Source organism: Labeo rohita, chromosome 12, assembly GCF_022985175.1.
Source record: "Labeo rohita strain BAU-BD-2019 chromosome 12, IGBB_LRoh.1.0, whole genome shotgun sequence".
Classification (NCBI taxonomy): Eukaryota; Metazoa; Chordata; class Actinopteri; order Cypriniformes; family Cyprinidae; genus Labeo; species Labeo rohita.
This window is the reverse complement of record NC_066880.1, coordinates 28,255,056-28,327,144: the sequence shown is the minus strand read 5'-3', so window position 1 is coordinate 28,327,144 and position 72,089 is coordinate 28,255,056. Positions and strand designations below refer to the sequence as shown.

The 72,089-nt window shown below is 33.8% G+C and overlaps 3 protein-coding genes across 4 annotated transcripts in view; 2 read left to right on the top strand and 1 right to left on the bottom strand.

Annotated features, from left to right (window-relative positions):
- The window catches only part of dhrs7cb (dehydrogenase/reductase (SDR family) member 7Cb), a 10,474-nt gene extending 4,926 nt beyond the window's left edge, over window positions 1-5,548 (top strand). For both annotated transcript variants that reach the window (XM_051123607.1, XM_051123608.1), the window contains exons 4-7: window positions 1,195-1,405; window positions 1,492-1,584; window positions 2,335-2,496; window positions 4,700-5,548. In XM_051123607.1, coding sequence (XP_050979564.1) covers window positions 1,195-1,405; window positions 1,492-1,584; window positions 2,335-2,496; window positions 4,700-4,911 — 678 coding nt within the window. In that variant the 3' untranslated portion in view covers window positions 4,912-5,548. The remainder of the gene's footprint in view (window positions 1-1,194; window positions 1,406-1,491; window positions 1,585-2,334; window positions 2,497-4,699) is intronic.
- A 32,746-nt stretch (window positions 5,549-38,294) lies between these two features.
- Window positions 38,295-51,683, top strand: hs3st3l (heparan sulfate (glucosamine) 3-O-sulfotransferase 3-like). The gene is made up of 2 exons (XM_051124552.1): window positions 38,295-39,066; window positions 50,355-51,683. The coding sequence occupies exons 1-2, from the start codon at window positions 38,648-38,650 to the stop codon at window positions 50,971-50,973; spliced, it is 1,038 nt and encodes a 345-aa protein (XP_050980509.1). The 5' UTR covers window positions 38,295-38,647; the 3' UTR covers window positions 50,974-51,683.
- Window positions 51,684-53,768: 2,085 nt separating this feature from the next.
- On the bottom strand, window positions 53,769-70,509 carry gsg1l2b (gsg1-like 2b). Its single transcript, XM_051123699.1, has 5 exons — window positions 70,040-70,509; window positions 67,638-67,685; window positions 66,143-66,295; window positions 55,552-55,663; window positions 53,769-55,381 (listed from the first exon to the last, which is right to left on the bottom strand). Exons 1-5 carry the CDS (start codon window positions 70,338-70,340, stop codon window positions 55,081-55,083), a joined length of 915 nt encoding a protein of 304 aa, XP_050979656.1. The 5' UTR covers window positions 70,341-70,509; the 3' UTR covers window positions 53,769-55,080.
- Window positions 70,510-72,089: the final 1,580 nt, after the last annotated feature.

The following is a 72,089-nucleotide window of genomic DNA, read 5'->3' as shown; positions in this document are numbered from 1 at the left end:
TGAGGGAGTTTTTCGACATACCCTAACTGTCATGAACAGGAACAAAAACAGTCCAAGCAGAGTAAGACAAGATGAGTGTTTGGCATTAAAAAAGTATAAAATTTTATTATTTTTATGAAAATAACTGATCGTTATGCTAGATAAGACCCTTCTTTCTTGGCTGGGATTGTTTACAACTGCATTTGGGATCGTTTGAAGCCGCATTTAAACTGCATTTTGGAAGTTCAAAATCGGGGCACTGTATCAGTCCATTATATAAAGAAAAATGCAGAAATATTTTCCTCAAAAAAAAACACAATTTCTTTACGACTGAAGAAAGAAAGACATGAACATCTTGGATGACAAGGGGGTTAGAAAATTATTTGTAAATCGTTGTTCTGGAAGTGGAAATGTACACATTTTCAGTGGTCAAAAACCAAATGTGGGTCAGTTTGCAAAAATATTATACTTCTTTTCTTTTAAAAAGGACTGTCTGAAGAACAAATAATGTTAAAACTAGAGATGTATCTCATTTCTTTCTCTCAAGAAAATAGCATTGAACATACCAGTCTGAGTGCCATAAATATTCTTTTTCCAAAGTTTGCATGCTTATAACTCAAGAAGTATTAAAGATATTACAGTATGATTTTAGATTTTAGTTCTTCATAAACTTTTTTTTAGAATCTTAATTTTCAAGGCCCTACATCCAGAGATATGAACATCTCAATGAGGCTGTGTAAAATAAGATAATGATGCTGCCATCTTTCTGAAGTCATTTTACCCTGTAACTTGACTCTGAATCCAAGGTGAAAATTGCCATTTCGACCTCCCTCTACAAAATAGTGGATTATTCAGTAAATATTCATTCATGACATTTAATATTTTGGCTTTCATCACTATACACGTGTATCTTTCTTCAGAATAAACATTAGCAAAATCAAACATTTGAGCCGGGTACTTCTGGTTGAGTCGACACGGAATGACTCTATTAAAAACCTATTAAATTATGATATTAATCATTAAAATCACTCAGTACTAATATGATCAAAGATCACCTCATTACACAGCAGAATATCATTTTCTTCACTAAAAATACCATTAAAACAAGTTTCACAAGAAGCAAAACAGCATAAGATATTCTTTTAAACACAAAGTCTTTTAATCTCAACTTTACTTTACATACTGGCTTCCTACTATCTTTACTTCCTGTTTCAGACTTTCACACCCAAGCTGGTGCTGCTGGACTTCAGCGATATGGAGAACATTTCGGAGGTGATCACAGAGATCGGAGAGTGTTACGGCTGTGTGGATGTGCTGATATGCAACAGCAGCATGAAGGTCAAAGCACCAGTGCAGAATCTCTCTCTGGAGATGGACAAAACCGTCATGGACGTCAACTACTTTGGGCCCATAACGCTGGCCAAAGGTAGACGGCTGTTGAAACAGAGCGAGGAACATGCAGATGGTTTATGGACAGAAAGAATGTTAAAAGGCTCCTTGTTTTTGTTGCAGGGGTTCTGCCGTCAATGATCACTAGACGGACGGGTCAGTTTGTGCTGGTCAACAGCATCCAGGGGAAACTGGCTCTACCATTCCGAACCTGCTGTAAGAACTGCACAGAAATGTAGCATTACGTCACTTGCTCACAAAAGGATTGTCTGCAGTGAATGGGTGCCGTCAGAATGAGAGCTGATAAAAACATCTGAATAATGCACAAGTCATCCACACCACCCCAGTCCATCAGGTAACATCTTATGAAACCAAAAGCTGCATGTTTGTAAGAAACAAATCCATCATTAAGATAATAATAACACCTCCTCCAGTGAAAAAGTGGCCTGGTCTGAATCAGAAAAGAACCATTTGCAAGTCAAAACAGTCCAAAGCAGCTCAAGAAAAATATATGTGGCTGGATTTTAATGTGACAGACAACAGGAGATTTCATTGCTTTTTCACTGGAGGAAGTGTTATTATGGATTATGGACATGTATTTTAGTTAAAAACATCTTAATAATGGATTCGTTTCTTACAAACACACAGCTTCTGGTTTCTCAAGACATTAATTGATGGACTGGAGTGGTGTGGATTACGTGTGGATTATTGTGATGTTTTAATCAGCTGTTTGGACTCATTCTGACAGTACCCATTCACATTTTGCTAATGAGCAAACATGCAAATAAGGTATAATTAATTAAATATGCACTATATATATATATGTATAGATGTTTCCTTCCACTAGTCTGAAAGAACATGCTATGGAAGCAAAATAGATCTAAATCTCAAAACTGACCAGTGCATGAAAAAAAGCACTGGTTTTGTCTCTAAAAGCAAAGCTGCTTCAGATCGATGTGTTTTCAGATGCTGCGTCCAAGCATGCAGTGCAGGCGTTCTTTGACTGTCTGAGAGCAGAGGTGGAGGAGTATGGGATCTCCGTCAGCACCATCAGCCACACCTTCATTAACGCAGTAGCGGAGAATGGCGCTCCCTCCAAAACGCCGCCCACCAACCCCCTCTGGGCCTGTGAGTAACCTGACCGGCACTGAGTCACAGCAACGTTTAATTATCCAAAGCATTAATGTAGCATTTTGTACACTAAAAACGCTGACATACACCCTGAGATGCATCTGGTTCCTGACGTGCGTGCTACGCACCTTCCTGAAAATGAACAGTAATTGCATAACACACCTTCTGTTTGCTAGTCTCTGTCAGTGTCACACCTTTGCTTTGGTCCAGGAACCTAGTGAGAAACCTGCCTGTGCAGACAGGAATTTTAGGCATCATAGCTGCACTACAGAGTGTTGCCAGATTGGGCAGATAGATGCTTGTTTTTGACAGAAGTATAACTCGTACGTATTTATTAAAGTATGCATGAAATATATAAATATATTAGAGCAAGAAAAAAATATTATTTAAAAGCATTTATATAAAATTGATATATGTATATATTTATAGAATATTACATATGTACTCTATCAGTCAAACATTTTTGAACAGTAAGATTTTTAATGTTTTAGGTTTTAGGTTTTAATATTTTTTATTGATTTTTCCAAGATATATCACATCTCCCAACCCTTACCCACAAACCCCCGAAGTAGCGTTCATGCTGTCCATTAATTTAGAAAGGAATTACAGGCTTAAAGAAAAAGAAAATAATAATAATAAAATACATACATACATACATACACAAATATATACACACACATCTACATTAGTTAAAAAAACCAACACATACACTCGGATAAGAGAAAAAATAAAAAAATAAATACACTACAATACAATAAAGTAAATAAATTAATTAATTAAAAAATAATAGGGCAGATTTTTAATGTTTTTAAAGAAGTCTCTTCTGCTCACCAAGCCTGCAATTATTTGATTCAAAGTACAGTAAAAACAGTAAAATTGTGAAATATTTTTACTATTTAAAATGACTGATTTCTATTTGAATATATTTTAAAATGTAATTTATTCCTGTGATTTCAAAGCTGAATTTTTATCATCATTACTCCAGTCACATGATCCTTCAGAAATCATTTTAATATTCTCATTTGCTGCTCAAAAACATTTATTATTTATTATTATTATTATTATTATTATTATTATGCTGAAAACATCTAAGAATTGTTCTGGTTTCTTTTATGAATAGAAAGTTCAGAAGAACAGCATTTATCTGAAATTAATTTTTTAGCAATTTTTTTTTTTTTTTGTGCTCATTATCATCAACTGATCAATTTAAAACATCCTTGCTAAAGTATTAATTTCTATAATTCCATAAATATATAATATATACAGTATATACTGACTCCAGGCTTTTGAATGGTATGGAGTATAATGTTACAAAAGTTTTAAATATTTCTAATAAATATTAATAACAATAATAATAAATGTTTCTTGAGCAGCAAATCAGCATATTAGAATGATTTCTGAGGGACACTAAAGACTGGAGTAATGATGCTGAAATTTTAGCTTTGGTCACAGGAATAAATTACATTTTAAAATATGTTAACATAAAAAGCAGTTATTTTAAATAGAAAAAAACAATATTTTACAATACTACTGCTTTTGCTGTATTTTGGATCAAATAAATGCAGGCTTGGTGAGCAGAAGAGCCTTCTTTGAAAAACATTAAAAATCTTACTGTTCAAAAACTTTTAACTGGTAGTTTATATAATATTTACAAATATATATAAATCCCATTGTTTAATTCTGAAATTAAAATGAAGAAAATGTCACTTAATCAAGGAGCTGAAGTCGCACAAAAATATGAGTTTATAAATAAATATATTTACACATAGGAAAAACATAAAATAAATGAAAAATGTCAAAAACTCGCTATGAGAAACACTGCAAGCGGAGTGATACAAACTGTGAAATCACTAGAATATCGGATGCAAGAGAGGATTTGATTATAATATATTTGATTCATTTCTCATAGATATTGATTAAAAAACAGTTCAATCTAATTAAAAATGTGCTGGTAGTAATTAACCCAGAAACACTTTTTATGACTTTTTATATTTACTAGAGTATCATATTGTTAGTTTAGCTGCTGCTAAAATAAAACTCACTTTTTTTTGTATGAAGCACAGACTGGTTGTCTATGTAGTTTGTTCCAAATCTGTCTCTTATACGGTTCCTTAGAAGGCAGCTGCCTGTGTAGGCAATAAATAGAGAGGGCTGCTCTTTAGGTTTTGGACCACATCCATTGACTCTAGTCTTGTTTCAGATATCTCTAGTAAGCTGAACACTCACGGCGTGAGTCCCAGCAGTCTGGCCCATGAGATCGTGAGGACAGTGAACCGGCAGAATCGAGAGGTTCTCCTCGCCCATCCCGTACCGTGGGTCGCCCTCTACATCCGCTCGCTGCTGCCCAGCTTCTTCTTTGCCGTGGTGGCCGCCGGCGTGAAGGACGGAGCCATGGCCGAGCAGCTGAAATAAACCAACGGCAAACAGAGAGGTTTCAGGTTCGCAAGATCTTCTCATGTAAAAATAAAAAGGCAAAACGCTACAAGTGTATTAACTAATAGATATCATACCTCCCTAGCTGATTAATCCCAGTATAAATGTTTTCTGAAATGTTTAATGTTCAAATAAGCAAATAAGACATTATCTAATTAAATAGGCACTCATTTGCACACATTTCCAGAGCAGAAATCTGACATTGGACGGGTCAAGTTGAAAATTCTTGTTTGATTTTGTTGACAAATTACAGGTTATTCCAGAGGGGATTTGGGATTTCTCTTTTTATCACTCCATAAATCATAAAATACTGTCAACAGACAGAAACAAAGACATTTTCACCATGTTCATAGGAATGAAATGTTGTATAAATCAGTGTGAATAATACATGAGCAAGCCCCTCAGTAAAAGCCTTCAGAACATAGATAGGAATAAAACTGTTAAGTTTGCTGTATGTAAGAGAAAAAACTCTTTAAAGACATAGATTAAAACTGAAATCTACAGATGCAAATAGATAAAGTGCAAAATAAACATTTAAATGTGTATTTCGGATGTTTTCTTTTGACTAGTCTGAAAGAAGACATATTTTTAAAGCCAATATACAATATCAAATCTTGTCGTGTTTTGTGTGTCTTTTATCCTCAATGCATTCGGTTTCACAAGAGTTTCAAGTATGTAGTGATTACATTTAAGGCAGTGGTGATGTGACTCACTATCAGCACCTAGTGACCACATGTGATGAAACAGCAGCACTATTGCACCTGAAGATGGCAGTAAGCACAAGCCAAAGACATACTGATGATTGACAAACACCAGAAAACAATAATAGAGACACACAGTACAAACATGTGCTTGATGAGGCATGCTGGTATTTACAGAGTCAGGCTTTCGTAAAGCATTTGAATAATACATGTAAAACGTGTTTGTTATAAAATTAAACTACATTATTCATGTTATTGTCACATCTGAAGGATATTGCAAACACAAAAACAGTGTTTAATAGTGATGTCATTGTATTATGACATTAAAGACAGTTAACTGGCATTGTAAAGCAACTTAAATATAGGCCTGTTACATCATTGTACTGCTGCAAATGAGCATGAGTATGACAAGAGAAATCATCTATATATAACATACATTTGCTGTTTCATGTGTTTCAGATTGATTTACTGTTTAACGTAACTGAAAAGCCTATAATAGTCCATTTAATGGCCCTATCGGGGCACGTTGTCACAAAATGTCAGCATGAGTTTTTTAATTCTGAGCCATTTTTAATTCTTGTGAAAACAAAATCCTTTATTTGTATCCAGCACTTAATATATGACCCAGCTAACTGAATGTGCTTATAACTTTAACTAACGTTTTGTAAAAGTTATATAAATGTTAAAACAATATAACTTAAAAGAACAGTCTCACAACTTTATTCATGTTTGATATATATTCTCATAATATTGAGAGAAAACATGAGATCAATATTCCATAAATGTCATTATGTTGTCAGCATCATGTTGTTTTTGATGAACATTTGTATAATGTTATAATTAATATTATATTATGTTATAGAATAGTGTTAATTTAAATACAAAAATTTTGGATGAACAAAGTTTGTAGAATGTTGTCAGAAATGTTTTAAGAACGTTTACATAACATTCTAATCAAGACAAGAAAACAGGACGTTTAAAAATGTATACGTTCTTAGAATATTACAAATAAATGTTCAAATAACATTTTATTATGGGTGAAAATAAGGTTAATAAAACATTGTAAAAAGATTTTTGTACCCTTTAAATAACATTTTAATCACAAGAAAACATCCTTTTTTTTTTTTGCTTATGGCAATTGTAAGTTTTGCTTTCAATTTTTTTCTTCTTCTTCTTCTTCTTCTTCTTCTTAATTATTATTATTTTTTAAAGGAAATGTTACTTTTAAATGTTCTCTAAATGTTAAGTAACAAAAAGTAACATTTAAACATCCAATTACATGAACTCCAACAAACATCCACATATGAATACATGAACGCTCACATGTAATTTGTTTCATTCATACTCAACGCCAGAGGGCGCCCTTACACAGAAAGTAAACAAGCGAGACCCATAAAAGTAATAGAACTTATAAGGTTCCAGGAAATCCCTGTAGGCATCCCTGTAAAATGCAGATAAAAATGTATTATTTAATTAAACACGAAGACAGTTAATACACAACTGCAACATCATATGGTTTATCTATGTTCTTCTAGCTCAGGTATTTTAATAAGGATATGTATTTATAAGGCAATACTAATCGACAGTATAGAATATTATAAAGTAATAAAGTAAGGAAGTTATTTAAAACACTTGTTTGGAGTAGAAATATATTGTTAATCTCATAAATTTTTGTATGCAATGGAGTAAGGGTGTGACGAGACACTTATGCCACAAGAACGAGACGAGACGAGACAACATTTTTAAACTTTTCTTAAGAAATTCTCAATGATGAAATGTATAGGGGAAAATAGTCTTTTATTTACCTTAAAAAGACAAAATGCAAAAAAATATAGGTGCATTTTGAACTTTATGAAATTAAACTTCCAATTTATTGAATTATATGCAGTAATAAACAACATTTGAACAAAAGCTTCATGATTCTGGATAAATTGCGATTCCCAGTTGTTTTTAATAAATTGGAGACCATGATTCTCTCATGATTCTGGAGAAAAAAGATTGGAAAACTAAACAAAATAACATAATTTATTAGTGGTTCTGACAAGTCTTTTAAAGACATAATAATAATAATAAAAAAACATTCAGTGAAGGAGGAGTCAGTGTCTCACTTCATTAAGACTTGTTTAAAGGAGAAGTCCACTTCCAGAACAACAATTTACAAATAATTTACTCACCCTCTTGTCATTCAAGATGTTCATGTCTTTCTGTCTTCAGGGGCTCTAAACGATCCCAGCCGAGGAATCGACATCATTGTACCTTTTTGTTTGTAAACAGTGTTTGACTTACTTGCACTTTCTTAGTCTTTGCAGGTTCGCTTTGTAAACACTGGGTCTGTAGTTCCGCCTACGTTCCGCGTGACCTTTCAACGTGATTCAATAGTACGTGAACGCGCATCCCAGAGCCTGTGCTACACAAGCTTTTGTGCTTAAAAAGTTTACAAATTTTTATTTCCAAAAAAAATGACAGATCATTTCGCTAGATAAGACCCTTCTTCCTCGGCTGGGATCGTTTAGAGCCCTCTTAAGCTGCATTTAAACTACATTTTGGAAGTTCAAAATTGTGGCACCAATGAAGTCCATTATATGGAGAAAAATCCTGAAATGCTTTCCTCAACCATAATTTCTTCACGACTGAAGACAGAAAGACATGAACATCTTGGATGACAAGGGGGTGAGTAAATTATTTGTGAATTGTTGTTCTGGAAGTGGACTTCTCCTTTAACTATTGAAATCTCCTGAATGAATGATTCAGTGACATACTTTTTTAAAAAGGGCAGTTGTCGCCACCTCCTGGCGGAAAAGGATAAGCGTTACAATACACACAAGTGTTAAAGGGGTCATTGGATGCTAAGTTCACTTTTACATGTTGTTTGAACATTAATGTGTTGGCAGTGTATGTACAAATCTACCCTGTAATGATAAAAATCCATGCAGTAGTTTTTAATTAATCTGTAAAAATAATATCCCCTTTTTCAAATCGAGCCATTCTCAGATGCCTGTCGGTGTGATGTCACACCCACAGAGGCCACTCCCACGATAGTTGATTGACATGAGCTCTTACCTTAGACCAGCTGTCACAGTCCAGTAACTTTCCATGTTTTGATGCCAGAGCAGGGATGTAAGTTAGACAAGAAAATCTCTGATTGAACGACTGAGGTGTTGTGTTGCTGGATGTAATAATGAACATAGTGGTGGTCATTTACTCCCGACATCTGAGCCGCTGAAGATGCAGTAGATTACGTTTGTTTGTGAAGGGAATGCACCTTCTGATCTACATATATCCGTCTATGTTCGTGCGAATCATTTATGATCCAGCTTCACTTACAGCAGAAGTGAGTATAAGCGTTTTTTAATGAATCTTTGCGATTGCCTTTCCGTATAACATGGTAGTTAGGAAGTTTAACGGCTAAACGCAGCTAAATGCGGCTAAAGTAAACAGGCTCGTCACTCCACAGAGAGAAGAGAGGGGCGGGGCGAGCAGAGCTCATTTGCATTTAAAGGAACAACCCCTCAGAACGAGATGATTTTTGCAGAGCTGATTTTGGCAAGGTAAAAAGGGTGTTGTTTTACAAAACCATTGAGAATTTTTAATCAAAGTATATTAGAGACTTTTCATTAAGACCCTAAAGAATCATATCAACTTTTGGAAAATGGGCATCCGATGACCTCTTTAAGATACTTTCATTTTGATCGCTATACTGTAGACAATAAGTGTTTATGCCCAAACGATAAACTTTTATCCCAGTACTTCTGTTATTCTGTTAAATGTCTGTAAGACAGAAATAATGATTATAATGTGGTTGAAAAGACTGTTTGTGGTGCTTTTTCTGCGTTCACATTTACCCTGACCCTCTGATTCATTAACATGGGCAGCGACAAAACCTGCTTCTCACGCTCCACTGACACTCGCGATGTGAAACAGTCCTAACAGACATAACTAAATCGTTGTCATTCAGGAATAAGATCGGCTGTTTGAATCGAGATCTTGATATTTTAAGGATTAATCGTGGGGCTCTAATGTAAACACTGCAAAATGGTTTGCAAGGTTATCGTCTTGAGACGACAATGGAGTGATTCATTGGTAAAAAAAAATTGGCTGATAGCATGGTTTATTTATTTATTCATTCATTTAAAAAAAATTCTGTATGTGACGATATATCATTATTGTGAATTTTTGTGGCCACGATAATCGTATAGTGAAAAATCTGCATCGTGACAGCCCTACCTCCAAGTAAAACGTTATTAAAGACCAGGTAACTTTGAACGAACATTCTAGTAACATTCTGGAAGAATGTTTGTTCTAACTTTAAGAGAAACGTCTTAGAACGTTTCCTCTTATACGGGGACATATATTTACTGAGTAAGAGGTGTGACAACTTGCCCCCTATAGGCTTTATCCAGTTCCTGCAGTGAGTGAGTGGTTACTAATAATAGTGTATGTGTGTGTGTGTGTGTGTGTGTGTACTGGTATTAACCAAATGTCTCCACAAGTATAGTAATACCAGTGAATTTTAACCTTGTAGGGACATTTTTTTGGCCCCCATGAGGAAGCAAGCTTATAACATACAGAAATAAAGGCGTCATCAGATGCCCATTTTCCACAAGTTGATATGATTCTTTAGGGTCTTAATGAAAAGTCTGTAATTTACTTTGTTTAAAAATTCTCAACGGTTGTGTAAAACAACACCCTTTTTACCTTGCCAAAATCAGCTCTGCAAAAATCATCTCATTCTGGTTGAGGCTGCTTTAAATGCAAATGAGCTCTGCTCGCCCCGCCCCTCTCTTCTCTCTGTGGAGTGACGAGCCTGTTTACTTTAGCCGCTAAACTTGCTAACTAGCACATTATTAGGAAAGGCGATCGCAAAGATTCATAAAAAAAATCCCATATACTCACTTCTGCTGTAAGTGAAGCTGGACTGAGGTAAGACGCTCATGTCAATCAACTATCGTGGGAGTGGCCTCTGTGGATGTGACGCCACAACGACAGGCATCTGAGAATGGCTCGGTTTGAAAAAGGGGATATTATTTTTACAGATTAATTAAAAACCACTGCATGGATTTTTATCATTATAGGGTAGATTTGTACATGCACTGCCAACACACATTAATGTTCAAACAACATGTAAAAGTGAACTTAGCATCTGATGTCCCCTTTAGGTGTTCTGACAATCTAAAAAAATGTGTGTAGTTTTGTGTGAGGGGTAGGTTTATGGTAAGGGGATAGAAAATACAGTCCATTATAAAAACCATTATGCCTATGGAATGAATCCATAATGATAGAAATACTAGTGTGTGTGTGTGTGTGTATGTGTGTTTCTATGAGTGGACACTGTTAAAGATGAGTAATATACAGCTGAGCTCATTAAATCCCGCAGCACACGCTGTAATCCTGCAGGAACGCTGAAGGCAAACGCTGAAAGCGAAGCGTATCTGTACGAGAGGTGAGGAGACGCCTGACGGCACACACGTCACTCACACAAACGCCTGATCCTAATGAATACAGTCTGTTATGTTGTTATGTTAATGCCAGCATGAGAAGGGTCCTTGACATGGAGTTAAAGTCCAGCTGGCCTCCGCGAGTCTTTATCCGACGGGTCACTCGCCCCACGGGGATCTGACCCTGCTTTCTTACTGACAGCTGAATGAATCATGCTAATTTACCAAAACCTTATATGTGACCATTAACATTCGTCTCAGAAAGTGGCTGAAAAGTGACAAAAATGCATTCAAACTAGATCTTGGGCTTTAGTCTGTAAAACGGTGGTTTTAAGTTTGTACTGCACAATAACAGAACATCTCTGCTGTGTTCACAGGAATACTTCGGATTCAGTGTACAATAAGAGTAATCCATGCACTTGAGGCTTAATGTTGACGACCAAAAGAATTCATGTGCATTTGCCCTCTTTAAAAAAATAAAAAAAAATAAAATAAAAATCTGGGTTGCAGGGACACACTATTAAAACGTTAAAATAAACATTAAAATCGTTTCACATTGTAACATTGTAAGAAAGTATATACAAGACACAAACAATAGAGATATTAACAATTTTCTGTGTAAATTATATAGAATTTTACAACTTTGTTGCCATGATAACACAATGCCATAAACCTAAAATTACATAAAATGAGGATTTAAACAACAATTTGAATAGATTAACAAAAGAGTAAATGTAAAAGTCCTTTTAAAATCATAAAAAGCTTTTAAACTGTCCACGAATTGGTACTTAATTTCCATTGTATTTGATGATTGTAACCTTAATTTGTTTTATTTTATGTTATTTTATTATTTTATTTTATTTAAAACATATAAATATATTGGTATCACTTTTCAGTAGTCTAATTTACAACATTTGATTTAAAAAATGTATTAGGAAATGTTGAAATTAGCATTATTAAATATCACTATTTTTAATGTAATTTTTGATCCATTATTTTTAAATCAAATTAAACTCTAATAAAATATGAGCCATTATAAGAAATCTTAATGCCTTTGCTTTGCATTCACTAATTTCAAATTGAGACATGGGATAAAAACAATTAAAAATAAAATAAAATAAAAGTAATAAAATAAGATAAATAAATAAAATAAAATGTAATTAAATAATTATAAAATTATTTTATATAGTTTAAATTATATATCTATTATATATTATACATACATACATATATATATATATATATATATATATATATATATATATATATATATATATAAACAACTTATATGAACTAAATATAAAGTGTAAATTAAGTAAATATTTATTTTTTACTATCAAATATATATAAGCATTATACTATATTATTATTAGGCACTTTATTTCTATTGTATTTTATGACTGTAACCTTGATTTTATTTTATTTTATTTTATTTTATTTTAAAAAATACAAATACATTGGTATCACTTTTCAGAAGTGAACTAATGATGAACAATACTTTTATGGCAGTTAATAATGTTAATTTCAACATTTACTAATACATTTTTTAAATCAAATGTTGTAAATGAGCAACATTTGATTTAAAAAATGTATTAGTAAATGTTGAAATTAACATTATTAACTGTCATAAAAGTATTGTTCATCATTAGTTCATGTTAACTAATTAAAACAAAACCCTATTGTTTAGTGAGTTTTATTCAGTATTTTATTCAAAATCATTTAATAAAAAAAAAAAAATTTTGAAAGCCATTATAAGAAATCGTAATGCCTTTTAAATAATTAAAAATAAAATAAAATTAAAAAAATGGATTTTATCATATAGTTGAAATTAATTTGTGCTGAACCCAAAATGTTGCTTTTTAAAATGTAAATTTCTGAACAGTATCTTTGGGAAACCCCACGATGGCTTTTAAAACATGTTTTATTCAAAAGCATTTCATTGAAAAACATTTTGAGAGCCGTAGCATTTTGCATTTCGTTGCAACCCAGACTATCAATATTTTTGAGCGATAGACGATATCAAGCGTTTGACGTACACAACTCAATATAAAGACAATGGTTTTCCATATAGCGTGTCGTTCTGTACTGGTGATTTGGTAAATGGCCTACTAAAAAAAACGCTGAGTAGATGGTTGTGGGGTTGAGATGACACGAGGAGGGGGATGCGTTCAATCGCCGCCCTCATATGAGGAAAGGAGCCTCGCTTATTAATATTTAAAGGCTACATTTATTGACAGCGTGTTGATTTACGGGTGATGTGGCAGCGCTCTAATGAATCCGGCCAATTCCGGCTCTTTAAATCAAGCGTAGCTTCTGATTGCACACCTGCCTCACTCATTGAATTAAAATACGCCCTGATTTTCTCACATATACGCTGTGGTTGGATGGATGCCCTTGTGTTTTTCATTAATGTGCATGCAGGACTGGGGTTTCTCGGCATCGTTCGTCTCGTATGACGGATGGAAACAAACACATCCCACTGGATGCTTTATCCCAGATTAGACTTTAATCTTGAGGATGGAGTTTGAATTAATCTTTTATTAAACTCTTACTTTAAAGGATACTTAGCTGGATTTACTGCGTTTCATTTTTCATTTCCGAGGAAAGTCGCTGTAGTTAGTTACTGAACGTCCTTAAGTGAGTCTTTGATTTTAATGAAAGGCTTTACATGAATCTGTCCTTCTGTATAGGAAGCATTGCTTAAGATTTTGATGTGTACATCATGGCTTTGGATTTCAACCATAGTGACTGAAGGATTCATGTGACAGCAGATGCTATAAATTAAGTCTTTGTTGCTCATGCAGTTGTCATTAGACTTGTATTAATGATGGTCCGCTAATTAGCAGCATTAATTACACTAATGGGCAGACATTATGACACACATGGCAGAAAGCTAAATCATTCATCCAAATGAAGGGAATCTGCTGCCTAGATTCAGTCTTTCATTTTAGCAACAAAATAAAATTGAAATAAACTTTACCATTTTTATTAATCTCACGGCCTTTGCATCGAAATCACAGATTGTTGAGACATGGGACAAAACACATTTATGAAATTAATTAGCTAGATTACTTTTAGATTCATTTTAATTAAATTAAATTTTAATTCAATTTAATTTTCAGATTCATTTTACATAGATCGATAGATAGATAGATAGATAGATGTTAAATTAATTATATAAATATAAATAAAAAATAAATTAACAAATATTAAATATATAAATAACAAATCATTTAAATTAAAGTTTGAAATTAATACATAAATTAACAAACAAACAAATTCAAAAATAATGAATAACTCATTTAAATAAACATAAATAAAAATATAAAAATATAGACAAAGAAAAATATATAATTTAAATTAAATAATTTAACAAATAAATATGAAATAAAATATAAACATAAATATAAAATAAATAGATGATAGATAAATAAATAAAGAATATAAATTAACAACTAAATATTATTAATAAAAATAAATCATTTAAAATAAATAAATGATAGATATATTGATAGGTAGATAAATATAAATAAATGTTAAATAAATTAATTAATTATAAAATATAAATAAAGAATATAATTAACATAAATATTACAAATAAAAAATAGATCACTTAAATTACATCACTCAGAAATAAATAAATATTAAATAATTCAACTATAAAAAATAAATTATGTAAAATAAATAAATAAATAATGAATGAATGAATATTTATTTTAGGTAATACTGCTCAAAGCAGTCAGTTCTTCTGTTATGTGATTTTGGTTACAATTCAATAGAGAGAGCTGACCATCAGTTTGAAAGCATCCTATATTATCAGTTCATTTTTAAAGGAAGTGAAAGCTACATATATCAATATTTATAAGTAATATCTGACATGACTGTACTCATTGATTTTGTCTTTGATCTGTGTCGACACATATTGAGTGATAGCAAGAAAAACAAACACACAATTTGTGACCAAATGAATGAAGCATGAGGTTGCAACAAACAAAGGCAATAAAAAACTCTGGAAACGCATCCAAAATCATTCCTTGGCCACAGCCTAGTTTTAGTTTCGCACTGCAGCCCGTTTGTCCAAGTACACTAAAAACGTCAACAGTTTTTATGTTAGTTATCGCCTTTCCTCTAACTGTGTTTTTAGAGTAGTTTTTCAGATGCGTGCTCATGAGGCACGTGCAAACAAGCCCGTATCTCCCTATGCTGGAGTTCAAATGTTTGAGACGTCGACCTCAGGATTTCCTTTGTAAATCCGATGATAGTATGTTAAAAGAGATTTGCTTTTGTGTTTCGCTCCATTAATCCAACACGCCACTGAATCCGATTGTGATTATGACAGGTCAAGAGAGGATGCTGTAGAAATGGAGGGATTGTTGTTACATGCTGTTTGTCAGCGGCTGCCAACAGAATGATACCAGATTAAAAACATGCACCGTGTACAAGCTTCACCATGATAAAGCCAGTGCTTGCAGTTTGTCACATTTTATTGTGCTTTTTTAAAGAGACGGTTCACCAAAAATGTGCAATCTGGCATCATTTACTCCCCCTAATAATAATAAAAAAAAAAATCACACAGAAATTGCTAGTAAATTTCACAAATATACAAAGAAATGGCAATTAACACATTGAATTAAACAAGAAATTCTGAATTAGAGAAACCGGAATATTATTAATCAATACTAATTTTTTTATGGAAGCCCATTTTCACCACTAAATAAATCTCACAATTCTGACTTTTTTTTTTCCTCAGAATTGCATGAAATAAACTCGTAATTCTGATTTTTTTTTCTCAGAATTGCATGATATAAACTTGTAATTCTGACTTTTTTTTCCCTAAATTGCATGACATAAACATGTAATTCTGACTTTTTCTCAGAACCACATGATATAAACTCATAATTCTGCCTTTTTTTCTCTTAATTGCATGACATAAACTCGTAATTCTGACTTTTTTTCTTAAAATTGCATGACATAAACTCGGAATTCTGACCTTTTTCTCAGAATTGCATGGTATAAACTCATAATTCTGAATTTCTTTCTCAGAATTGTATGATATAAACTTGCAATTCTGACTTTTTCTCCGAATTGCATGACATTAATTCAAAATTCTGACTTTTTTCTCAGAATTGCATGATATAAACTAATTATTCAGACTTTTTTCTCTGAATTGCATGCTATAAACTTGTAATTCTTATTTTTTTTCTCTGAATTGCATGGTATAAACTCATAATTCTTACATTTTTTCTCTGAATTGCATGGAATAAACTCATAATTCTGACTTTTTTCTTTGAAATGCATGGTATTAACTCATAATTCAGACTTTTTTCTCAGAATTGCATGATATAAACTCATAATTCTGACTTTTTTCCCCCAAATTGCATGACATAAACTTGTAATTCTGACTTTTTCTCAGAACTGCATGATATAAACTTGGAATTCAGACTTTTTTTCCTAAGAATTGTGTGAATTGCAGAATTGCAATTCTTTTTTCCCTTCAGAATTTGACTTTATAACTTGCAGTTGCGAGTTCATATTTCATCACACAATTCTGATGAAATTTTTTTTTCCACTTGCAAACTTGCAATTGTGGAAAAAAAAAGTCAGAATTTTGTGATAAAAAGTCACAATTGCTTATTTTATTGCTTGTTTTATGTTTTATTCAGTGGCGGAAACAGGCTTCTATAATTTAGTGTACTAATAGTACAGAAAAACACCACTGTTTTATTTACAACTAAAAAAAAAATACTTTTTCTGAAATATCTTCTAAATCATGCATGACATGAGAGTAAATGAAAGATGACAAAATTTTCTTTTTTTTTTTTAAAGCATATTCACTATGATGCCGTATCAGTTTACAGTTCCGCATGCAAAGTGGGATTTCCTGTAAACACAGCGCTTTCTAATGAAGAAATCCCAAATGACTCTGTCCATGTCGAGACTTCAGCCACAGTTGTGTTTGATTCTGTCACATTCATGTGACCGCCTGCCATTGTTTGTCAGATGATCCCGTTCATCGGCAGGATGTCACAGCGGATATTGATCTCATGTCTAATTGGAGACGTTAATAAAGTCACAGTCTTCTCCTATTGACTTCTTCACTCATTATCAATCAGGCTGCTGTTCTCAAATGTCATGTGATGTTTATCTTTGGGCTTAAACGCACCCATATTTTATCATCATATCACAAGGCATTTACTTAAATTCCTACAAACTTAAAAAAAGATGAGGCTTTAGAGAAATAGTAAGCCCTTTGGTCCTGACATAACAAATGGACATTGGCTCATTGTTTATAGACATGAATTGTGGGCTGTGAGCGATGGCTCTGCTTCTTGTGATTGGAATAAGATTAGAATGCAACAATATTGACTCTTTGTAATTAGAGGGGGTCATTAGGTCCGCAGCCATTTAGGGCCATAAAAACTGATTTGGCTCCTGGAATGCTGCGGCGCTGGCAGATCATTCCGCCCAAGCTGAAATTAAATTGGTGTGGTAATGTGTGAAGGGAGGAGCAGCTAATAAAACAGAGCGGCTACAGACATGTGCTGGAAGAGGAAGAGATGTAGAAGTTTTGTGGAATAATCTGGGAAAAACAACACTTATAATTCATGTAATCCCATGCGCACACTTCTTGCTTTTGCTGTGCTCTTGGCTTGCTTTTTTATTTTTGATTATTGCCACCAGGAGCGATGACAACCGGCGCCTTTCATCACGGCAGACTCACTATTGCTTGGCAGAAATCGAATTTCCATGATAGTTGGGTCACGGAATTCCTTATGTGATTTAAGGAATGATAGAGGTACTCATTTTAGCGCTTTATTTTGGAGCCCACCGGGACAGGCGGTACGTGTTGGAGGGTGTGATGGACTTCATAAAGAATGATTGTCTGAGTGACCTCAGCGTGACCCTCGCTCTCTCATGAGCAGTGCTGCTGCAGTCGCCCCTTCAAACCTGTACTCTTATTGACCAGTGCTGAAGACTGGAAAAAACACTTTATGATGCACGGTTCAAAGGGCAGTGGGCTGCTCATCTTATGTCTTCTTTAGTGAGAAAAAATGGGTTACAGCTTCTTGAAGTGATTATAAGACCCACACCTTCGTGTGAGGGTCACTAATTTGATTGATTTCCAGGCCCAAATAAAAAAATAATGGTGCAGTGTTCATCTAATACATAAAGAATTCATTCCAGAATATGAATCTTCCATTAGAAATTGTATTTCATTGTTTCCGTGCTTTGCTGAACCTTGGAAAACTAAATGTAAGACACATGTTCTCTCAAAACAGACCTGACCTGCATCTGCAACAACATCACTGAAAGTGTAATAGTTCTTTAATGAAACAGTTTGGTAAACAAAGTTACAATATTGCCAATTCCTTTGTCAATTTTGCTTAGTCCATAAAAAAAAGTTCTAAATGAATCTAACTGCAGAAAAAAAACATTAAAGAAATACTTAGTAGAGGAATTACATATCAGAGTGAATTAGAGTTATACAGCAAATTGGTTGAGTAAATAATTTAATGACTCACTCATACAGTCAGTCACATTTTTGAACGAATAGTTGGTTTAAGCGAATCGATTGGGTGAATGGTTCAGTGAGTCACTCATCAAGTCAGTTGCTTTTTTGCTTCTGAATGAATAATTGGCTTAAGCAAATCTCAGTCATTTTCTCACTTCTGAATCAATGACTGTTTTAAATGAATCAGTTGAGTGAATGGTTCAATGACTCATTCATAAAGTCAGTCACTTTACTCCTGAATTCATAATTAGTTTAAGCCGATCAGTTGAGGGAGGGTTTAATGACTCAATCATAAAGACAGTCACTTTTTTCCCCTCTGGAACGAATAATTGGTTTAAACTTATCGGTTGAGTAAATGGTTCAGTGAATCATCCATAAAATCAGTCACTTTTTCACTCCTGAACAAATTGGTTTAAGTGAATTGGTTGAGTAAATGATTCAATGACTGACTCATAACGTCAGTCACTTTTTTTTCCCGCTTCTGAATCAATGACTGTTTTATATGAATCGGTTGAGTGAATGGTTCAATGACTCATTCATAAAGTCAGTCACTTTTTTCGCTCCTGAGTAAATAATTGGTTTAAACTCATCATTTGAGTGAATGGTTTAATGACTTTATCATTAGGACAGTCACTTTTTTCCACTCCAGAATGAATAATTGGTTTATGCCCATCGGTTGAGTGAACTGTTCACTGAATCACTCATAAAGTCAGTCACTTTTTTCACTCCTGAACGAATAATTTGTTTACGCAGATTGGTTGAGTGAACGATTCAATGACTCACTCGTAATGTCAGATGTTTTTTTCACTTCTGAATCAATGATTGTTTTAAATGAATCGGTTGAGTGAAAGGTTCAATGACTCACTCCTAAAGTCAGTCACTTTTTTCACTCCTGAACGAATAATTTGTTTACGCAGATTGGTTGAGTAAACAATTCAATGACTCACTCGTAATGTCAGATGTTTTTTTCACTTCTGAATCAATGATTGTTTTAAATGAATCGGTTGAGTGAAAGGTTCAATGACTCACTCCTAAAGTCAGTCGCTTTTTCACTCCCAAACAAATAATTGGTTTAAGCGAATCATTTGAGTGAGTGTTTCAATAACTCACATATAAAGTAAGTTGCTTTTTTTCGCTCCTTTACGAATAATTGTTTTAACCAAATCAGTTGAGTGAATGGTTCAATGACTTGCACATAAAGTCAATCTTTTTTTCACTTCTGAACAAATAATTGTTTTAAACACACTGGTTGGTTGAATGACTCACTTTTAAAATAATTTGTTGGCACCTACTGGTAGTTATCTACCATGCAGAAAGAGTCACTCAAAAATATCCACCAGACAGACTGACTACTGTCCATACTGAAAACTGTGTATTAACGAGAAAAATCAGACAAGCGTTGTCATACAAACTCCCAGAAATTCCCAGTGCTAAATATTCACAATCACACTTAGCAAATCAAATGAACTGGAAATTATGTATAATCATAAATATTAAAAAGCACTTCTTATTAACCAAAATATGCCGTTTCTTTTTCCGCTTAAACTTGAAATTTGGTATTGCAGTACTTCTAATATTTTTATATATTCTAGATTGATAATTGTTTTTATTCGTATGATTTTTTAGATGCTTTGGATAAATGTATAAGGCAATCATAACCATATATGCCTTTCAATAATGTTAAATGTTCTCTCTTTCCCCTGAAGAGTCATGCCCCATATGGAGAGAGTCATTACACACAGAGTGAAAACACCAGCAAAACTGTGGGGAGAAATTTATGATTCCCCTGGTAAAGATAAAAAGTGCCATTAACCGATGGACCAAAGCAGTCACACACCAGGTAATGAAGTCATCACATGTTTTCAAGCCCAAAAACATTACATTGTAGAACTACAACTAGACATAAATCCTTAAAATGGTTCTCTTGGCTATCTGGATGATCAAACACGTGATTGGATTTGGGACTATTTCCTTATCACCTGCTATATTGTTCCAGCAGTGGGCTATAGGGCACATATATGACACTATAGGGCTTATCACACATATCACACTTATAGGAGCTAACCTTCATTTGATTTCTAGGACAAAATAAGAACAGTGGTGTTTTAGGACATGATCCTAAGCATGTTTAGACATCTTATTTCCCACATTTTTAGACAACAGTAAATTCATCAAAACTATATATATATATATATATATATATATATATATATATATATAAGGTTTTTTTTTTTTAAAAAAAAAAAAAACTAATATTCCTTTTTTTTTTATTTTAAGCTAATATTCTGGTAAGGTTCTCTCAATTTTAATACAGTGTTTATTCAAAGATATCTGGTCTTTAATGTACTCAAAATCTTAACACAAAAACATCATTTATACATCATTCATGAAGTGTTTTTCTGAAATGCTTTAGCTGAACACTTGTCTAATATTTTGTAAATGTTATATTCAAAATGTATAAAGTTCTTCCAGTAACATTAATAGAATGTTCGTTCAAACTTAATCTAACATTGTTTAAATGTTGCTACTTGTTTCACAATGTATCAAGAACATTCAAAAGTAATGTTTCCATAATGTTAGAAAAATGATAAAACAAAACAATCCTTTAACATTTACATAACCAAAAAAGAAAAAATTTTAAAACATTGAAAAACCTGAATGTTTTGAACATTCAGAAATAACATTTTTAACTTAATTATAACTTAATGCGATCGAACGTCGGCAAAACGTTCTGGGAGATAGCGTATATATCCATAAAATGTGCTAAATTTAAGACTTATATCTTAGAAATCATACCAAAAATATCTATTTCTGTTGTGGATTCGTATCATGTCGACTGGAAGGAAAAATGTAAATTCAGACTTCACACCAGCAACCTTTGGGCAACAGCTCTCATTCAGATTGGAGAACAAAACCTTCATTCAGATGTTAAAAATAAACTGTATAACACGGCGTATCAAACAGCGCTCACTCACAGTGCAAACATGGCAGTTGTTCCTGTGCTCTTTTCAGGATCACTGATCCGAGACCTGTTAGTGGTTGCCGCATAAAGAGGGAGATTTGGGCATCGGGTGAGAAAACAAAAACCCCCATAGAATCGTGGACCACGTCTTTCCCCATAGGCTTGAGTACACAAGCTGTCATCTCTCACTAACATTGGTGAAATATGTTCACACAGAAACCCAGGCTGAATAGGCACTCTCGCACTGAAAGCAAAGCTGTTAAAATTTTTGCATGTTGCATTTTCATTGGCTAAAAGAAAGCTTTAACTATGGCTGTATGGTTGTATTTTCTCACTTCAAATGGTTAATCCAGGGCCACTTTAAGCCCTGGTTTATCATGTTACATGTGCCATACTGTTCGCACTTTATTTTATCTGGGAAATCTGGGAAGATTTGCCCTGTACATATATATGGGAAGATTCAGACTGTACATTCGTAAACTATGAGTTAATATTATTATTTGTATATTTATGAGATCCATAATATATGGAAGCCTGTTTTATTAATTGAAATTTTTTATCTCAAAATTCATGCATAAAAAACTATAAACTAAGAAAGATATAAACACAGACTTGTGAGATAAAATTCTGCAATTACCTTTTTAATATTTTGGCAAAAAAAAAAAAAATTGATGCATTTTCTCGCAACTACAAGAAAAAAGTCAGAATTGTGAGATAAAATGTTGCAATTACCTTTTTAATATTTATGGCAAAACAAAAACAAAACAAAACCAAGCAAAGCAAAGCAAAGCAAAGCAAAACAAAACAACAGCAAAAACAATTATTATGTATATATTTATGAGATCCATAATGTATGAAAGCCTGTTTTATTAATTGCAACTTTTGTCTCAAAATTCATGCATTTTTCTCACAGTTCTGAGAATAAAGTCATAATTGAAAACTATAAACTAATAATTGCAAGTTATAAACACAGAATTGTGAGTTATAAACTCGCAATTGCAAGAAAAAGTCAGAACTGTGAGATAAAATCCTGCAATTATCTTTTTAATATTTATGGCGACAAAAACAAACAACAAACAAACAAAAAAAAGCAAGATGCAACCTCAGAATTTAGAGAAAAAAAGTTAGAATTAAAATATATAAATTCAGAATTACAAGAAAGAAAGTCAGAATTTTGAGTTTATATTTTGCAATTTTGACTTTTTTTCCTTCAAATTGCAAGAAAAAGATAAAAAGCCATGATTATTATTATTACATATATGAAATGAGCATATAAATTGTTTTGAAAACTACTTGTGAAAATATTGCCATATAAATGCTCAAAATAATTATATAAATAATTATGGATATTTATTTATTATATTTATTATTATGACTGTTTACTATTGTCTTTTTAGAGCTGCTTTATAGCACAATTAAATTTTGTTTTCTGGCATCATACAATAGTTTATTTTCCTCTCAGATGCTGAAAGTAAACGCATCATCTGAGCATTTCTGTGTCTGTATAGAACTCATGCATATTTAATGAGGTATGTCCTGAGGCAGTTTCTGATTGGTTCTGTTGCCAAAGTTAGCACCCCTTGTTCCGAGTTACCCAAAGGTTAGAAGTGCATTGTGAAAACACTTCTCAACCCAAGGTTTAGATGGCCTAATTCTGGGATTTACAGAGCTGATAACCCGAGGTTAACACATCGGTGATGCTTTTGTGATCTCGATTAAAAACAATTTCATGGGTTAAAATTTTTGTTTCCTGGCCGATCAAAACAACACACAGCGGGAGGATCAGATGAGCGCTCGGCGGTTTATCAATAGTGTTTGGGTAATGGGCGGTAATCTAATGTCCATTAGGGTCTTGGAGCATATGCCGGGCTGTGATCTCACATCTGCTCTCCACAGGGACACGCGCGCATGTGGAGACACACCGAGAACAATTACCTTCTTGGGTGTGTGTTGAAAAATGTTTTGCTTTCCAGTGTAAAGAGACTGAGGATTAAAGCTTTTCACATTCAAAAAACTCTGAACGACTCGCATTTGGGTGAAATCACACTTGGTGAGATTGGCAGCAAGTGTGCCAAAAATGTACATATAATCACAAAACACACTGTACAACGTCCTAAAATTACCGATTTGATTTAGTCAGTATTCCTAAATTTGCCTTTTGTCCTAAGACTTACACTGTTTACACATCAATGCAAATGAGATTTAAATAGAGTGTGTATAAAAAGTTACTGTAAATCCTACCCAGTTTAATGTGGACAGCTAATGTAAGTGAGCTGTTTTCATATGGCGTTTGAGTTGTTCTGACATACGGTGCAGTAGCGCTTCAGGCGACCTGCATTCAAGTTCTTGCTCGAGGCCCTTTCCTGATCATGTTCCCTTCCTTTCTGTTTTATCAAAAAGAACATAAAGGTAACTTAAAAAATGCTGTGAGTTTGAGGCAGGACTATCTGGTTGTCACCAATGACAGACTGGTGAAGTATTTGGAAAACCTGTTCGATAACAGACATTGCAGAAACTACACATTTCAACTTTACAGAAAAAGAATCACAGTGAATAAAATTGTAATAAATAAATAAATAAAATATATGTGTGTGTGTGTGTGTGTGTGTGTGTGTGTATTTGTAGTTAATTCATTTTTAGTTTTCATTTTTAATATAAAATTGTAATAAATAAATAAATAAATATGTGTGTGTGTGTGTGTGTGTGTGTGTGTATATTTGTAGTTAATTCATTTTTAGTTTTCATTTTTAATTAATTTTCAATGCCTCAATTTTTAATAAATTTAAAATTTAAATTTTGGATGAATTTTGAATGAAATACCTATAAACATAATATCAAAAACACAATATATGTGATTTTTCCAGAAACACTGAATGATATTAACAATCAGTGCTTCAATTTTTATTTTTTAATTTAAATTTTTAAATAATTTTGAATGAAATACCTATAAACATATTAAATGCAAATGTTATTTTTTCAGAAACACTGGATAAAATTGACAACCAATGTTTCATTTTTAATATATATATATATATATATATATATATATATTTTTTTTTTATTTTGAGTGAAATACCTATAAACATAATATCAAAAACACGGCATATGTGATTTTTCCAGAAACAATGAATGATATTGACAATCAGTGCTTCAAATGTTATTTTCAATTATTTGTGTATTTTAATTTTTCATTAATTTTGAATGAAATACCTACAAACATAATATCAAACACAAATGTGATTTTTCCAGAAACACTGAATGATATTGACAATCAGTGCTCAAAGTTTAAATTTTTAATTATAATTTTGTATTAATTTTGAATGAAATACTTAATGAAATACTTAATACTTAAACAGAATATCAACAATGAATGATAAAGACCACCAATGCTTTAATTTTTAAATTTTAATTATTATTTTTATTTTAATTTTGTATTAATTTTGAATGAAATACCTACAAACACAACATATGTGATTTTTCCAGAAACACTGGACAATATTGACAATTAGTAAATTTTAAATTAAAATTCTTAATTAAAAATCAAAATTTTTAATTAATGATTAATTGTAATTAATTTTGAATGAAACACCTACATTGTATCAAAAACACAACATGTGATTTTTCCAGAAACACTGAATGATACTGACAATCAATGCTTCAAATTTTACATTTTAGTACATTTTGAATTTTATTTTTTAATTAATTTTGAATTAAATACCTATAAACATAATATCAAAAGCATAGCATATGTGATTTTTCCAGAAACAATGAATAATATTGACAATCAGTGCTTAAAATATAAAAAAAATATTATTTTTAATTATAATTTTGTATTCATTTTGAATGAAATAGCTATAAACATAATATCAACAATGAATGATACAGACCACCAATGCTTCAAATTTTAAATTTTAATTATTTTTTATTTTAATTTTATATTAATTTTGAATGAAATACCTACAAACACAGCATGTGATTTTTCCAGAAGCACTGGACAATAGTGACAATCAGTGAATTTCAAATTAAAGTTTTTAATTAATGATTAATTGTAATTAATTTTGAATTAAATATCTGTAAACATAATATCAAAAAACAACATACGTGCTTTTTCCAGAAACATTAAATGATTGTGACAATCAATTATTCAAATTTGAATGTTTTTGAACACTGAAGTCTCATCTGTTCACTGAGGCTGCATTTATTTGAAAAACAAAGAAAAAAACATAAAATCTGTAATATTGTGAAATTTTATTACAATTTAAAATGTGACTATATGTTAAAGTGTAATTTATTCCTGTGATCAAAGATGTATTTTTAGCATCATTACTCCAGTCTTCAGAGATTCTTCATGATCTTGTATATAAATTTCTTGTATGCTGATTTGGTAATTATTCCAAAGTAAGTTATATGTTTATTTAAAAAAAAAAAAAAATCGGAGAATAAATAAACATAATTAGTCTAAATTATGTGGTTAATTTAAAATTAAGTTCTTGTTTCTGAACTGATTATGTTTTTCTGTTGTGCGGCCAATTCAGATTCACACTACCGAATGTATTCGTTTTGCTGTAAATTCTTCTTCTACACATGTTCACATGTTGTAATTTAGTTTGTAAATGTGTAACACAATGCATGTTTGTATTACATGATTTACTGCCAAAGCTGTGATTTTTACAGTCAGAGAGCTGGAGGTGAGTGGACTGGGTGTTGATCAGATCCTGTTAAGAACAATGAGCGGGACGTCCCGCGGGACGGGCCAAATGAAGAGGGTCATCAGTCCTCAGATAGTTGCTGCTGTCATGGGTCAGTGGAGGGGAGCAGCAATTAAACAGCAGCATTATGAGTGATGACCTACTTGTGCGAGAGGCGTGAGTTCTGCCAAACCTGAGAGCAGCCATCGATTCTTCTGCTGAGAGTTTCTGAGACACTGACAGATTGATTCCTGGAGAAACAATACAAAGCAGTTTGCCATAAAAATACAAAAGAAACAACATCTATAAAGAGGTTTCTCAACAAGTGTGTGTTAGCAGCAGGACATGCATGAAAAAATCTTCTATGATTATGGACTACTGTATGTAATAAGCACACTCATTTGAAGTAATGAAAGTAAATCAACTTTGACTTTATGGGTCATTAACAGACAAGCTGCCAAATTTAAATCTATACAGTCCTAAATGATAATGTTTCTTAACATTAATGATCTTTTACACAAAATCACTGCCATCGTTGACCTAGTGGTGTATAATGCCATAGACAATTTTTTTTTTAAAATGTTTTGATTCCAATGACACCCAAATGTGATGAACCAGAACGAAACCCCTTCCTTAAATATAAAGACATCTATTTATTTTCATGCATAAAGATCTGTTTAAACTATAAGAAAAATATTATTAATCATGATAATGTAAGGACAACACGCTATTTCCAAAACTAAATTACTGGCTTTTATACTGTTACAGTACAAAAGTCATATAAATAAAATAAAATAAAATAAAATAAAATAAAATTTATTGACAAGGCATTTATGTACACACTAAAATTAATAATTATATGAAATATGTAAAAATATGAAATTAAAAATTAAACTTTTTTAAATATTAAAAACAAACAATCCCAGCCCAGATGAGAAAAAAGAATGCAAAAGTAATGTAACTCATTTAAACTGCAAGAAAAATATTAAGCATAATAATGTAAGGACAACATGTTGTTTCCAGAAATAAAAAAAATGACTTTTATACTGTCACAATACTAAAGTCATAGTAATAAATAAAGTAAAATAAAAAATAAATAAACAAATAAATATTAGAAAATATTTACTGACAAGGTATTCTTTTTATTACACATTAAATTAATAATTAAATGAAATAAAATTAAATGTAAAAATATGAAATTAAACACTGAATTTTTAATATTAAAAACAAACAAAGAAGCCCAGCTCAGATGAGAAAAAAATAATGGAAGAGTAATGTAACGCATTTCAACTGTAGGAAAAATATTAAGCATGATAATGTCAGGACAAATTGTTTCCAGAATTAAACAGCTGGCTTTTATACCATCACAATTCTAAAAAAAAATAAAAATAAAATAATAATAAAAAATAAAATAAAATAAAATAAAAATGACTGACAAGGCATCTTTTTATGTACACACTAAAATGAATAATTAAATAAAAAAGTAAATAAAATGTAAAAATATGAAATTAAATCTGCAGTATTAAAGTTATTTGATAAATAAAAATATTATTAATCATGATAATGTAAGGACAACATGCTGTTTCCAAAACTAAATTACTGACTGTTATACTGTTACAATACAAAAGTCTAAAATGAAATAAAATAAAATAAAATAAAATAAAAATTTACTGACAAGCCATCCTATATATATATATATGTATATATATATATATATATATATATATATATATATATATATATATATATGAAATTTAATATTGAAAACAAACACACAATCCCAGCCCAGATAAGAAAAAAATAATGCAAAAGTAAAGTAACTCATTTAAACTAAATAATAAAAAGAAAAATATTAAGCATGATAATGTCAGGACAAATTGCTGTTTCCAGAATTAAACAGCTGGCTTTTATACTGTCTCAATTTAAAAAAAAATAATAAAATAAAATAAAATAAAAATGACTGAGAAGGCATCTTTTTATGTACACACTAAAATTAATAATTAAAATAAAATAAAGTAAATAAAATGTAAAAATATAAAATTAAATCTGAATGTATTATTAAACTTATTTCATAAATAAAATGCTCCTAATAGAGCATTCCATTAACAACACCAAGGTCATGCAACACCGCTGCCAAAACATAAATGTTGACTTGATTGTGACTATCCAAACTCATTTTTCATTTTCTTTTCAAAGCTAGTTGTTCTACTTGACTCCAAATGCCACGGCTGACATTAATTTTTAGGGTTTTCTAAACTATAACAAAAGCAATGTGACTGAATTTGGACAGGACAAACATTTCAAATCTTACAAAACAATGTTTTTAAAAGTGACACACTTAAATTCATAATCCAATGTAACACCCACAATGGCCACAAATGGGACGCCACAGGAAGTGCTCTGGAATTAAGTGACACCCCACGCAGCAGGAAAGGTGACGCCAACAACGACGCGGATTACTGGCCCACATCTCCATACTCATTAATCCGGAAGAGTTTTCAGAACAAATACAGGCAGATTTATGAGGATAACAGCTCTGTTGTCATGATGTTTTACCCCCACCCTAAAGTGATCTGTAATCCTCACTATTTACAACAGTCTTATTAAACAACCGTACCAGATGTGTTCTGGCTCACAGGGAATCAGGTCAGACATTCAGCAGGTAGTAATCTCTCTCTCTCTCTCTCTCTCTCTCTCTCTCTCTCTCTCTCTCTCTTTCTCATTCTCTCTCTGTGTTAAATGAGCTTGTATTTGAGTTGAAACCCATCTCAGACACTTGTCCTAAAAACATTGTCCCTCCAAAGCAAAACATCCTTTTACCTATTTAAGTCATTGCATAAATATTAATGTCACATACTAATTGCCACATATTGTATTCTATTGTATACAGTGTTGGGGGTAACGCATTACAACTAATGCAAGTTACGTAATCAGGTTACTTTTTCAAGTAACTAGTCAAGTAAGCATTACTTTTTAATTTATAGTTTGGGCAGTGTGCTGACATACAGTGCCGTTCAACATGGGGAAAAAGTAGGAAATCGAAGTAAATGGCATTACTTGTTTGAAAAAGTAGCACAAACCGTAATTTTTTTTATTTATTTATTTTTTGGGAACACGCTACAGGTATCCCAAGTTCAAATCCTGACTCGAGGACCTTTCCTGAACTTCTTAATATTAAAAACTAACAAACAAGCTCAGCTAAGATGAGAGAAAATAATGCAAAAGTAATAAAAAGTAACACAATTAGTTACTTTTTCGAGAGTATCTTAATATTGTAGTGCATCACTTTTAAAAGTAACTTTCCCCAACACTGATTGTATATCTAATGCTGACTTGTCACTGAAATACAATAATAGGAGAACTAATGTTTTATTTTGACAGTCTGTTAAATACGTCAATGATTGTCAGACTGGAGGATTCAGTTCTAGGGAATCCTCAAAAAAATTGAGAGAAAAAGCAAAACTGTTATTATTTACTAAAAATAATATTATTTACTGTTATTATTTACTAAAATGTTATTATTATGCATTTTTAGGGCAGTCAAAATTAATTGCAAAAATAACCTGGAATGATATTTATTGGGAGAATGATTTTAAAAAATAAAATTCAAATAAAGTACATCTAATAGTAGAAAAAACTCAGTATTTTGCAGACTAACTCGCATTTTAATAAATTGCTTTGACTTCAGTGCAGTACAAAAAATAAAAGACAAATATTTAATTTCATAGACATGTTGTCTTTATAATATACAGCTTTAAAAATTATTTTTCAAATTTGTAAATAAAGATTTTACAAGAACACTTGGAATGAAAATGAAATTTCATGTTTAATTCATTGTGTTGGTTGCAGTTTCTTGCAATTTATTGTGAAATTTACTAGCAATTTCTGCATTAAAATTGTTTCAAAATAAATAGTTTTTTCTCAGTGTATTTCCAAAGCAGGGGGGGGCCAAAATTTAATAAAAAGTCAAGTAAGTTATCCAAAAAAATAACTTCTGTGTACACAGTAAATTTTTGTTTGACTAATTTGATCATACACTTTAAAATAAGGTTGTTTTTTTTAAAGATGTAAATAAAACAATGATTACAAGAAAATATAGTTTTTTCTGTCAAAATTTCATGTTAATTCAATGTGTTACTTGCCATTTCTTTGTAATTATTTGTCAAAAAATTACAAAAATTATTAAAATTAGCATTAGATCCTGTTCAAATCCTGCATAATGCAATGCTCTTTTTAATAAAATTAAATGTCAGTGAACATGTATGGAGTGCATACAGTATTTATCCTCTGTGAGTCGTGACTTTGATAAAATGCAACTGAATGCCAGAAATGTTCCAGGTAGGTTTGCATGTCAATACAGTTAGTTATCCAGGCTTAAATCTTCTGACAGTACAAACTAAGCATCTTCAGCACTGAATTAAAGTGCCTGTCTCTCCTGCTAATCTGGCTTTCAGTTTAAGAGGGTTTTGTGCTTCACAGGATGAGTAAAGTGATTAACTCCAACTAGGAATACAGGTGCTGCACAGAGAAGCTTGTCCAACAGCAGCATTGGGACGATTAATGGGGCTTAAACCATTAGCACACAGTCTGTCCCGAGACCTGCATAGGACTTCAGATGAGCCCAAACACAGGGGCGGCCAAGAATAAACCATGCAGATTCAGAAATGCATCATGTATTAGCCCTTTCTCATTAGTGATTAATTAGACATGCTGAAAGACTAAAGGCTGTCTGAATGCATGCAAAACAGAAGCTTTGTGATAAAGGAACCAGCAAGAAGCAAAAGCAAGAACAGAGGCTGCAGTCTGCTCGAACACTGAAACACAAAAGCACTTGATCCAATAATCTGCCTCACACCTCTCAGTCCAGCTTACAGCAAACACATTCACAATCTGTCTGTGCTGACACTCAGCTCACAAAAATATGCTCTAGGAACGTTCTAAATTAAATTATGCAAACGTTTTTTTCTGAATGTTCAAATATATAATGTTTTAAATATATTTTTTATTGGTTATGTGAAGCTTTAAAGATCTTTCAACAGATGGTTCAACATTTTATTTTAACAAACTGCTTTGATTTTTATAGAACACAAATTTGATTTTTCAAAGCATATTCTGGCCTTATCTTATACTGTACAATAAAAATAAATGGATGCTGAAGTTTCCACTGGCAAGCTAAAAAATGGCCATAAATTATTCCATACAATGAAAAAAATAAATTGGTTTAGCAACAATTTTAATTTAGAAATGGCTAGCAAATATTACAAATCAAATAATTACCAAGAATTGGCAAGTAACACTTTTAATTTAATTTAATTTAAAATTAATTTTAATTACAACTTCTTTTTTTTTCTTCCAGTTTATAACGAAAAAGATTATATGTCTTTAAATGGGACATCGGATGCAAAATTCACTTTTTACATGGTGTTTGCATATGAAAGTGTCTCAATTATCAAGCCGTTTTGATTTTCTGAGCATTATGACATCATACTGCTCAGGCTCCGCCTACAACTGCTGACGGACTGTCCCACATTAGCATATCTCCACCCTCAGCTTGGTTTAACAACAATTTTAATTCAGAAATTGTTGGTAAATATTACAAATAATTACCAAGAATTGGTAAGTAACACTTTAAATTCATTCAAATCTGTTTTACTTGCAACTTCTATTTTTATTTATTTATTTATTTTTTCAGTTTATAATGAAAAAGATTATATGTCTTTAAACTGGACATCAGATGCAAAATTCACTTTTTACAATTTTGTTTGCATAGGAAAAAGTCTCAATTATCAAGCGTTTTGATTTTCTGAGCAGTATGACATCATACTGCTCAGGCCCCGCCTCCAACTGCTGACTGACTGTGCCATTAGCATATCTTCTCCCTCAGCTTGTTGTCCACCAATTTCTCCACTTTCGAGCAGCTGTAGTGACAACGTCTTGTAAGCAAGGCAGGTGTTTTATAGTTGGATATAAAAGAGAACAAGACATTTTCTCCCGACAACAGAGCCACTGAGGACACAGTGAAACTGGTTTGTTTTTGATGGTAAAGTGCCACCGAATACACAAAAAATGGAAAAGAGGGGCGGTGGTGAGCCTAGCTCATTAGCATTTAAAGGGACATGCACCGAAATGGGTTGCTGTGAACAGAGCTGTTTTTGACAAGGTAAATAGGATGTTGTTTTACACAATCATTCAGGAACATAACCATATTATGTTGCAGACATTTCATGAAGACCCTAACCTTTAAAGAATCATACCAACTTGTGAAAATGGGCATTCCATGTTCCCTTTAACATTCTTAAAACATTTTTGGAACATTCTTTTAACATTAATATTTAATATGCATTTTCATACTGTTCAGAGAAAACATTTCTATAATTTGTTCTCAAAACGTCCTTATGATGTTATTTTTAATAATGTTTTTATCTGTAATGTTTTTAATCTCAGGTCTATGATGATTAACATTTTTCTGTAATAGAATATTCTCACATTGTTTTCAGAATGAAAGATTGAAATGTTTCTACGTTCCTGAAAGTTCTTAAAGGGGTTAGTGCACCCACAAATTAACATTTTGTCATTGATTACTCACCCTCATGTCATCCCATACCTGTATAACCTTCTTTCATCTTCGGAACACAAATTAAGATATTTTAATGAAATCCGAGAGCTTTCTGACCCTACATAGACAGCAATGCAACTCAAATGTTTTATGTCCCAGAATGGTAGTAAGGACATCATTAAAATAGTCCATGTGACATCAGTGGTTCAACCTTAATGTTATGAAGCTACAAGAATACTTTTTGTGTGCAAAGAAAACAAAAATAACAACTTATTAAACAATTCTTCTCTTTCGTGTCAGTTTAGGAAATACAAATCAGAAGACAGAAGTCAACAAGTGCGGTGCTGAAAAGAGATGAGGGTACATAAGGTCTGTAACAACAGTGGACCTTCTCAGGTGCTCCACTAATAGACGCAATCCAGAAAAACTGTCAGTATGGATTTTTGCAGACAACCTATTGTTCCAGCAAATATTGTTGAAAATGGCCAAAACCAATCACCTTTTCAACCTTAACATATAAAAAAACTGGACATTTTAAACATTTAAAACATTCAGAAATAACTTTTTCATAACAATTTGAAAATTACAGAATGAAATGTTCCACATGGAATGTTCACATAACCAAGAAAAAACATTCTTTAAATATTAAAAATAGGTGTTTTTCAGACTGAGATGACATTTAAATGTAACATTCTCATAACGTTTTCAAAATGATAAAATGGAATGTTCTTGTTACATTAACATAACCAAGATAAAACATTCTTAAGCCATTAAAAAATGGACACTTTGAGTGTTTAGGAAACATTAAGAAATACTTTTTCATTGAAACTGAATTCATTTTATAATTTAGGAATTTAAAAGCGTTATTTTCCTGTTAATAATGTGAAGCCACTTTGAAATAATCTGTAAAGCGCTATAGAAATACCTGTAAATGTGACTAGATAATTTTCTCTAATACACCTTTTGTTTACCACCGAAGAAAATGAATCAACACCAGTCCGAAACAACTTGAAAGTCTGTAAATGACATAATTTTTATTTCTGGGTGAATTATTGCTTTAAGGTCAACAATGCAAAAGCATTGCAAAAGCACTACAGGGGATAACAAAGCTAGGCGAGGATGTTTTCAGTAATGTATGACATGAGAGCCTTCATGTCTGAAATATTAATGTTCGAGCACAAGCCGGTGCTCATCATTAAGCACATGCATCACCAGGCTGTCGGTTTGTTTTTAGCTGCTTTTCCATATTGCATGTTGCCCAGTTAGAGATGCCAATTCATTGGTTTATTCATGGAGCGCTTGTCTTTACTTTAGCTGCAGTGATTTTCCCTCAAATGACTTTGAGAAGAAAGTATGAACGTGGAAAAAGCCTGTTTATTTCGAGCAACAAATGAAGCCGTGATGTTTTTTAGATGCAAAGCCAGCCATTATATTTTCATTGCATCACACTAAGCTCATCGTGACATCATCAAAATGTAGATCGCCGTGCTTCGTTTTCCCATCCGTGTCACATACAACATTAATCCGTGATGAATAATAGACTGTCAATTGCCAGCCGAGCATCTGAATGTACAAAGGCGCTATTCTAATGGCATTTCAGTCTGCCCTCTGTGCAATTATGGCAGGCCGCTCCATCCTTCAAAAGATTGAAAGGTTTTGTCTTCAACTTTATCTTACTGCCTCTCGACGCAAACAACAGCATATATCTCTCGGAAAACAACCCGGGATACAGATTTCTGTTGGGCGTGCGTTGCCTACACACAGCAGAAAATGAAAGCCAGCCAGCGAGCAAAGCAATTATTTCTTATTTGAACATTTCAAGAACGGCGAGCCAGGTATGGCTCAGCACGCTTAATAAAGCTCTGCTGCTCGTTATACTTTCATGAAAACAGTGTTTTCTAGCCTGAAGGAAATAAATCAGTCTTGCTGCTCACTGGCCCTGACCCAGGGGTCACATTTTTATAGATGGCTACTTCATCATCGAGCAATCCGTTCTTGGACTGCACACTGAAGACGTGCAATTGCTTGGACTGACTAAAGCGACCTTGTTCTCTGATCCTTGAAAACAACTTAAATTGATAAAACAAACAGGTAAATCCAGCCAGATATACTACCATGCCACTTACCAGTGCATTCAGGCGTTAAGCCATGATTTAAAGAGTGCTACTCTCTTTTTTTTTTCAGAGCATTACTTTTTGTAAACATTTAATGCCTTTTTTTCTTTTTTTAAATTAAATTAAATATTGCATTTTAATTCATTTTAAATAGGCTGTTTAAAAAACACATATAAACATTGCACTTTTTTTTTTTTAATCATGCAAACATATTATTGTCTTAGATATCATGATTATACAGACAAAAGTGGTGGAAAGCCATCTAAAAGAAATGTGATTATTATATTTGTGTTGTATTGAATTATATTTATACTATCTCATACATCATCATTATGTATTATTATATTAGTATAGATGTGAAGGAAAACACAACAAATTTTGGAGAATGACTAAGTATGGCTCTTCTAATATGGCTCTTTTAAAGAGAGGGCAGGTTTAACCTTTTGACCCCGGTCACATCTGCACTTGGAAGATGGGAGAAATAAATCACAACATAAACCAGACAAATCACCACAAAATGGCCATGTAATGCATTTACCCTGATGCTGTCATGATGCAAAAGGATCATTAAGTGTAATGCAATAAATATCAGAACTGTAAAGCTATGGAACGCTTTCAGTGTTTATTTGATATAGCATTACTGAAGTCTGCTTTTGCATGTAATAAAATCACAGTTATTTCTGCCCTCTCCAGCACTTTGTCTGTCGTCTGTTCCCTGCGCATTAATGATAGTATCCTAAAAATAACATCCGTATGTAATAATGTTTCTGCAGATGCTTTCTAAGGGAGAGCGTAAACACTGTCCTCATGTGCCTGTGTGGAGTAATGTGATCACCAGCTTTACTGTGCTGATCTGATCACTAGACTACATGCCAAACCAATTATGAGATCAAGAACACCCGCCTGACATCTTGAAATGGTTACAAAGGACAGTTAGATCGCTAGGATCTGGTCGAGGGTCACAGAATGAGGCCTTTTCTTAGTTGCAGGTTTGAGGAGTCATGTTTGATAGCCTATATGCTTGTTGCAAAACTAAATTTAAGTTGTTATTTACAAAAAAAAAGTTGCGATTGAACTGGGCAGCTGCAGTTTTTTTTTTTTTAAGTTCCTCCTAAAAATTAAAAATCCCTTAAGACCTTCATTCATCTCTGGAACACAAATTAAGATATGACCCTCCACAGACAGCAACGCAACTACCACATTCAAGAAATGCCAGGAAAGTTAGTAAGGACATTGTTAAAACAGTCCTGTGACATCCGTGGTTCAACCTTAATTTTATGAAGCTACGAGAATAGTTTCTTCGCACAATGAAAACAAAAATAGCAACTTTCTGACATAGAAATTAATGTGCTGCGCTTTGACATATGTTATGGTACTCTGGTGAACGTGCGTCAAAAACTGACACAGAAAAGAAGAAATTGTTGAATAAAGTTGTTATTTTTGTTTTCTTTACACACAAAAAGTATCCTCGTAGCTTCAAAACGTTACAGTTGAACCACTGATGTCACATGGACTATTTTAAGGATGTCCTTGCTACTTTCATTATCTGAGCCTTGAACGTGGTGGTTGCATTTCTGTCTATGCAGGGACAGAAAGCTCTTTCATCTAAAATATCTTAATTTGTGTTCAGAAGATGAATAAAGGTCTTACAGATTTGGAACGACATAAGTGAGAGTAATTAATGACAGAGTTTTCATTTTTGGGTGAACTATCCCTTTATATTTTTCAACCAATTCAATGGTTTATGATCTATATAGTACAAAAAAAGTTTTGTTGTTACCTAAAATTTCTATAGTTAGCATTTCTGTTTTTGTTCCCATCATCTAAGCTGTTCTTGTGCTTTAGGTCAGAACTTGAAAATACTGAGAAAATTGGAATAGGATAGTGCATCTATAAGTACTAATTCATCATAATTGTAAAAATAATAAAACTGCCAAATAAAAATGTAACAATAAAGCACTGTCTTTGTGCAGTTATGTATGCAAAAGAAGACAAGAATGTTAAATATCACTTTTCTCTAAGGAATTGATCATATTTTATTGTGAAGTTCTGCACTATGCCATAGCCTTCATATTTCATTTGCATTTGTGCATTAAAACATGTTCACAGGACTTTTGGGGCAAGTTGTCACATTTTAATTAAAACAATCTGTTTGACATTTTATAAATGGAAACTGTTTATTTATTATATTGTTTATTGGGTAAACAGTTGGAGTATTCCATATTTTTGTTCGTTACTTTGTCTTGCTATTTAAAGCCTGTAATTGGGTTTCATTGTAAGGAATTACCCCATATAATGCACTGACAGACTGTTGTCCTAAACAATAACAGAAAACTAATCAATGTTCAATAGTTTGAAAATTGACTAGGGTAAATAGAGAACAAAAGATATATGTGACCCTGGAGCACAAAACCAGTCTTAAGTAGCACAGGTATATTTGTAGCAATAGCCAAAAATACATTGTATGGGTCAGAATAATTCATTTTTCTTTTATGCCAAATATCCATAATGATATTTTGTAAATTTCCTACTGTAAATATATCAAAACTTAATTTCTGATTAGTGATAAGAATTGCTAAGAAGATTATTTGGACAACTTTAAAGGCGATTTTCTCAAAATTCTGAGATCCACATTGAACCCTCAGATCCAGATTTTCAAATACACCCTTAAAAATAAAGGTCCTTTATTGGCATCACTGGTTCCATGAAGAACCTTGAACATCCACAGAACCTTTCAAATGTAGAAAATGTTCATTATAGTCGAAAAAGGTTCTTTAGATTTTTAAAATGTTCTTCAAATGGGTAATTTTGAGAACTGTTCACTGAAAGGTTCTTTGGGGAACCAAAAATGCAAAAACACCCTTTTGGAACCTTTATTTTTAAGAGTGTAGTTGTATCTAAGCCAAATATCGTCCTATTCTAACAAACCATACATCAATGGAAAGCTTATTTATTCAGTTATCATATGATGTATAAACCCTAATTACAAAAATTAACCTTTATGACTGGATTTGTGGTCCAGGGTCACATATAGTCCTGTACAGAAACTGAGTTTCAGAAAGAAAATGTTCACTGGAGTCAAAAGTGTGAGAAGTTCTGCCCAGTTTTAATATTTTTAAGTAGGCCTATGCACAGAACTGAATGTGATTTGGGAACTGCAAAAAATGTGGACTACATTTTATGTTTTTTTGAGTTCTTCTCTGTTTCCATTTTTCCCCTTTTCTGGGGTAAACAATCCTGTTATTATTGTGAGAAAAGCCAAAATTAATGTACGTGGCTGTGGCCAAATAATGGAAAAATAATGCAAGCCATATTTCACCCCGTGCTCATCTGATGTATCAGTAGAGCAGCATTAAACCCGCCTTCAGCCGTCACCCTCCAATCAAACTCAGCTGAAGCGCCGGGCGCACTTTCATGAATGAATGAGAGCGGCTTCAGGACAGCAATCCTCCCGGGACAGTCACATCCTCGCACTCCTGCACGGATATTACAACCTCTGTTTCTACTGTCCACGTAAAGTATGGAAGTACGAGTCCCCTCAATCTCCCAGTGACACAATGACACTCTACAAAGCGGATTTTGTTAAGGAATGCCGCTCCGTGAAGCGCTCGGAATGAGACGCGCGATGTCTTCGGCTCCGCTGCGGGACGCGCGGGCTGTCATTCGCCCATTTGGCTTCCAGCTGGTCAAAGTGAAGCGAATAAAGTCCTGAAGAGAATGGCCGTCTATAGAGCGTCCTCAAAGGGATGGCAACTTTTACCAACGCGCCCCTGGACCTCCGGAGACTCTTGCAAAAACTAGTCATCATGTTTTCCTTCAGCATCATATGCGTCTCGATACTATACTTTCTGCTGGGATGCTGCGAGTCGGACTTGGTGGACACTTCGCAGAACTCACCGCCGAGACTTTCACTGGAATGGTATAATAAGACCGTGCTGAGAGAGATATTATCGGCGCCTGACTATGTGGCAGATGATAGTGGAAACAGCTCAGGGAAGGACTGGACAGCGACCCGGCGCCTCCCGGACGCGCTCATCATCGGAGTGAAGAAGGGAGGCACGCGTGCGCTCCTGGAGTTCCTGAGGCTTCACCCAGACATCCGCGCACTCGGCTCCGAACCGCACTTCTTTGACAGGCACTACATGCGCGGACTCGGCTGGTACAGGTAATAATGACAAAGGAACGCGCTTGGCGTTGGTATAGGAGGTTGCACGTTGTTGTTTGTATTTGCCCGTTAATGATTGGAACTGCAATATAATGCATATAACTTTAAAGTACTTTAAGTAAAATAAAATAAGAGCATGCTATATCAATTGATGCACCCAAAACTGCTTGGGGGAGACCTTTGCACTTTTAATGACATCGTGTCATTGTCTTATACAACACATTGCATTGTGTTACACGGAGAAAGGACGCAAAGTTTAAAGACTGACTCTTTTTTATATTTATTTATGGGATTTATTATGCCTTTATTCAGACAGGACAGTATAAAGTAGACAGGACAGCGTTGGGTGGAGAAAGGGGAGCGGATCGGCAAATGACTACGAGACGGGATTCGAACTCAGGTCGCAAGGAACGCAGCTGCGCTGCATGTCGGCGCACTAACCAAGGGTACTGGTGCAGACAGTGGTTGAATCTTAAAGGGCCAGTGCACCCAAAATAAGGGTTGCCAGGTTTTCATAACAAAACCTGCCCAATTGCTAACTCAAAAGTGGCTAGTTGCATTTCGGTGGGGGTTCCCACTTTTCAGGGAGTAATATACATAATTTTTGGCAGGGTTCCCCTGGTGAAATTCACATTCCAGGCGATAAATATCACATTATTGGGGTCGTTTAAACCCACGGACATGAAAAACAACCCGTGGTAAAGTAGCCCAATTCTGCCAGAAAATCGGACTTGGCAACATTACCCAAAATTTAGTTTTTTTAGGAACTACTCTTAATGTCAGTACAGAACACAGAAGAAGATATTTTGAACAATCGTGGGTTTCAAACACCACTGACTTTCCTTTTAAGGACAAAATACACTTTTCTAAAATAGTTTCTTTTGTGTACAACAGAATGAAGTCATGGAGAAATGGGTGAGATGATTAAATAGTGAAATAATCTTCAATCAATCAATAAACATACAAAAAACCAAGTCAAAGCAACAACAAACGCAATAATGTCTGCAAGAACCAAATAAGCCAGTGCATAGTCAAAGAATAATGGAAATGCATTATCCATGCTTTGCATTGCAAACTGGTTCCTTGGACAAAGGGCATCATAACATTGAAATTGCTACAGTAAAACAAAGCAGCAACTGTTATGCAAAATCACAATACAAAGTCACAAATTTGTTTACAGTGTACTTACGCTTTCCTTAAAATTATGCAGCCTTTTTTTAGGATACCTTGTGTTGTAGTACATTCCTTTATATAAATATATAATACACTTACGCTACTGACTGTCCTAAAGTGCGAATTTCACCACTGTGTGACCTCAATGCAATGCTGTTTTTGATGAACATAAGCGTATTATTTGACAAGGCGTGGTATCAATATTACACTAGGCTCATATTACATTCATAAAGGTTTGAGTGAGAAAAATAATGCCATCTGGCTATTGCAATCCACTGAAGTGGGCTGGATATAAGTTGGCAGTGTTAATCATCTCTGGAGCTGTTGCCAGATGTTCCTTTATATTGAGAACACTTGTGTGTCAATTGCTGGATTTGAAATATGTCTTGGTATCTTGAAATATCTAAAAGTGTCTGGCAAATTTGGCGAGTAGGGAATTTAGTCTGCAGATGTTGGGGATGAGGTCTTGTATTCTTAAGCATCATGTCAACTAGTTATTTATTGGCTTGTCTAGAAAACAGAGTGGCAGGTTGATCAACAAGCCCATTGGAGATTCTGTCCGTACCTTCAATAAAGTCTCACTCTCCATTTTATGGTTTGTCACGCTGCCTTCGAACTGTTCAGAGAGTTGACAAAACTCAATTACTTACCTTTTAAGCAACTGATTGATTGTTTTGTCAATTCACAATCGGCTCGCTTAGTGTCCGCGACCACATTAAATGGTCTGGAAATGCTTCTGAAACACTTCTACGTTTGAGGTGTTTGCCTGTAAGCATATTGCTTTGATATTCCTTTGTGTTTGGCACATAAATCCCCGGTGTTCCGCTCAGAGGAACGAGCCGAGAGCGGGCAGATTGTCATCTTGCCGGGACCAGATGGACCTCACAGCATGACGGGCCACTTGACATTATTGTGAGATCTGTCAATTGATCTTTAACCCGAGTCACATTTTCCACCAAACATAATGATCTGCGCCAGGGACTTCATATGGTCAGAGGACCCACAGATAAGCAGCCAAACGCAGATCCTGGAATCTGTCCACGCTGACTTATTCGGGTCTAATGGAATGGACCGGTCATTAATCTTGTTATCAAGCGCAGATTAAATCTGTAGGTGTAGGTGGGGGTGGGACGCTGGTTTTGCAATCTCAATTCAGATCTTTTCCAAAGAGAATAAATGGCAGAAAAGCACGGATAAGGACTGGAACGTGGCTAAGGTGATAGATGGAGTTTTGTCCTTATAGTGTTTCTACGATTGATTGGCGCCAATGCTTGACCTTCACGCTAGAATTAAATCGGTTAGATTCAGTTACAATTAGCAAGAGGTTTTATTCTGCTGAGGCTCCGAGTTCAAGTTTCAAAAGCCAATACTGTCACTTTCCTTTAAAGAAATCTATTTGCTGTAAGTCACTTTCAATAGTGCACAAGAAGGATCCTCTGAAAGGTCTGGAACTGATATAAGTGCAAACGTGAGATTTGAGATCTAAACATTAGTCATCATGTGAGAGCTTTGAAACACACTTTTGCAGTTTCTGAAGTCTGAAAAGCATCAATATATTGATTCTGAAGTACTGGAGGGACAGTCGAGCCGAACCGAAAATCTCAAGACCGATTTCCTGGAACCATGCGGTAAAATAAGCAGCGTGTTTCTCTTCTGTCCTTCTGGAATGCGCTTTCACCGTGATAGTGCTGCGTCACGCGCTGTAATTTGGTTTGCTGGTGTTGCATCTGATGTCATCACATTATGGGAATTCATTTGCAATTCATAGAGTGGTCATTAAAACGGACATTTAAATTCATACCCTGGCTTGGAGTCAACACCAAACCTTGATTTTGCCGAGGAGTTTTTTTTTTTTTTTTTTTAACATGCATATGTTTATTCAAAAACGTAATTAGGTTGTGAGCATTCCTGGTTTTGTAATGCAGAAATGAGACATGCCTTTATAGCAGTTCATAGGCTTGTCCCGAGAGGAGCTTTTTTTAAGGCCATTAATTATTAATGCACTGTCAATATGAGTAGTGCATCTATTTCACAAGGACACAGACTCATCAAAATACTGCTGCTGAATAGAACAGAGGAATATAAAAGCCTTTAATAGTGAAAACAATGAGATTTTGCAACTTCCACATGCTTTTCACACAAACACAACGCAACTAAACAAAGGAAACCAACATGACTCATACTACAAGAGCCAGATCTGACTGTCAGTTATTGTATATAGTATTGCATAAAAAAGATGCTTGATGTGACCTGAAGTGAAATTTCTGTGTATGTTTATTTTGGCTAGGTGTCTATATTGGCATAAGTAAACACTAGTTTATGGAATCAACATAAGGCTAGATGGTCCATTGGTAATTCAGCTCTCATTAGGTGTCTCGAGGGAGTGGGAATGGGGATCTGGCGTCTGAGCCCCTTGATGATGGATGTTTCTGGGAAGTGGACAGGGCACAGTTACAACTGACTGGCTCTTTAATGGCCTCTATATGCAAAGAAATGGATGGTTGGGCCCAAGCGCGCACACACACACACACACACTTCCTAATCCCCATTGTCTTACCTCAAGCGCATATTCCCGTTTACCTTTACAGAATTTATTATATAAATATTGGCTTCATTAAACAGTTTTTTCTTTAATTAATTGAACAATTTTTTGCACTTAAACAATAATATTATTATTTTATTTATTTATTTATTTATTTTTTACAAATTGTTCAAAAGTGTCAGCAGTGAAAAATGTTTGCAAAAGTATTTGGACAAAAAAATGGACAGTTCATAACATGTTTATGAATTTCAATATTTTATGTCAGATGTTTTTTTGCATTTATTTGTTTTATTATCGATATTATACACTACAAAAAGGAATTACTGGAGGACCTTTTACAAGAAAATACTATTTTGTTATTTCTACTTCAAATTTAATTCATAATACATATTACCAGGCAAATTTTTTTTTCTGTTCCGCTCACCAAGCCTGCATTTATTTGATCCAAAGTACAACAAAAACAAAGTACAATTTTGAAATATTTTTAAATCCCTGATTTCTATTTTCTATTATATCTATTTTTCTGTTATATTATACTACCTATTATATTTTCAGCATCATTACTCCAGTCTTCAGTGTCACGTGATCCTTCAGAAAATATTCTAATATGCTGATTTGCTGCTCAAGAAACATTTGTGATTATTATTATTATCAATATTTGTACATTTTTTCAGAATTCTTTGATGAATTGAAAGATCAGCAATTATCTGAAATAAAAAGCTTTTGTAACATTATACATTCAAAATCTTGGAATCAGTATATTTTTTTTTTTTTTTCTTTCTTTCTTTCTTTCTTTCTTTCTTTCTTTCTTTTTTTTTAGCAAAGATGCTTTAAATTGATCAAAAGTTATGATAAAGTAATTTGAAGACATTGTTACAAAAGATTTCTATTTCAGATAAATGCTGTTCTTTTGAACTTTCTATTCATCAAAGCTGCTTGAAAAAAAAATCTGCTCAGCTGTTTTCAACATAATAATAATAAATCTTTTTTTGAGCAGCAAATCAGAATATTACAATGATTTCTGAAGAATCATGTGACTGGAGTAATGATTCGGCTTTGAAATCACTGGAATAAATTACATTTTAAAATATATTTAAATAGAAATAGTAAATAGTAAAAATAATTCAAAATTTGACTGTTTTTGCAGTACTTCAGGATCAAATAAATGCAGGCTCGGTGAGCAGAAGAGATTTCTTTAAAAGTCTTACTGTTATACACACACACACACACACACTACCATTTCTGAAATCTTCCGCTCAACAAGGCTGAATTTATTTTATTAAAAACACTAATATTGTGTAAATATTATTACAATTTTAAATAACAGTTTTATGTGAATATATTTAAAAATTTTATTTATTCCTGTGATCAAACTTGAATTTTCAGCATCATCACTCCAGCCTTCAGTGTCACATGATCCCTCATAAATCATTCAAATATGCTAATTAGCTTTTTTAATATATATATATATTTAACCAAAATGTTACCCGTGAAGACATTCAAGCCACATTAGTGTGGGACATTTCTATTCTTTAAATTGTAATAGTGCACCTGTCCATGAGCGTCCAGGTGTGCGAGAGCTGTTTATTTGAAAGTCAGCATTTCTAAAAATGAAAAACGAAGGCTTCATCATCCCATTAAACAGATTCATTGGAATGAAAAAAATTCTTATCACATCCATTGCTGTGGTTGATGCCTGGACAGAAGACAGGGTAATTGCCTCACATCTGTTTGTGCACAGCAAGCTGCTGATGAGGCCATAGAGTGGCCCATCTACAAACTCCACCTGCCACCCGCAGCAGCTGAGGCCCACATTACCATACCCCCATCATGATCAATACCCACGGCACCATTTGGTTTATTCAGGATACCTCAGAGAGGCTCGGCCAAATGCAGCCTCAATTAGGGGAGACCTATCCACTGCTGGGATTGGACAACACAGAGCAATGTGCCAAACAATGAAGCCGCTTCAAAGCTTACACACAATCCATATTGCTTAGATTGATCTTCGTGTTCTGTGAACATTTTACTAACAAAGACTTACCTGTTCTGAATCAGGCCTGGCTTTGCGTTGGACTCTAAAAAAACGTGGCTAGTATATTTTAAGTTTTATTTCTCCAGAATATTGTGCCAGCTAATCATTCAAGCGTTTGCCTGTATTACAAAAAGGCTGTTAAAGTTTGATACAAATTCTCACAAGCCTATATATATTTAATATAAACTGAATTACTGACCTCATCTCACAGACTAATCTGAATTAAATTGATGTTCCTTTGGATCACTATCTTTGTTCTTATCTTAGATTGTCTCAAATAAAAAAGCAAATAAGAACCTATATATTAATTTAAATTAATTTAAAGCAAATAAAATATATATATATACACACCAGTTATTATCATTTTTATTTCCATATAGGTTTTCAAGGTTTGTTTTCTCCATTCAGAAATATCATTGTTATGATATTTTTGGGGAGTTGCACCTGTCATAAAAGGTCAAATTATATGTAACCTGGGACCACAAAACCAGTCATAAGGGTAAAACTGAGATTTCTACAATAAATAAGCTTTCCATTGTTGTATGGTTTGTTAGAATAGGACAATATTTGGCCGAGATACAACTACTTGAAAATCTGGAATCTGAGGGTGCAAAAAAATCTAAATGTTGAGAAAAAGTTGTCCAAATAAAATTCTTAGTAATGCATATTACTAATCAAAAAATAAGTTTTGATATATTTACGGTAGGAAATTTCCAAAATATCTTCATGCAACATGAAGTCATGATCTTTACCTAATATCCTAATGATTTCTGGCCTTAAAATTTTTTTGGTAATTTTGACTAATACAATGTTTTTTTTTGGCTATTGCTACAAATATACCTGCGCTACTGGTTTTGTGATCCAAGGGTCACATATTTTATTTTAAGAGACTTGGCCTGACACATAATTTCCTTTTTTTTTTTTAAGAAATAATAATAAAAGACAACTACTTAATAAGGTTTCTTTTAAAAAATGTAATTATTTTAGGAGCCTTTTTTGTCCTTATGATGCTGTATCACCCTGATGTTTTTCACTTTATACACTCCAAAATATTAAAATAATTTTGTTTTAGAAATCAGAAACATGCTCATCATAGAGAAGGTGCATCTAAGTCACTGTATATATGAATTGCATATATTTATTTATTTTAAAAAATAAAATATTTTTATTATACAATAAAATATTATTGTATATTAAATCATAATGTATTATTATTATTATTATTTATTTATATATATATATTTTTAAAGTTAATCAAGGAAAAATAACCACTGACCCACATTCAGTGTTATTGAACACATTCCTCTGTATCCCGTAATGTTCAATAGTCAGTGGACATCAGAAATCCTTGCATTAGCTGGAGGACAAACTCTCAGCGGCACATGCAAGTACGAAGCGGTCACATCACTTGAAGCGAGTGAATAATTAATGGCGGGATCTAATAGACTTGCTGGCCCCATAATAGGCATAGGTAAACAGGGAAGTCTTTAGGCTAAGTGCTTTCTCAGATGAAGTCATTGATAATGCAGGGAGGTCTGGGGATTGGCATGGCTGCCGTGTTGCTGTATCGATAGGAGCTTGCGTTGCAGGGACGCCTGGCACAGCAGTGTGAGTCTGTCTCCTGCCAGAGGACACAAGAGGCATCATATGGCCCGTCCTCAGTGACCTATCTGAACAGCATGACGGACAGTACGTCTCTGTCATCTCTTTGATCAAATGCATTCTGGGTCTGACCTGCTGAGCCTCATACATTTAAATGCTGTGTCCTTGACTGTGGTAGAAAGTTCCACTTTCCAAGAATTCCACAATTACATATCATATCATGTAATTATTATTTACATTTTGCCCTTGAGCTCCACTTATAATGTTAGTGAAAGCTTTGTCCCAAAATATCACATTTTAGTTATAAAAGTAAATATAACTAAATCATTTTACAAATGGTCATGTTCATTCATTTTTTTGGGTTGCACAATAGTTAACTCAAAAATAAAAATTTGCTTAAAAAGTACTCACCCTAAGGCCATCTGAGATGTAGATGAGTTTGTTTCTTCATCAGATTTAGAGAAATGTAGTATTCCATCACTTGCTCACCAATGGATCCTCTGCAATGAATGGGTGCCGTCAGAATGCGAGTCCGAACAGCTGATAAAAACATCACAATAATTCACAAGTAATCCACACCACTCCAGTACATCAGTTAACATCTTGTGAAGCCAAAAGCTTTGTGTTTGTAGGAAACAAGACATTTTAAACTAAAATATGAGTCCGTAATAACACTTCCTCCAGTGAAAAAGTCATCTGGTCTGAATCAGGAGAGAAAGCTGCACAGATCAAGCACCATTTACGAGTCAAAACAACTCTAAACAAATGTGTGACCCTGGACCACAAAACCAGTCTTAACTAGCATGTTCTTTCATGCTGAAAATCATTAGGATATTAAGTAAAGATTATGTTCCATGAAGATATTTTGTAAATTTCCTACCATAAATATATCAAAACTTAATTTTTAATTAATAATATGCATTGCTAAGAACTTTATTTGGACAACTTTAAAGGCGATTTTCTCAATATTTAGATTTTTTGCACCCTCAGATTCCAGATTTTCATATAGTTGCTTCTCGATCAAATATCCTAACAAACCATACAACAATGGAAAGCTTTTTTTTCAGCTTTCATGTGCTGTACAAAAATACATTTTTTAAAAAATTGACCCTTTGATGTTAGAGCACAACTGAAGATGGACTTTTATTATGTTATTATAAACTCGTATTTTAGCAATGCTTCAAAGTTAAACAACTTAATGATGGATGGCATAAGGACAAGCAAATTTTAATTTATGGGTGAACTGTCCCTTTAAGAAACACTTATTAGCCACACCCCACATGAAGTTGAATTGTACAATTCATAAAACTAAAACAGGTATTGCATTCTTTTTGTTACATATAAAGAAGTATAGATAAATTAAGTACATATTTCTAGAGGTGACGTTTCAAACAGATCTGGCATATAAATCTTAAAGACTTTTTAATGTTCTTAAAACTTTTATTTTGACAAAAATTGCTATTACAGTTGAAGATGACACTTATTACAGTACATTTTCTTTGAATTTCTGTTTTCGATTCCTGTTTACAAAAAAACCAAACAAATACAGACTAAAAAATAAAAAATTAAGAATTAATTTGCTTATTCTTGCTCACTGGCCAAGTTTCTGATCACTTATTAAGCATCACTGACATGTACATTTTTTGGTTTTGAGTTCTGAAACCTCCTGTATGTTTTACTCATCAATCATTTTTATCGTAAAACATTCAGAAGAATTTAATTCCTCATAATATAATGGCTTTGTTTTATCTGAGCACATTCTTTTTTATTCATTTCGTATTGTGTTTGACTGCAGCTCTGTTCTGGCATTTCACGCTCAGTTTCTGTTGTCAGAATTCTGTTTGACTTCTCAGAGCTTGATAGATTTGGATTTGCAGTCCCTTAAATAGACATTAGATGTGGTCGTGTTATAAAGGCAGGTGGGGTGCAGGTGGACCATTAAAGTCGGTGCGCCTGTGAGCCACTTAAAACAAATGAGTCCCATCTGCCAACGCTAAGAAAGACACGCATGCATTCCATTTGTTTTTCCGTTTGTGTTGGTAACCCGCTGTGATTGATGCCGGCTGCACATCTGCACGATAAGCAGCATTACTGATGCACATTGGGAGCTGCCTGACTTCTCATTTACAGCCAATAAGAGGCACAGTGGAGCGTGCGGCCCGGGCTGATCAGCTCGAGGACAGAACGCCATGTCACCTCATTAGGTCATGTGCGCCGGGCCGCAGAAGCTCTTCTGATGCCGCCGCTGGGGGCGTGATGTGATTTAGATGATCAATACTGGGCTGGCAGTCGCAATTCAGCTCTTAAGTAAAACAGATCTGTGGAAACGTAAGATTGATGATGGTAGGGAAGGAAAAGTAAGTTTCTAAAGTAAGTCTACTTTACTTGATGACTTTTCTAACTCTTCTTTATTGGTAATCAGATTACAGTTTCAAAAGTGCAAAAAGTATTATTTTGTTTTATTTTTTAAGTTTTGGTCATTTTGTCATTTTATTCATTATTTTTAAATGTAACTATATAGTATTTATAAAGATTTTGTTTTGTTTTAATTATTTTAGTGCTTCAGCTTATTAAACGAAACTTAACGAACTAAACAAAAATAAGAAATGTTGCCTTGGCAATTAGCTGAAATGAAAAAAAGTTACTTTTTAAAATCTTATTTTATTTTATTTCAGTATTATTTCAGTACTGTATTTCAAGTATTTTTCTTTTTATGATTTTTATTTTTTTTTTTTTTTAACAATAGTAACCATAGCATTTACACTTCTATAGGGACTATTTCGAATTTATCATTTGTTTAATTTAAAAATTATTTAGCGAGAAATGTCATCAGCTTTGTATACAGCTGTGAAACACGTGTTACATTCCTCTGGATAGACAGATGGCACTGTTATGTCCTAAATGAGGAACTTCCTGTTGCAAATAATAGCATGTTTCTAATCATACAACTTACAGAAAATGTTTTTGACTTTTCTGGCTGCAGTTTTGACAAGATTTTACAAGATTATGATAATATAGGGTTAGTTTATGTTTGTCATGTAGTTTTTTTTCACAATAATAAATGTTTATATGAGAACTGCATTAGCATTTTGCATTGTATATAATAATACACAATGTACTACAAATAAAATCCATGTGCAATCATAAAAAGTGATTTTATACACCCGGTTTGATTCTGAAGTAAATTATTGTGTTTGTATTTTATGGTGAAATCTATGTAAAAAAAATAAAAAAATAAATAATAATAAATAATAATAATAATAATAATACATATCAGAATAATAAATGTTTTCTTATAGTAAGGCATTTGATATTCTTTTAATATTTTGATTTAGTTTTATTTTTTGTATTTTTTTGTTTTTATTTTCACTTTAGTTACACTAGCAATGTGTTGTAATTTTTTTAAGTGTCTATATATTTTATTGATTCTTAATTTCAGTTTTAGCTTTATTTATTTTTATACATTGTTCAATTGAATAAAAACAATAAAAGTTGCCTTAAATAGCTTAAGTAAAATTGCTTTTTTTATATATATTTTATTTTATTTCAGTTAACTTTTATGTTTTTACTTTTTTTTATTGTTTTTATAGTTTTAGTTCATTGTAATAACCCTGACTGATATTTTCTGGTAAATAGCTTAACTAAAATATGTTTTTTTAAATACTTTTTTTATTTAGATTAGTTTTATGTTTATATATATATATATATATATAGTTTTAGGTAATTATAATAACCCTGAATAATACACATTAAAAAATCCTATTCTTAACAAATGTCTTGTTTTTTCAGTAACAATATCTAATTAAAACAGGAGAAATTTATTTGAGATACAGGCTTTTCAGAGAACGCATTTTCAATATAAATATACCTTTGTCCTACTGCAAACATCTGTTAGAGAAGTAATGAAGTATCCCTGCTCTTCTTCCTGTATTTTAGGAGCATGATGCCTAAAGCCCTGAACGGGCAAATCGTAATGGAGAAAACGCCCAGGTACTTTGTCACCCCAGAAACGCCGGGCCGCATCCACACTATGTCACGTGACATCAAGCTGATCGTAGTGGTGCGAGACCCCATCACTCGCGCCATTTCAGACTACACCCAGATCATCTCCAAGACTCCTGACATCCCCAGCTTCGAGAGCCTGACGTTCAAGAACCGATCCACAGGACAGATAGACTCTCTTTGGAGCCCGTTGTACATCGGCCTGTACGCCAGACACCTGGAGCGATGGCTGGCCTACTTTCCGCTCTCGCAGATCCATTTTGTCCACGGCGAGAGACTGATAAGCGACCCGGCGGGCGAGTTGGGCCGCGTACAGGACTTCCTCGGCCTGCAGAGGATCATCACAGATAAACACTTTTACTTCAACAAGACCAAGGGCTTCCCTTGCCTCAAAAAGCCAGAAGGCAGTAGCAAACCCCACTGTCTGGGCAAAACCAAAGGCCGAACGCATCCTAAAATCAACCCGGAGGTCATTCAGAAACTGAGGGAATTCTACCAGCCTCACAACCTCAAGTTCTACCAAATGGCAGGCATGGACTTTGGATGGCAATGAACTTTTCTGAGCGTTAACACCTAATGGCTCCATACTGCGGTTGATTGAACTGAGTTGGTCTAAAATGTGATCGAAGTGAAAAACGATATCTTAGGATGGTCAATGGCTCTGTAGCTGTTCAAATCAATGCGTCTGGCAGATAAATAGAGGCCTGAGCACTTTGGGTCACAATAGTCTTTTCATACCGTCGGTGTGGCGCAGTTTAAGGGAACTGATAGAAATGACCTTAAATCATTGGTTTAAGTAGCACTTTTCTGCTCTTGCCATTTTGATGTCTTTTTTTATGTTGCTTAGTCAAGCTTCAATCATGTTTGATCGATTCTTCATAGTAAAAGGAGAATTTGAAATAAACTGTGTAGCATAGACATATTTGTCATTGTTGCAGAGAAAGAGGCATTGTAGCACATCTGTGTAAGGGCTGGTCTACAATCACATTCTACACTCAATGGCTCAGATTGGTTTTGATTGTCTGCTGTAATTGGCTCAAATGGAGACAATATGCAGATGAGGCCGGTCCTTTTGAATTTTCCCTCTGCATGCATGAATTTGCACTAGAAAGCCCACTAGAAAGCCAATAAATTATTTTAAGTTCATGTGTAGTTGTTTTCGCTCTGTTTAATCCCAAAAAGTGATGAGGTTTCATATAAATGTTAATGCAAAAATAATATATTTCTTTACCATTTTTTTATGTTTCACATAATTCTGAAATAAAATGATTTATTGTATCATGTCAGCAAAATCCCCTCATGGAGCTATTGGCTAAAATTTGTTTCTAAAAGCACAAACGGTACATTTTTGAATGAAGGCTCTTGCTCTCCAAGGTTGCTTTTATTTGGTCACTACTACAATAAAAACAATAATGTTAATAATAGTTTTTATATTTAAAATAGCTGTTTTCTATGTGAATATATGTTAAAATGTAATTTATTCCTGTGATCAAAGCTGAATTTTCAGCATCATTACTCCAGTCTTCATTGTCACATGATCCTTCAGAAATCTTTCTAATATGCTCATTTGCTGCCCAGGAAACATTTCTGATTAATATCAGTGTTGAAAACAGCTGATTTGCTGAAGAATTTTGTGGAAACCGTGATAATTTTTCTGTTGCTGGATTCTTTTATGAATAGAAAGTTTATTTTTGTAACTGTCTGTAGGTGGGGCTTGGACTTCATTTAACCAACTATGATAGTTTCATCAAAAAGGTAAATCAATATGCAGTATGTTAATACGAGTAAACTGAACACTACTTACTATCACTGTGAGTTCTGGTGCTGAATGGCTTTGCGGAGTCAATTCACATCAAGTTTTTAAGCGACAAATTCGAGTCCATTCGGACTGTAAAGAACGATGCTCTGCGTCTTTCTTCTTCTTAAACCATTTCACCAAAAAATAATTTAGAGACAAATGTTAAATATCTATATTCTTCTTTAGCAGTAGTTTACTAGCTTCTACTCAAAAAATTTATGAACAATCCCGGGAAATTTCCGCGCCACTGACTTCACACTGTCCAATGAAATTTGAGCTCGGTGTGCCACATGATTGGTTAGTATATACACAACAAACGGACATTATTAAATATTAAATATATAATATGTGGACTTTAACTGACACACTAACTTTATGAAGAAAGATTTTAAAAGTCGTGATGTTTTGTTTTTTTTTCGGTCGCCGATCCGCAGCTGTAGGCAATCAGTGCAAACAGACAGAGAGGTCACAGCCCAGCTGAAAACAAAACAAAAACAATAGAAGCTATCACAGTTTTTATAATGGTTATAGTGGTTATAATGGGAATTGTATTGGTTTTAATGGAAACTGTAATGGTGCCTGTTGGCCTCTACTGGTAATTGGTCGCCTTCTATTGGTGGTTTGTTAAACCTAATGGAATATGTCCCAAAATACACTACAGGAAACCATTTTTAATGGTTTTAATGGTTAAAGGTTTATGGTTTGTAATGTTTGTAATTGTATTTGTAGTGGAAACCATTTTTTCAGCAAGAAGTTGAAACACCATGATACACTTTTGTACCTAAAGAGTCCATATTTTCTGCTGAAAAAGGCTAAACGCCTCTGAAGAAAGGCCGGTTGGCTGGTTTTAGCTGGTCAGGCTCGTCTTAGCTGGTCAGCAGGCTGGTTTTAGAGGGGTTTTGGCCACTTCCAGGCTGGTCTTAACTGGTCAGGCTGGGAGACCAGCTGGAACAACAAGCTAAGAGCAGCCAACCAGCCTAGGCTGGTTTTAGCTGGGGGTTTTTTCAGCAGGGTTAGTACTTTAAAAATATATTGTAGTACCTAAAAGGTAAAAAAAGTGTACCTTTTGAAAAGGTACTGCCCCAGTGACAGCTTTTGTACCTTTATTTCTGAGAGTGTACCTTCTGTAGGCCTATTATATTTGACAATAATCAGAATAATTACAACAAAAAGGGGTGGAAATACTGGATATAAGGTTAGCAAGCTGGTTAGTTTGCCTACCTAAATATAAACAGGGATTCTACCTTCGAGTGATTCCTTGCTGTTTTATACACGTTGTCATATTAATTGTAATACAAATGCATTTTGTTTATTTGACCACAATATTATTGTTTATAATTGTTGAGGGTGTCACTTGATTTTTCTTCGAAAAGAGAGAGAGAAACGACAGAAATCTAAAAGAGACACTCTCATTTTCCCCTCAAGCTGTGTATAATAATGTCAATCGGTTCAGTTCCACTATATTGGTAAAACACTGTCTATAGCGCCACCCTCTGGTCAAAACAATCAAGTGTATCCCAGCAGAAACTAAACAAAAGAAAAACGCAAGATTTCAGGTTATAAAGATTCTTTATTGTTATAATGCATTGATTTATTATAGTTATTACTCTATGTCTTGCTGCTTTTGTAAAAGACTTAATATACATTTCATCAACATAAAGTCAAAGAAAACCAATGATTAAAAACAACCTACCAAACCAAACAAATAAACACAGCAGTTAAATCAAGAGAGAACACAAAAAATCAAATTAAACATGAACTGTCTGACATAAGCTGACATGCAGTTAACACATTTAGTCTAGAAGGAGTTGGTCAGTGTACATTACTGTAAAAAAGTATTTGATCTATATGTTTCATTCATTATTGCACATAAAATGTAAACAGTTCATTTTGGCAGTACAAAGACGCATTAGACAGTTTAGAAACAAATGGATAAATTGATAAGTTATTTATTCTTATGATTTGAATGAGATCAAATATACAGAACCTAAAGAGATGATGAAGAATTCAAGTAACTTGACCTCATGTATCATGTTCTTCCATCCTAAACAGAACAACACAGCGTCCCACAGTAAAGTCACTTCTTTAATCCCAAACATTTGCATGCGCTTAGCTGACCTAGAATTCAATTCTTGTTCTTTTCACAGTTACGCACGTATAGATCTTTGCACTCTGCAGAATGCAAAATCATTAACAATTAACAACAAAATTATTGATTTTTAATTTATACTATAGAGCTGATGAGGTTAATAAAATGGAGCTAAATGAAACAGCAATCTTTACATAATTTGATATGTATTGAGACAATTACGGATGATCAAATAGCCTATAAAATAAACTGTTCCAGGACTTGCATGCTACGGTTAAAGAACCAAGATCAATAGCTCAAACAAAGGCACTCAGCAATGTAATTTGTGTCTCATTAAAACTGATTTTGAAAAAGATCCTCAGGATCGATTTGGTAATGACTTCATAATACAGCAGAGGGAAGATCTAAAGCAGCAGGCAGTTTTCACTGACGTCAAGACGCTTTCTACTGAATCAAAAAATGGGAATATATTTGTAATGCAATTTCAATAGTTAGATTTAAAAAAATGCCTTGTGTCACAGTTTATTCTCTAGGATTGAGAACAATCGTTCATTCGTCGCAGTTCCGGTGCCAGAATACGTTTTACGCATACAATGTCAGCAGCACATTAATAACAAACTAAAACTCACAGCATCATCTTCAGACAACAGCACAACATCAAACCATACATTACGCAACAGTTATGAAATCTTAACGCATCACCTTCAATCAAAGCTTTTCCAGCTGCCAGAGTCTGTTGTTAACACTAGAAGTTATGTAGATGATGACAGGATTCAGCAGTACTCCTCTCCTTGTGGAGACGGCAGGTCATTGAGGTCCAGGAAGACTGAATTGGCGGAGAGCTTGCGTCCAGAACTGGACAGGTCCAGAAACTCCTCGGCCGTGCTGGGGACGGAGCTGATGTACATGTCCCACACCTGGTCTGGAGAGTCCAGGTCCAGCAGCTTCTGCTTGATCTTCAGGTTCTTCTCAATGTTTCTTCGCTTGTGTTTGAACTCCAGAATAGTCTTAGTGTATCTGTTGATGGTGGTGACGGAGGAGGCCATGCAGGCGGTGAAGGAGCTCCAAGCCAAGCTGAAGGAAGAAGTCAAGAGGGTTTCAAATCAAAAACAGTTACATGTAAAAAAAAACTGTTTTATATGTGTAGTGCATTGTTTTCAGAGCTTGAAAAACCTCAAAACTTCTATCCCTGGGATTCATGCTTATTAATCTTAGACAACAGAGCACATGACGTGTGAACGTACATGTAAGACCAGCTGTAGTCCCAGTTCTGTGGCTTCCAGTCCTCCGGGCCCAGACTGACGGTCAGCTGGAACGCTGTAGTGAACATCATGTGTGCTACCATACCGAGAAGACCTGTGAACCACATCAAAGAAAAAAACTTTTACAGACTGATCTGTCTGTCACCAGCAGGAGGCAGTGTTGAACCACGGCACAGATGAACACACTGTCATCATAAAACATTAGCAGCATCACACACTCATATGACACTACACCTCAAACAGTCAATCCTGCAGAACCCTGCAGTTCCACATGCTGAACGACATTTAACACTGATCTAACTAATTAATTTATCATTAGTCAATGTAGTTTGTATGAGCTCATATTAAAGGAGAAGTCCACTTCCAGAACAATTTACAAATAATTTACTCACCCCCTTGTCATCCAAGCTGTTTATGACTTTCTGTCTTCAGTCGTGAAGAAATTTGGATTATGGTTTATGGATTTTTCTTCATATAATGGACTTCACTGGTGTCCCAAAATGTAGTTTAAATGTGGCTTCAAAGGGCTCTAAACTAGCAAAGGGTCTTATCTAGCAAAACGGTCGGTTATTATTTTTTTGAAAAATAATAATTTGTATACTTTTTAAGCACTTTTTAAGACTTACTTGCACTTCCTTAGTCTTTGCGCGTTTGCTTTGTAAACACTGAGTCTGTGGTTCCGCCTACATTCCGTGTGACCTTTCGACATGATTCAATAGTATGTCGTGTCGTAGACGTGCATCCCAGAGCCTGTGCTACATGAGCTGTTGTGCTTAAAAAGTAAACAAATCTTTATTTTCTGAAAAAAATGGCCAGTCCTTTCATTAGATAAGACCCTTCTTCCTCGGCTGGGATCGTTTAGAGCCCTTTGAAGCTGCATTAAACTACATTTTGAAAGTTCAAAATCGGGGCACCAATGAAGTCCATTATATGACGAAAAATCCTGAAATGCTTTCCTCAAAAACCGTAATTTCTTCACGACTGAAGACAGAAAGACATGAACATCTTGGATGATTAAGGGGGTGAGTAGATTTTTTTGTAAATTATTGTTCTGAAAGTGGAGTTTCAGAGAATATATCTTGAGGCATTGACAAGGTATAAATAGGGGTATTGTCATGAAAATAAATGCCCAAGTGTACTAGAAATGTTTGTCTAAGCGGATTTCATTTTTTCATTTTCATTTTTATGCACCTCTTAGTATTGTGCTGCTGAATAGCCAAACCTGTTCATTAAAAAAGGGGTGTTTCGACACTGATTACAATCTTTCCACAGTTCCCTAAGTGTGTGTGTGTGTGTGTGTGTGTGTGTGTGTGTATATATATATATATGATGCACTTTCAGTCAAAAGTTTTTGAACAGTATTATTTTTAATGTTTTTTAAAGAAGTTTCTTCTGCTCATCAAGCCTGCTTTTAATTGATTCAAAGCACAGCAAAAACAGTAAATATTTTAAATATTTTTACTATTTAAAATAACTGTTTTCTATTTGAATATTTTTTAAAATGTAATTTATTTCTGTGATTTTAAAGCTGAATTTTTTGAATCATTACTCACATGATCGTTCAGAAATCATTCTAATATTATGATTTCCTGCTCAAAAAACATGTATTATTATTATTATGTTGAAAACAGCTACATTTTTTTAGTAATTTTATTTCAGGCTTCTTTGATGAATAGAAAGTTCAGAAGAACAGTATTTATCTGAAATAGAAATCTTTTGTAAATATAAATGTCTTTATCATCACTTTTGATTAATTTAAAGCCTTGCTGAATAAAAGTATTAATTTCTATAATCCTAATCCAAAAACTTTTGACTGGTAGTCTATAAGAATAATGTAAATTTACTTTTAAAGTGTAAACATACATGTATTATAGGAAATAAATAGAGCATTTCCTAATTTAGTTATTAAAGCACAAAATTGAAATATATTTAAAGAAGCCATCTTGCCCCACTACTGGATTACATTATTACAGAATGTATAATGATAATTGTTATTCATATTTATATATAATTTTATGGTATCATTAATGTAAAACATAATGTAATTGAAGATATGTCATTATAGCAACAATGTCTAAAATGTTGCATGGGATTATTGAATAACATATTCTTTGCAATAAGTAAAAAATAATAACAACATGCCACTCTGGGCCTGCAGTGCCAATATTTCAACACAAAAACTATAACTTTTCCTTTAAAAACATGTGTCCACAAATTTCTCATTAACAAACTTCAAAACAATTTTGATATTGCATATTAGATATAACATAATGCAATGTCAAAGATCACTCTTTTACAGAGACACAAGGTTAGATTAATTAACCTCTGAACTATTTGACTGACCAAATATAACAAATGATATTTCGATGAAATGATAAGATTAAATGACAAAATTATAGCATAGCCATTCATCTACATTATATGCATGTTATTTGTTCTCATCATATATATCTGGATGTTCACAGCTGAATAATCTTGTTTGAACGTAATTTTCTCTTAATATCAATCAGAGGACGTGCTAGGAAATCTTTCTGAATGTAGAAATAAATGAGTGTGTGTGTGTGTGTGTGTGTGTTAGCAGCAGCACAGGTCAGGCTTTCCTGCTTAATGGAGTCATTATATGGAAGTGAAAGCAGTCTAAATGCTGTGGCCAGATGGCAAACTGGACATAATCAACAGCGTCAGACCTGCAGTCCGGACAATCAAAGTCACCTCACCAGAAATAGCAAGGACAGAGGTAAATTACACATTATTTACAGCTCACTAAGTCTGCATACTGAGCCACTGCGAATCCACTCAATAAAGCTAAATCACAGAATTGAGTGGAAAAACAACAAAAGCAAGCTGAACGAGACAGTTTGAGCTTTCAGACTTTGTTTGTGTCTCTTTTAGTATCACGTCCATCTAAATCCTCACACGCGTGTCTGACCGATAACCCTCACGTCTCCATGACAACCGCAGCAATGATCCGCCTGTATGCAGACATCTGCGCAAACACATGCTAGTGAATAATAACAATAAAAAGCGCTTGTTAATCGCAATAATTCATGAATCAGCAGAATCCCCGGCCAGTGCGGCCCACGTTCACTACAATAACCCTTCAGAATTATGATTGGTTATTTTTATTGCATCATTTTTCAGCAAACTGACAGCACAAATGGGACATAGGATGTGATTGATTCCTTCAGGGCGTCTATATAATAGATTAATACTGTAAAAACACAAAATAAATCCTCCAAGACTCTACAGTGACCCTCTGCTGGCAAATCTCAGTCAAACTTTTGAATATTCAAACTACATCGCATTTGGGTATGAGACACTTAGAAACCAATTAGCTTTTCTTTTTCATACTAAATTATTATCGGCTTTAGAAGACTTACAATATAGCTCACAAGGACATTTAATTGTTTTTTTATTTATGTTTTTTTTTTAGCTTGACAGCTCCTGAAATATAATAATATAATAAGTTTTTATTTCTAATGTTACATTGCATTAAAGGTAAGATGATGATAATAACAATGATAATTATTATTATGAATAATACATATATAAAGATCATGATTTCAGTTTTCAGTTTGATTATTATTATTATTAAAAATCATGCAGGTCTAGAATGACACAAAGATGAGCAAATTACGACAAAATTATAATTTTTGCATGGTGTATACCTTTAATTATAGATACATAATATAATATAATATAATATAATATAATATAATATAATATAATATAATAATATAAAATATAATATAATACATTTTATGTTTTTAATCTGATATTACGGTATATTGCATTGAATGACAATGATGATGATGGTGATCCTTAATAAATATATTAAGGTGATTATATTATTAATTTAATTATAATATAATATAATATAATATAATATAATATAATATAATATAATATAAAAAATATATATAATATTATAATATAAAATATAATACAATATATGTTTTTAATCTGATATTACGGTATATTGCATTAAAGGAAAGATGATGCTGATGACAATGATGATGATGATTTTTAATAAATATATTAAGGTGATTATATTATTAATTTGATTATGATATAATACAATATAATATAATATAATATAATATAATACAATATAATATAAAACACATGTTTTTAATCTGATAGTGTATTACATTAAAGTAAGACTATTATTATTATTATTATAAATCATTCAGGTCTAGAACAACACAAAGCTAAGCAAATGATGACTAAATTATCATTTTTACATGGTGTATCCCATTACTTATAAAGAGATATCTATAAAATAATAATATAATATAATATAATATATATAATATTATCGTATTATAATATAAAATAAAATATATGTTTTTTTAATCTGATATTATTGTATATTGCATTAAAGGAAAGATGATGCTGATGACAATGATGAAGATGATTATTTTTAATAAATATAGTAAGGTGATTATATTATTAATTTGATAAAAATATAATATAATATAATATAATATAATATAACATATGTGTTTAATCTGATAGTATATTACATTAAAGAAAGACTATTATTATTATTATTATTATTATTATTATTATTATTATTAAAAATGAGTCTGGAACAACACAAAGCTAAGCAAATGATGACAAAATTATCATTTTTGCATGGTGTACTTATAAAGAGATATCTATAAAATAACGTAATATAATATAATATAATATATAAAAAAATACATAAAAAATATAATATAATACAATATATGTTTTTAATCTGATATTACGGTATATTGCATTAAAGGAAAGATGATGCTGATGACGATTATTAATAAATATATTAAGGTGATTATATTATTAGTTTGATAATATAATACGATAATGTTTTTAATCTGATAATATATTACATTAAAAGTAAGACTATTATTATTATCTTTATTATTGCTGTTATTATTAAAATCAACACAAAGCTAAGCAAATGATGACAAAATGATCATTTTTGCATGGCATATCCCTTTACTTAGGATTGTACAATATGTTTATTGCTATTGGTTTAATGAGGCTATCTTTGGTTGTTTTCGACTGGTCTAATCACATTAATCTACAACAGCACTAAAACACGAGTTAAATCAGGCAAAGGTAATGGGTTATTAGAGTCACAAAACATAATTATCTATGCGACTAAGTGCATTAAACTTAAAACTTTTCAATATACATCATGCACTTAATGCTTGACCGCATCTAAACGTGTCGTGTGTTAAGAATACAGTCGTCTGCTCTTTTCTGTTGATTGTGTCAAACGAAGACAGGAGCTAATTGAGGTTGTAGCTCCATTCCCATGCAGCACAGCGTTCATGATCCCCGCTCTCACATGGAGCTCAAGAAAGAGATGACAGTGGGCCGTAAGTTCATCCCTCAGCCTTTATGCAATAATAAAACTCTAACATGACACAAAAGGTCTCACAGCAATCTCACTCTGTGCTTGACACACATTTAGGCTGGTCAAAGACTCATTTAAATACAGAAGTGCATTTTGATATGGGAGGTACTAATTTTAATACCAGTAAATGTGATGTGCAAACGTTCATTAGTAATTATAAAGTGTGTAGAAAGAAGAATGTCTCCTTTAATGCAATACTATATAGATAGTATAATCTTAAAGGAGAAGTCCACTTCCAGAACAACAATTCACAAATAATTTACTCACACATAAAAAGCACAAAAGGTCGTGTAGCACAGGCTAGGTACTATTGAATCACGTCGAAAGGTCATGCGGAACATAGGCAGAAGTGTTTACAAAGCGAACACGCAAAGATTAAGAAAGTGCAAGTAAGTCAAACGCTGTTTACAAACAAAAAGGTACAACGTTGTCGGACGATTCTGAAGTAGAAGGAGAAAATAAGATGGAGTTTTTCACCATACTCTACCTTTTTGAGCCAGAGTACACAGACGATGAATTAGACATGATTCGTAGTAGTGATGGGAAGTTCGGATCATTTTACCGACTCAGACCTTTGAGTCTCGTTCAGCAAAATGAACGAATCTTTTTCGTTCATTTCATTCATTTTAGCAAAATATAATTCAAATGCTATTTGTTACTACCCTAACACATAACTATAACGCTATAAGAAACAGTAAAGATTAATTCACTGTTTACCTGGGTCTTTCGTCTATGATTAGCTCACCTCACCTCTTATCTGACAAGTTTTCGGGTTTGAGTCATTCGTTCATCACGTGACAGCCCCATAAGACGAACGAACAACTCAGAAAACCCGAAGACTCGAAACAGGTGAACTAATTCCAGTACAGAACCTAATAGGATGTTGCGCCTGTGCGACTGAACGAATCACTCCCCGAGACGACTCGTTCTTCCCGAGTCACATTAAAGATTCGTTCAAAATGAAGAACGACCCATCACTAATTCGTAGCATCGTGAACACGCATCCCAGAGCCTTTGCTACATGAGCTTTTGTGCTTAAAAAGTATACACATTTGTATTTTTTGAAAAAAATTACAGATTGTTTTGCTAGATAAGGCCCTTCTTCCTCGGCTGGGATCGTTTCAACTCCAATCAACTCCATTATATGACGAAAAATCCTCAAATGCTTTCCTCAAAAACCATAATTTCTTTACGACTGAAGACAGAAAGACATGAACATCTTGGATGATAAGGGGGTGAGTAAATTATTTGTAAATTGCTGTTCTGGAAGTGGAGTTCTCCTTTAATAATAATAACAACATAAATGTAGGATATTGACTGTACTACAGTGTAACTCCCCCTCCATAGAGTGGACTCGCATAGTCAATGCTACACTGAAATATATAAATCAGTAGAGCAGTAGAGCAGGATTTAAGCAGATTGAATTTTGACGCATATGTCGCTATAAGCCCTTAAATTGTGAAACTGTCAAAAATAGCCTGGATGACATTCAAGAGTACTGCTAACCAATACAGTGAGGCTTATATGGGATTTTGAGCCGGATGTTTCTGTACGTATCTGGGGAACAGGCAGGGCTGTGATACCACATAAATGCAAAGACATTCACCACAAAAAAACAGGCAGAGGACAGCCTGCAGGTAGACAGACATCGACCAGTAATGCATCTCCATGAGGGCAGCTGTTAGTGGGCTTTAAAGCACTGCTATAGCTAGTATAGACGAGGGATGTTTGCTGGACCTGTTTTTGATTATTTAATTGGTCAATCAAACACAATGTGGCTTGAATGTGGATCTAACAGGTCTGAATCACAATGAGACTGCTGACCTTTGAAGGGTAGAGCCTGACAAAAGATGCTCACTCAAAAATCAGCATCAAAATCAGAGACAACAACAACAAGCACGTGCTGATCATATACAACTAGTGTGGCCATTCATCCAGTTTTAGGTCTGACGGTGCAGTTTTGTAATATCATATTTGCCTGCAGGCACAGGCTTGAGCCAGACGCTCATTTGATTGCTATTTTATACTTTCTACAATGGTATATAATAAAAAATAAAAAAAATGTTATGATCTAGTGGACACTAAAGGGATAGTTTGCCCAAAAATGAAAATTTTTCAATAATTTACTAACCCTCAAGCCATCCTAGGTGTAGTGTATATGACATTCTTCTTTCAGACGAATGCAGTTGGAAAATGTCCTGACTCTTCCAAGCTTTATAATAGCAGTGAATGGCTGTTAAGATTTTGAAGTCCAAAAAAGTGCATCCATCCATCATAAAAAGTGCTCCACATGGCTTCAGGGGTTAATAAAGGCCTTCTGAAGTTAATCGATGCATTTGTGTAAGAAAATATCCATATTTAAAACTTTATAAACCGTAATAACTAGTTTCCGCTAACTGCATGTACATGAGAGAGTGGCGTTCCACCAGATAGGGATGGGCATTATCTTATCGTTTGCGATATACCAGTAAAAAAAATTCCCCACAATAACAGTTAGTCTTCCCGCGATAATAACGATAAAGTCTAGCTGCTGACATATTTGTAAATGCATCAGTGCTGAGCAACATGGCTAAAGGCAGACGTGAAACCGAGGAGCTCCTTCAACAATCTGGAACTGGTTTGGTCAGGGCTTTATAGTGCGACAAAAATCGGTCTGAGTCTTGAATAGAACAGTAGCAGCACGTCTGCGATACAGTTTTGCATGTGTATGAGCCTGTTTACAAACCTGTTGTTATTGGCATGCTTTTTCTCCAAATAAACTTCATAACATAGTCGAGTGTTTGAAATAACCTTTCGTGATCGGCCGTGGTTTCATATCACAGAATGAGGCAGAAATCATACTATTTTATAGTATTATAAAGGCTATGTCGAATAGCATTGCATTATAAATATACTTTATTCTTATAAAAATACCCAAGATTGCCTGAAGAACACAGACAAACCATATACTGCAGTAATGTTTACTGTCGTCAAGTGTCCTCAGTTAATATTTCTCTATATGCATTTTATTTCAAGTTAAGCTACAGCGATAGCTGGATTAGAGATTCCTGAAGTGTCGTCAGTACTATTACTTCTGCTATGAAGCATATGTGGAGTTTCTGTGCAAGAGCGCCCTCCGGCTTCCGAATCAGAATCAGAAAGAGCTTTATTACCAAGCGTGTTACACACAAGAAATTCGTCTTGGTGTTAGCAGCTTCCAGTATAGAAAATACAACTATTTAATTCACATTACTTTTGTACTCAGTAATGCTCACAACACCCTATTTTGGGTAAAAATAGGAAAGATAATACTTTTCTCTAAAGAAACAGGATTCCCTAAATTATCGTCATTGATATCGTTATAGCAATAAATACCAGAAATTATTGTGATAAATTTTTAAGCCCATATCGCCCATCCCTACCACCAGATGATGTTATAAAGGTTTATAAAGATTTAAATATAAATATTTTTCTTACACAAATGTATCGGTTCACTTCAGAAGGACTTTATTAACTCCTGGAGCCTTGTGGAGTACTTTTTATGATGGATGGATGCACTTTATTGGTCTTCAAAAAATCAACACCCATTCACTGCCATTATAAAGTTTGGAGACTGTATTCGTCTGAAAGAAGAGAGTCATATACGCATATAATGACTTGAGGGTGAGTAAGTCATTGGGTAACTTTCATTTTTGGGTGAACTGTCCCTTTAAGTGGAGTACATTTTAGACACAATATTGTCAGTATGGACTGACAATTTTTTACTGATTTTGCCAGTCATCCCCAATTAACACAGCAGTGTTTAATGCCTGAATGATTCAGTGTGTTTGAAAGAATCAATTAAGTTAATGATTCAATAAGCCATTCATATAGTTGCTAAATTTAAAAACTGCACACTAGTATACGACTTTTACTATTTTAAGCATCTTTTTATGGCAGAAATAGTAATAGTATAGTACCTGGTTCTGAAATCAACAAGTCACGCGCTTCATTTCTGAATCACTTCTGATTTAGTAAATCAATGATCCCCTTATTAAGATTTGTCACCATCTACTGGTGGGTTTAGTTTCATTTGCTTCTAAAGTATCATTTCATAGTTCCCCGAATTATTGTCATTGATATCGTTATCGCAACAAATACCCGAAATTATCGTGATAAATTTTTAAGCCCATATCACCAATCCCCACCACCAGATGACGTTCTAAAGGTTTATAAACATTTAAGTACGAATATTTTTCTTACACAAACGTATCGATTCACTTCAGAAGGTCTTTATTAACCCCTGGAGCCGTGTGGAGTACTTTTTATGATGGATGGATGCACTTTATTGGTCTTCAAAAAATCAACACCCATTCACTGCCATTATAAAGTTTGGAGAAGCCAGGATGTTTTTAACTGAATTCCGACTTTATTCGTCTGAAAGAAGAAAGTCATATACATATAACTTGAGGGTGAGGAAATTATTGGGTAACTTTCATTTTTGGGTGAACTGTCCCTTTAAGTGGAGTACATTTTAGACACAATATTGTCAGTATGGACTGTTTTGCTCTGCTTCGCCAGTCATTGCATCCCCAATCAACACAGCAGTGTTTAATGCCTGAATGATTCAGTGTGTTTGAAAGAATCAGTTGAATCAATGATTCAATAAGCCATTCATATAGTTGCTAAATTCAAAAACTGCACACTAGTATATGACTTTTACTATTTTAAGCATTTTTTATGGCAGAAATAGTAATATTATAGTACCTGGTTCTGAAATCAACAAGTCACGTGCTTCATTTCTGAATCACTTCTGATTTAGTAAATCAGTGATCCACTTATTAAGATTTGTCACCATCTACTGGTGGTTTTAGTATCATTTATATTATATTTTATATTAATGCATTGCTTATCATTATTTATGCAATTGTAACTGCCATGTAAATGCATTCATTGCATCTTTGAGCTGCATTAAATAGTGTGTAAATACACAAAATGCCACTTCTACAGTGCAAAGATTGCTTTTGTTAGTATCGATTTCATTTAATTGGTGATTGGATTTCATATAACTGAAATTTACATAATGAATGACACAATTTGCCCTTATAAAGGTCAAAAAACACCCCAGAAATCACCTTAAGGGGGTAATCGTTTCTTAATCCTTCACTTTGGTGTTACAGTAATGCCAACCTATCTGCAACACGTTACCTGACAGGACCGTGAATATGGCAGCAAAGGCATTCAGTTTCAATCCATCGATGACGTTTCCAAAATGGCAGACCTCGATGGACATGAGGATTCCTCCGGTGGCCAGCAGTAAGATGTAGAGACACTCAGCTACAATGCAGAGCCACAAAACACCTGCGAGGATATGAGAGAGAGAAGCGATGTGTATCAAGGGAGTTTCTGACAGGCCCTGAGGAAATTATGGATGGAGGAGTCTGGTTCTATCAAGATGAGGAGAGAAAATGGATGGAGCCGCTGATTAAGATGATGTGGAGCTACAGACACTCACGGAGAACGACAAACTGAACCGCTGGGGCTTATTTAGAAGGGCCTCCCTTCGGGGAGCGGCTGAAATATTTATATGCCAGAAACTTGACAGTAGATTCAAAAGAATTTTTCAACTTTGAAAGCATGCGGATGCATCTACATATTTCATAGTGTTCGGTGGAAATCTTCATGCTGTCACATGCACTTTGGGTGGGAGGATGATAACAATATTCACACAAATGCCAAAGTGTGGAAGATGCGGTCTAGTTTTCTAGTTGCAGACATAGTATAAATGAAAACAAGGCTGTGAGAGACGAAAGTTCAGTCCATTTTACTAAAAATAATTAAACATTGTTTCTTTTCTGCTCACCAAGGCTGCATTTATTTGATCAGAAATACTGTAAAATTGTGAAATATTATTACAATTTAAAATATCTGTTTCTATGTGAATATATTCTAAAATGTATTTTATTGCTGTGATCAAAGCTGAATTTTCAGCATCATCACTCCCGTTTTCAATATCAGATGATACTTTAAAAATCATACATTTTTCTTTTCTTTATTTCTTTCCTGTATATGTATTTGTCATTGACCCATATATGAATGGTCTGTACATGTATCGCCCATATATAAACACATCATGACTTCATCATAATACATGAGCACAGATTACTCATGAGTAAGACTCTGTGGTTATAATCTACAAGAATATCATTATACTGATACATGCGTTTCATCTCCAGAGATATAAAGCCTAAAGGTGATTATTTCTCACTCTTGATTTAGACCTCAGCTCTGTCACGGTCAGGGCAGAATGAGCTGAATTACACTGAGGAGTCACCCTGTGTCATCATCGTCATGATTAACTATCATTGCATCTGATGGATCTTTAGTCTGGATCAGGCATCTATCAATTACACTCAGAAACAATTGTGCTAAAGATGCTGGCGCTGCCTGCTGAGAGAATGAAATCGTATTGACATGTTCATATTTCTGCATAAATGAGAATGAGGAAGGTGTACGGCTGGCAGAAAGATTAAAAAAATCAAGCATGATTAAAAGTGACTGGACCTCCAGACAGCATGTGCAAAATAAAAGAACAGACATCAGTCGAAGCGCTTTCGGCAAGGACCTGAGCGACACCCTATTTAATACATCATGCAAAATCTTAATGGTCCCCAGAGTTCATAATGAAAAGTGACAGACGTACCTCTCTCATGAGGAGGAGCCACATTTATAAAGCTTCTGCATTTCTCGCCTGCAATAGGGAAAAGAGTTTCAGCATAACAGTGTGAGATTCACTAAGTTATTTATGCTGTTATGACTATAAGCATTGTCTCATTTTACTTCATGATTCTTAATGCAGTAAAAAGATGTTAGTCATTTTAAGAGAGAATGTAAAAATGATACTGTAAAAAATATCAAACTGTGGTATAAAAAACAGTACATGTAATTTTACTGTCAGTAAACTGTAAACTATAAGCAAACTATAAGCTCATTCATACTCTTTTTTTCCAACATATAAAAACAAGTATTTTGGTAAAATATGATTAAAACTGCATTTTTAATAATCAAAGTATTAGTATTACAGTATAAAGTATTATTTGACTTAACAGTATATGGAAAAGGAGCATTTCCAGAATTTCCTACATGAACCATCACATACATGTTAATGTTTTCTTTGTTGTCAGTTATATGCATTGGAGTGCTTAATATATGTTTCATGTAGTTTATGTTTATTGCATTATTTCAGTATGATGTTTGTTATCTAATTGATGGTTTGTGATTGTTTTTATGCTCTTATCTGTTGCTGAAACGTCATCAGATGGTCTTCCATTGTGTTTCCATCACATTTTACAGTAACAAAAGGTCTACAGTTATGAACTGTACCACATAAAATCACCAAAAAGCCATTTTATAATGCTTATAAATGCTATTTATAGTAGAAGTGAACTTCTGAAAGCCACTGCTGCCAGGTTTTTACTGTAAAATTGACAAAAAAGTACACTTAATCAATAGAATAAATCTGTAAATATATATAAATCTGCCATCCTTAAAAATAATTGAAAATATAAAAAACTGTTTTTTCCCCAAACAGTATGAAAGTGAGAAAACATAATACTTTACAGAAAGGTCCTATTAGTTAATACATTAACTAATATTAACTGGCAATGAGCAATGCATTTGTTATAGTATTTATTCATCTTTTGTTAAAGTTAGTTAATAAAACTACAACTGCTCATTGTTAGTTCTTGTTAGCTCAGGGTCATTAAATAATATTAATATTTAATTTTAATTATGTATTAGTAAATGTTTTAATTGTCAACTAATGTTAACAAATGGAACTCTAAAGTGACAAAGAAAGAAGCATTATTTAAACATCTGTAACTATTTTCTAGTCCTAGAGGAATGAGTAATGTATATGGATATAGGTCAGTAGGTTTAGAGGTAAACAGATAAACAGCACTAGTTGACAGCCTAATAAAACCAGATCACCTGTCAAATGGTTTATCACAATGAAGAAAACGAGTTTTTGATCTGCTGTTCAGACTACAGCAATCCCCTGATATTAATACATTTTAAAAAGGAAACAGGCTTGTTTGATAGTCATAATTTATTTAGTGATTCACACAGTGATGGATTTTGAATTCTGGATGAAGAAAACCCAACTAACAGGGAACATTGACTTTCACTAATATTATTTAAAGATTATATAAATAGGAGGTAATTTAATGTGGTAATGTTTATAGAACGTTCTTAAAAAAACATTCTTGGAACATCCTAATGATGTTATCTGTAAGTTTTCAGAACTTTAGAACTATGTTCAATACCATTCTTCAGTAATAACAATGTAACATTCTCATAACATTTTCAAAATGATACAATGCAATGTTTCTCTGTTTGCATAACCAAGAAAAACGTTCCTTAAATGTTTTTTTAAAACATTGAGAAAACAGTCATATGCAACATTCTCGTAACGTTTTCAAAATTATAGAATTGACTGTTTCTCCAATGTTTGGATAACCAAGAAAAACATCCTTCAAATGTAAAAAAGCGTGTATTTTAAATGTTGAGAGAACATTCAAATGCGACATTCTCATAACGTTTTCAAAATGATAGAATGGAACGTTGCTTTAACATTCGCATAACCAAGAAGAAACATTCTTATTATTTATATTTTTTAAAAATGGACGATTTGAACACTTAAAAAAACATTCAGAAATAACATTTTCACAATAGTTTCAAAATTAAAGAATAGAATCCAGCGTTCGCACAAACAAGAAAAACGTTTTTAAAATGTAAAAAATGGTGTTTTAACGTTGAGAGAACATTCAAATGTAATATTGTCATAACTTTTTCATGATAATAAAATGGAATGTTTAATTAACCTTCATATAACCAAGAAGAACGTTCGGTAAATGTAACATTCTCATGACGTTTTGGAATGTTCCTGTAACGCACGTAACCAAAAGGTAACATTCTTAATACATTTAAAAAACTGGACTGTGTTTAAAAACATTTAGAAACAACGTTTTCATAACTTAATGGGAATGTTAACGAAACGTTTTTTGCTGTTTGCCGGAATGACAGGAAGAAAAACCGCATCCTTACCGACAAGGTCGACGTTCTGCTCGCAGGAGAACCAGATGCCGGTGTGGAACTTCCTCAGAACAAACTTATCCTCGCCGGTCTCCCAAATATACTGAACAAGCCGGCTGTCGTTGATATTTGAGCTGTTATATCTAATGCAGTGCGTTTGTTTGACGGTCACCGGTCCGGTACAAAAGGGCTTGACAACTTTCCGGTTCCCCTCGCACCAGTAGCTGGTGGTCAGCGCAGATATGGCGAGGATCAACGCGAGGAAGTTCAAGGTGAGCGCCAGCGAGGCTCTCCGCCGCCGGTCCATCCCCATGATGGTGAACACAGATCCCGCTGCTGCTCGAGTCCCGTCCGGTGGTGTTTAACCCCGGTGGTTTGTCATGTGTTGGCGTGCGGTGCTTCTCTCGCTCCTCTCACAGAGTTGTGCGAGCTGAGCGCGCTTCATTTCTCATGTGATGTCAGACACACAATGAAAGCAGCGAGGTCACAGCGCCCAGTCAGATATTCCCCGTCAAATATGTTAATCAGCATGGATCCAGTGCTCACAAAGCACCCTGACAACATCTGGATCTCCTTTCTTATGAGCTGAAATTGAACTCAGTGGAATATAACAAGTGTTTCCTATCTCTGTCGTTGTTTAGGTTTAGGTTATCATTTTTAGGTTTAGGCTTTAAAAATGTTGTTTTAAAATTTTTCCAAAACGTCCAAATGGCCAGTTTTTTTAATTTAATGGTTACTAATGGCTCTACTATTTTCAATTTCACACAAAATATAACGCTATTTGAACATTTATTTTAATAGTCTAATGGTGTGTTCACACCAAAAGTGAATTGAATAATTCACAAATAGATGTGAATTTGCGCAGAGCGATGCGAATTGGGTGACGATTGCAGCTAGCAGGTGATATGCCAGGTCAAAAGTTCAAGTTCAAAAATTTCAACTGGAGTGGAAAATTCCAATGATGTGTTGTCGCGCAAGCCAATCATCAAAGAGCATATTTACACCTCCAGTTTGACACATCTGGTTTTTATTAGCGGTTCAAGCCTGCAGTGCTGAAACGCTATTGTAATTGTTATAATGGCCAAGGATCAGCAATATCCATGTAAAACTGATTGTGCAGACCAAACCGTAAGTCGTAGAGACTAGAAACTTGGAGGGATGGTAGCACTCACACCGCCAACAATATGACCAAGGCTTGCCCCAATCGGCCTGACGGGGCGCTACAGCGATCAAAAGTTCGAAATTGCTCGTAACTCCTAAACCGTCAGTCGCAGGCTCAAGTGTCTTATGTCATTGGAATCCTTGGCTCACACCAGACAAAACATATGCCTCAGATTTGATCGTAAAATTTCCGGGTATTTTGGATTTTTTAAAAAAACTACTTTTGCGAACTAATCCTAGGTTTTTCGCCCAATCAGAACCAAACCAGTACAGAAAGATTCTCTGGAGAGTGAATGGCAACAATTCTCAAAAAAAGGTGAAAAAAAGTTGTGACTCACCATTGCAAAGGGACACCAAAACATTCAAAAGCGGCGGGGCCGCTTTTAGTAAAATGCTTATAACTCCTGAATGGAATGAGATATCTTTGCCAAATTCAGAACACTTATGTAAGAGCTCGATCTGTGGTCACAGGACAAAAATTGCTGCGCTTAGCCACTAAGTGGTGCTATAAGAGGGAAAAAAACATAAAAATGGCTCTACCTACGCAACCATTTGTTCTATCAACATGAAAATCGCTGAGCACGGTTTTGGTCCAAAGTGCCACGAGTGTCTATAAGGACATGTGAGTATCTTAAAAAAACATGGATGCCATTGGTGATGAAATTTGAGCACCTATTAGACAAGGTTAATGGAGGCCGATCGGAGCGAAACTTGGTATTGAACATTATTTGAGGATTACAAAAAAGTTCCTTACAACATTCTTCTAGATTTACTTTCAACCAAAATATAATGTTATCTGAACATTCATTTTTAATATTCTAATGGTGTGTGCTTACCAAAAGTGAATTTAATTTTTGCACAAGTAGATTACATACAAAGGCAATGCAAAGGCGCGAACAGA

What these genes read in the sequence shown, in the direction of transcription:
- gsg1l2b (XM_051123699.1), bottom strand. Translation starts at nt 70,340, where the DNA reads ATGGGGATGGACCGGCGGCGGAGAGCCTCGCTGGCGCTCACCTTGAAC. An exon ending in GCAGAACGTCGACCTTGTCG is followed by an intron (nt 67,686 to 70,039) that starts GTAAGGATGCGG and finishes TCCCTATTGCAG; the next exon opens with GCGAGAAATGCAGAAGCTTT. An exon ending in GGCTCCTCCTCATGAGAGAG is followed by an intron (nt 66,296 to 67,637) that starts GTACGTCTGTCA and finishes ATATCCTCGCAG; the next exon opens with GTGTTTTGTGGCTCTGCATT.
- hs3st3l (XM_051124552.1), top strand. Translation starts at nt 38,648, where the DNA reads ATGGCAACTTTTACCAACGCGCCCCTGGACCTCCGGAGACTCTTGCAA. An exon ending in CGCGGACTCGGCTGGTACAG is followed by an intron (nt 39,067 to 50,354) that starts GTAATAATGACA and finishes CCTGTATTTTAG; the next exon opens with GAGCATGATGCCTAAAGCCC.